Source organism: Mus caroli, unplaced genomic scaffold (genome assembly GCF_978045245.1).
Source record: "Mus caroli unplaced genomic scaffold, Mus_caroli_1 scaffold_2, whole genome shotgun sequence".
Taxonomy (NCBI): domain Eukaryota; kingdom Metazoa; phylum Chordata; class Mammalia; order Rodentia; family Muridae; genus Mus; species Mus caroli.
This window is the reverse complement of record NW_028227257.1, coordinates 28346600-28418688: the sequence shown is the minus strand read 5'-3', so window position 1 is coordinate 28418688 and position 72089 is coordinate 28346600. Positions and strand designations below refer to the sequence as shown.

General features: G+C 41.8%; 1 protein-coding gene, 1 long non-coding RNA gene, 1 other non-coding gene and 1 pseudogene across 3 annotated transcripts; all 4 read left to right on the top strand.

Moving 5' to 3' along the window:
• Positions 1-5944: 5944 nt before the first annotated feature.
• On the top strand, positions 5945-9139 carry LOC147005773 (sperm motility kinase X-like). Its single transcript, XM_085829084.1, has 3 exons — positions 5945-7856; positions 8368-8441; positions 8680-9139. The coding sequence occupies exons 1-2, from the start codon at positions 5971-5973 to the stop codon at positions 8399-8401; spliced, it is 1920 nt and encodes a 639-aa protein (XP_085685210.1). The 5' UTR covers positions 5945-5970; the 3' UTR covers positions 8402-8441; positions 8680-9139.
• Positions 9140-21555: 12416 nt separating this feature from the next.
• On the top strand, positions 21556-21691 carry LOC147005772 (small nucleolar RNA SNORA17). Its single transcript, XR_015046587.1, has one exon. It is a non-coding gene; the product is annotated as a small nucleolar RNA SNORA17 (small nucleolar RNA).
• A 17440-nt stretch (positions 21692-39131) lies between these two features.
• Positions 39132-39872, top strand: LOC147005771 (14-3-3 protein eta pseudogene; annotated as a pseudogene).
• Positions 39873-42015: 2143 nt separating this feature from the next.
• On the top strand, positions 42016-44081 carry LOC147005770 (uncharacterized). The gene is made up of 3 exons (XR_015044802.1): positions 42016-42173; positions 42267-42337; positions 42827-44081. It is a non-coding gene; the product is annotated as an uncharacterized LOC147005770 (long non-coding RNA).
• Positions 44082-72089: the final 28008 nt, after the last annotated feature.

Below are 72089 nucleotides of genomic sequence, written 5' to 3'. Positions count from 1 at the left end.
GAGAATCGACAAATGGGACCTCATAAAATTGCAAAGCTTCTGTAAGGCAAAAGACACCATCAATAAGACAAAAGGCCACCAACAGATTGGGAAAGGATCTTTACCTATTCTAAATCAGATATGGACTAATATTCAATATATATAAAGAACTCAAGAAGCTAGACTCCAGAAAATCAAATAACCCCATTACAAAATGGGGCTCAAAGCTAAACAAAGAATTCTCACCTGAGGAATACCAAATGGCTCAGAAGCACCTGAAAAAATGTTCAGCATCCTTAATCATCAGGGAAATGCAAATCAAAACAACCCTGAGATTCCAACTCACACCAGTCAGAGTGGCTAAGATCAAAAATTCAGGTGACAGCAGATGATGGTGAGGATGTGGAGAAAGAGGAACACTCTTCCATTTTTGGTGGGATTGCAAGCTTGTATGACCACTCTGGAAATCAGTCTGGTGGTTCCTGAAAAAATTGGACATAGTACTACCAGAGGATCCTGCAATACCTCTCCTGGGCATATATCCAGAAGATATTCCAACTGGTAAGAAGGACACATACTCCACTATGTTCATAGCAGCCTTATTTATAATAGCCAGAAGCTGGAAAGAACCCAGATGTCCCGCAACAGAGAAATGGACACAGAAAATGTGGTACATTTACACAATGGAGTACTACTCAGCTATTAAAAAGAATGAATTCATGAAATTCCTAGGCAAATGGATGGACGTGGAGGGTATCATCCTGAGTGAGGTAACCCAATCACAACAGAACTTACATGATATGTACTCACTGATAAGTGAATATTAGCCCAGAAATTTAGAATACCCAAGATACAAGATACAATTTGCTAAACACATGAAACTCAAGAAGAACGAAGACCAAAGTGTGGACACTTTGCCCCTTCTTAGAATTGGAACCCATGGAAGGAGTTACAGAGACAAAGTTTGGAGCTGAGACGAAAGGATGAACCATCTAGAGACTGTCATACCTGGGAATCCATCCCATAATCAGCCTCCTAACGCTGACACCATTGCATACACTAGCAAGATTTTGCAGAAAGGACCCAGATATAGCTGTCTCTTGTGAGGCTATGCTGGGGCTTAGCAAACATAGAAGTGGATGCTCACAGTCAGCTATTGGATGGATCACAAGGCCCCCAATGGAGGAGCTAGAGAAAATACCCAAGGAGCTAAAGGGATCTGCAACCCTATAGGTGGAACAACAATATGAACTAACCTGTACTCCCTCCCCCCACCCCCGAGTTCCTGTCTCTAGCTGCATATGTATCAGAAGATGACCTAGTCGGCCATCATTGGAAAGAGAGGCCCATTGGTCTTGCAAACTTTATCTGCTTCAGTACAGGGGAACGTCAGGGCTAAGAAGTTGGAGTGGGTGGGTAGGGGAGTGGGGGGGGAGGGTATGGGGGAATTTTGGAATAGCACTGGAGATGTAAATGAAGAAAATACCTAATTAAAAATAAACCCAGGATAGCAAAAACTATTCTTAAAAATAAAGGAATTTCTACGGAAGTCACCATCCTTGACCTCAAGCTGTACTACAGAGCAATAGTGATAAAACTTGCATGGTATTGGTACAGTGACAGTAACCAGCTCTAGTTTTGGGGCTTGATGTTGGAACATGTGGCTCACAAAAATCTACGTTGAATCTTCAGTCTGATTTGAGGCCTTTGTGGTAGCAACCCAGGTGTTCACAATCATGCCAGAAAGTGTCCCCTTTAGAATAGGGCCTGACACCAAATCCCAAAACTATTGCTGATGCCCTGTTGAGCTTGCAGACATGGGTCTTACCTGGCTATCCTCTATGGGGCTCAGCCATCATCTGACTGACGTAGATGGAGATACTTACAGGCAGCAAACATTGGACTGAGCTAGAGGACATCAATGGAAGAGTTACGGGAAGGAACGAAGGAGCTGAAGGGGATTATAACCTTATTTATATGAAAAGAAAAATAAATGAAAGAGAGTTTCATTTCCCAGGACGATGTAAGAATACACAAGAAAATACCATGTTAGAGCAAGATAGAAGGTCTTATATACCCTTAGCATCCTGGCACTCAATACACATCAAACATCCTGAATATCCTCTCCTTAACTTCCAATCTCCAAAAGTACAAGAAATGAATTTGTTGTTTATATATTTCCCAGTCGAAGGCAATTTGTTGTAGAAGAGGATGAGATTTTGACATTTGAAGATTCTCTATCTCCCATGCCTACAGCTTTTGCTGTCTGTAGGACTTTAGGCTGATGTTCTTCTTTTTTGATCATCACAAAGATGTCTACCTTCTGTCTCTTGGGTTTCAAGGTCTCTGATGAGAAATCTAATAAGAGTATTTTGGGGAAGCTATGACCAAACTCCCTTCCTCTAAGTCCCACATACTTTAGTAACTTGCCCTAGGGTGTTTGAAAAAGAATATTTTGTGACAGGACAACAACAGTGAGGGGCTTAGTTTGGACAGCAAGTATATAGAGAGGAATGACTACTTTTAGATATGTTGAGGTCTGTAACAGACAGTTGTTAGCACAGATTTTGGGTCCTACTCCCAAAGGACATAGGAGCATGCTCTGAGTTCACTTTCTTACTGGTAAATATCAGTCTATTGTGGATGGGCCTGGTGATGTTTGTATTTTGATGCTAATTCTGGTCTCCTGGGAGGGGCTGTGGTCAAGGAGTTAGTCACATACCCAGGTGACTTCTTGTGAACCAATCACTGGGCAAGTAGGAGGGACTTCCCAGTTGGACAGAGAAAGAGAGGAAGCAGGAGAGAATTAGGCTTTTTGGAAGGTTTTAGCATGAGGACAAGATGTAATGACTAGTTTCCCCATTTCAATGGCAGATCTGGCCTGTGGGAACCTAGCAATCTGGGTGGAGACATTTCAGGAGATCTGGGTCAGAGAGTCTCCATGTGATAAAAACCGGTTGGCCATTGCCAGTGACTGGCCAGCCAGGCACCACGGGGCAGAGAATTGCCTGTGCCTGGCAGTTGTGTGGAAACTTGTTGGTTCTTTTTAAAATATTTCCTGCAACCAGAGTCTATACCCATTGAAGCATAAAGGTTTGGGGGCCTATATTATCATTGTTCCTATTACTGTTTGTATTAGTTTTAAAGTGGAGACAGTTCTTGTTGTGGTTTGAATTAAAAAAAAAAATCCCTGATAGACACTTGTGTCAGAACTCATGGTCTCTAGCTGGTAATACTGTGAAGGGAAGCTGGAATCTAGCGTTAGAAGGTGGGCTCTAGCTCTAGGAAGAAGTTTTCTGACCTGGCACTGGACATGGGGTGGCCAGCAGTATTGTGTGAACAGCCACATGTTACCACTCTACATCATGCTTTCCCTGTTCCCTCAAACTGTGAGACAAAATGAACCATTCTGTTGCTTCTGCTTGGGCACTTGGTAGCAGTGACTGCAGAGTAGCTAATACAGTCTTCTGGGACAGGGTGTGGCCATCCCTCATTGGTCCATGTTTTGCTCTGACCTCACAATGAACCACTGTGATAAATGACAGACACCTGTCCATATAATGTGCTGCCCAAGGCTGGGTTTTGTCCTTTTGGTGTGGAGCGTGGTTGGTGGTGGTTTGGGAGACTTGGACTGTGGTGATATTTTTGGACTTGGATACTGGTAACGTTTTGGACTCGGATTCTGGCAAAGGTTTAGACTCGGATATTGGTAACATTTTTGGACTCGGATTCTGGAGAAGGTTTGGACTCGGATATTGGTGAACCTGCTTGAACTTTGACACGGTGAGCCCTTTTCTCACTTTACTGCTTGAGGTTTGCAGGTACTGGTTTTAGTTTTCCTTTTTTCTTTTTCTTTTAGTTTCTCTTTGATTTTAGATTTTATTTTTTACATAGTTTAAATTATCATTATTAATTATCTTCAATTTGTCTTTTTCTGCCTACTCATTTTCATTGCTGTTTATTTACTTTTTAAAGATTTTGTTAATAAACATTAAGCATAAAGTAGGACAGTTCCCTAAAACATTTCTGAATATTCACATAATGCACTTTAATAATATTCACCTAATCTAAGAACCCGTACCCCAGTCCCTTCTTTCTTCTTTACGTTCCTAATGAATCCCTTTTACTACAGGCCCCTTCCCCTAACTATGCTTCAGCACTTGAGAGCCAGTATCTCTGGAGTGGCTTGTTAAACACTACAGGGTGATTTCCAGATCCGTGTTCTTCTTTTTAAATGACAATTCCATTCTTCAGCTGAGCATGTGATTCTTGCCCTTCCATTTCTATGCGTCGTTGTCAATCGTTGGTGGTTGTTGCAGCCCTGGCATGACTGGATGAATCCATCTTGATCAGGAAGTTTGGTCCTTTCAAGGGCTGTTGAATTCTGTGTGAGGCATTAAGCTCTCAGACTAAGGATTATTGTGTCTGTTTTCACGGGTGTTGACTCTGTTACTATGACTCTTGTTACTGTGTCCATGTGGCCTCAGTATCTGTGTAATACATTATCTAAGGATGAATCTTGATTGCTCCTGCTCCTCTTTCTAGTTTAATGAATAGTTTCAGAAGTACTGGTGTGGGTTCTTTAAAGATTTGATGGAAATCACCAATGAGTTTGTCTGGTCTGGCCTTTTATGTTTTTATTGTTGTTAAGAAATTCTTTTAAATTACTATTTAAATCTTGTTGCATTTTTGTTTGAAATTAGATTTTTGGGAATTTTACATGATATTTTTGTTGTATTTATCCTTTCCCTTAACTCCTCCCAGATCCTCCACTCGGCATTTCGTACCATCCTGGTTTAGGTCTTTTGTGTCTGGCCATCAAGTACAGTTTCTCTTGTCTTTATACTCTCAGGTATGTGGCCTTTCACTGAAGAGTAGTCTGTCCAACCTTATCCTTAAGGGACCATTTCTTTAAAATTGATAGCTCTCCTGACAGCTATCAGTTTTGAAGGACTCATCAGGTAGGTGTGTGATTTCTTGTCCACCTCTCCTCTTCATGCTGAGATTTTGACTGACTTGAGCCTGAGCAGGGCACATTTCTCTGAGTTCATATGTGCAACTCCGTCCTTTACCCATAAAACACTGTAACTTTATGCCTCAACTGCCTCTGACTCATACAGTCTTCAGTTTAGATGTTTTCCCTCTTTTTAGTTTTAGTTGGTAGTTTAACGTGTATCTAGAGGTTCATCAATTTCTTCTAGACTTTTCCATTTCATTGGAACATTTTTAAGAGATTCCCTAGTGATTGTTTGGATATCTGGATTCCATTTGTATTTATTGTATACTGCATTATCTTCTCTCTAATATTGTTAATGTGTATCTTCCTATTTCTATGAGTTATCTTGGTGAAGATTACTTGTTATTGTTATCCTTAGAATAAACAAGTCTTTGTTACCACAGTGGTTTTGAATATGCTTGGCCCAGGGAGTGGCACTATTAACAGGTGTCACCTTGTTGGATGAAGTGTGCCACTGTCCAGATGGGGTTTGAGCTCCTAGTCCTAACTTCTAAGAAGAGACAGTCTTCTCTTAACAGTTTTCAGATGAAGATGTAGAACTCTCATTTCCTCCTGCTTCATGCCTGCCAGTATGCTGCCATATTCTTACATTGGTGACAATGGACTGGAATCCTGAACCTGTAAGGCAGCACCAAATACTTATTGTCCTTTATAAGAGTTGCCTTGGTCATGGAGGCTATTCACAGCTAAGAATTCCAAACGAAGACAGTTACTTTGGTCTTTGTATTATTTTTGTCTCCATTTCATCAATTCATATTTTGAACTTGATTCTAATTTTCTTGGATTTTGCTTGTTCTAAAATTTCTAAGACTGTGACATGCATCGTTAGATCATTTGGACCACTTTTGTGTTTGTATTAGCACAGGAATTTAAGGCTATAAATGTTTCTCTTAGACCCACTTTTACTTCCTTTTATCTTGCATCCCTAGGTGTTGTGGACACTGACCACAAACCAACTGACCTATCATCAAAAGATGAAGAGATGGCAAGCTTGTCAGGACCTCAGGTACAACACCTTTGAAGAAGCCGCCTTAACAGAACACTATGAAATATTAACAACCCTTGGCCAAGGAACATTTGGGGAAGTAAAACTAGCGAGCCATCTCCTCACCCAGACAAAAGTTGCAATAAAAATCCTCCCCAAAAGCAGGAACAAGCCCCATGTCCAATCTGAAATCGAAATCATGAAATCCCTTGACCATCCCCATATTATCAAACTGTTACACATAATCGACACCACCAGAAACATTTTCATCGTTCTGGAGCATGCTGTGGGAGGAGAGCTGATGAGCAGAGTTGAAGAGTTTGGCTATCTAGCAGAGGTGGAGTGCCACAGGCTCTTTAAACAGATGGTGTATGCCCTCCAGTATTGTCACCAGAAAGGGATTGTCCACAGGGATTTAAAGCCAGAAAACATTTTATTGGACCACAGAGGAAATGTAAAGCTTACTGATTTTGGATTGAGCACCAAGATAATCATGGGCCAGAAGCTGGTCACGTTCTGTGGAACCCTCCCGTACTGTGCCCCAGAACTGTTTGAAGATAGAGGGTATGATGGCCGGGCCACTGATGTCTGGAGCTTGGGGGTTGTGCTTTATTTCATGGCCACAGGGTGCCTCCCTTTCCATGGATATAGCTATGAAGCAATAAAGCAGAAGATCATTGCAGGAAAGTACCCTAGGAGTTTCAGTCTGTCACCAGAACTTTGGGATGTGATAGCCAAATTGCTAACTGTCAACCCTGGAGAGAGGCCAACAGTCTATGACATTGCCAGATTTACGTGGCTAAAACCTGACAACGAAGCTTCTCCCGCTTCTTTGGGAGAGAATATTGAAAGCCACCCGGACCCCAGTATAATGGTACTCATGGGTGTCCTGGGATACAATCCAGGAGAGATAAGAGAAAGTTTGCGGGAGAAAAAATTCGACCAGGTGATGGCTACTTATTTAATGCTCAAACAACAGTCACCCTGTGATAACAAGACAACAAAAGACCCAGATCCAAGGCCATGTGATAGAATATTGAAAAACACAGAGCCAGCCATAAAAACAGTTGTAAGGAGGGCATCTAGTGTGCCTACCCATTCCACGTTCAGTTTGCCCAATGAATCAGAAAGTCTTGAGAAGGGAAAGAGAACTACAATGAACCACTCTATACCACCCACCCGGAACTGCTTCAACAAGGAGACAACTCCACTCCACAGTATCCGCCCCCAGCTTGTCCAGAAGGCTCACTACAGGAGGAGCACCTGGGGGGAGACAGAGATCAGTGACACCTCAGAAGAAAGCGCTACTGGAGACTCTTTGGAATATCATTCACTGAAAATCCACACTCTCCAGACATCCATGGGTGTGTCCAAAGCTGAATCTACCTATTCAAAGAATAAGAGGTCTTCACAGTTTGTTTCTACTCATCATACCTCTGTGGAAGACGACCAGTGTGAGGGCACCTACATATCCAGAGGAGAGATCAACCCACCTCTTTCACCAGTCTCACCTCAGGAGAACCTCATGGGACAGCTCCACATAATGACTACAGCTGGGTCAATGGATATCATGAACTCACAAGTTACATCACCTCGATTCTCCAGAAAGGAGGCCAAGGGTGAGGGTCCTGCTATACAACAGAGAGAGTCCAGACCATCCTCCCCAAATACACTCCAGGGACACCTCCATGGCAGGTGTCAGACTGCGCCCCAGGCCCCCTTTCAAAGACGGGTCTGGAGGACCCTGAGGAATGGCTTTCTAAGAGGCCTGAGAACTTTATGTTGCTGCCTGCCAATCCAAAAGAGAGTGCACCCGACCAACAACAGAGACCTGGCTGTGAATCAAAAGAGCCGTGGAGGTAGCCATGGTACCAGGTAAATGGAGAGACTACAATGCACTTCTACCTCTAGGTTTTTTGTTTAAAATAATGTCATTTTCTTTAAAAAAAAAATTATTTACTGTATGTGCATGGAAGTTAACTGGCCAGAGTTAGTTCTGTCTTTACACCCTATCTGTCTTGGGGAAAGGATTAATGTCCCCACCCTTGGCAGCAAATGCTTGCACTCACTGAACAGTTTCCTGGACTAAATGATATGCTTTGAAATTACCAGGTTACAAGAATATACATCTTAGGGGTTGGTGGTAATGTATTATCACAGCTAAATCTAATCCCACAGTATCCTTTGTGAGTAACTTCACCACATGTAGAGGGCAGAGGAAGGTGTCTTGAGCCTGGCCAGGGTGTTGGAGGAGGGTGGGTGAAGGGATCAGTGGAGCACTCGGGAAGAATCAGCCTGACGGCCCATGCCAGCACAGGGCCAACACAGTGAAGCATAAGTCCTGAAGATTTCTACTAAGATCTCCCTTTCTTATGTCTGTTTGAAGAGCATTTAGGGGCACTGTGCTCCCTGAAAAATGATACCCGAGAGTGAAGAGCAGTCTACTGAGGATGCACACAGGTACAGGAGAGAGCCAGGGAGGAATTTCCCATGATTGGGTGCCGGGGGTGTGTATGGGGGGGGGGACCCTGTCTACATCACAGTATGAAACTAAGGGCAAATTCTTCCTCTGTCTGCAGATTAATAGAGTGTGTCTGGCTTGTATGATACCCTTCTCAGGTCCTTTGCAACCTAAGGACTGAGCATGGATTGTGGGAGGAAGGTCTGAACTCATGGTTGTCCTGACTTTGCCCTCTAGGTTGGTTCATGTTGGCTGGTGATTCCACAGTTTTGCCAGCCAAGCAAAGTACTCCATAGATCTCAGTAATTCTGGAAACAAGGTACCATGACATGCAGGTCATCATCGGGAAACCAAACCTCAGAGGAACTTCCAGGCCTGTAGAGATCATCAGCTGCCTATCTCCAGATGTACCCATGGGACATTAGAAGAGCAAGAGGACACTGGAAGCAGAGTAGGACCCCAGAGTGTCTGATCTGATCTACTTGTGTTTGTGTCCAAGATGACTGGTGCTTACCAGTATGGAGCCAGAAACAGAGCAAGGAGAGTGCAGGGAATGTCCATCTTGTGCTCATAAGCAAGGTAGAGAGGACATGAGCCGGTGAGTCCATTGCTCATGGTGCAGCTCTTAAAACCATCCTGGCTTGCTAGACAGCTTGCTTCTAACCCACCATTACTCAGATACCCTCAAAACTCACCCTATTTGGACAGACAGGGACACACACACACAGAGTGATAAAGAAAGAAAAAGAGGGAGGAAGAGAGAGAGAGAGAGAGAGAGAGAGAGAGAGAGAGAGAGAGAGAGACAGAGAGACAGAGAGACAGAGAGAGAGAGAGAGACAGAGAGAGAGAGAGAGCAAAGTATTGTCATATTTTTCGCGACTCTAGTTGTCTCTCCAAATTTGTTTTGTCTTGTCTATACCCTTATCTGAAACATTAACCAGTTCATCTTCATAGGAGCCATGTGAAGCTAGATCATGTCATGGTGCACACTACCCTATGGCATCCGAGAGCTTAAAAGGTAAAGTCCACCAACTGTGTTTTGAGTGGAGCCAAAGTGAAATATGAAGTGTTTAATAGTTGAAGCCAGAGCAGGACCTGTTTCCAAGCATGATCATGGATAAGAACCTGTTGTAAGAAAACATGTTAAGACCCTCTGGTCTGAAAGCAGGGTTTTCCTTTGGGTGGTTTATGGTCTCCTGCTACCTTCTACCACCTAAGAAAACCTAGGGAATTAAGTCATCAGATTCACACTCCTCCTTATGCCCACATGCTAGTATACCCTGCCTCTCTTACTTTCAACAGTATCTCACAAGATCCAAGCTGTTTTCTTTCTGATACTCCATAGGGATGTTGCTGCTAATGCAGCTGTGTGTCTTCAGACAAGACTAGTGTCTTTACTGCCTGAATGGTCTTTTGCTGGGGCCCCAAAGGACTCCTAGGAACACACTCAACAAGGGACAAAGTCTGAGAACAGTTTCTTCTGCATGGTGAACAGTGGAAGAGGTACCCGCCAAGCCCTAACACAGTGGACTGAAGACGGCCACACAGGTTATGCTTCCTTGCTCATGCCATGGGGAAGGCATGATTGGCTAACACTTGGTAATCTTACCAAACCCCTGTTTTCAGGCCTCATTGATGGAAGAGTGCCCTGCTGATTGGTAGGGAAGTGGCACCGGAGACAGAGGTGGCATCAGCAGACAGGTGGACTGGGAGCAAGAAGAGAAGGAAAACATGTTCTCATCTCAGGAACACCCAGCACCTTACCATGACCCTTTGTTGTGCAAGAAGATTATAAGAGGCAACTTGGGGAACTTCCTCACTGAGGTAAAGTTCCTCTCTCTCCAGCAGACGTCAAGTGATCAGGGTAAGGTGTAGCTCAAATCCCTTCCATCCACCAACTTCACTGCTGTGTATATGGGATAAGAGCTGGTGTACTGCCCTCTCAGTCACCTAGGCATGGACACAACATCCCAAGTTAAACGTCTCAAGAAACATTGTCATTTGCATGACCCAGATCCCAGACATATACAACACTGACAGGCATTGTACAGTGGAGAGGGAGATCCCTTTTATTGGATTCCTTCTAAAGCAGTGGCATCAACCAATACCTACAGAAATGAACCATGAAGATGGCTTTTAAAAAAGGTCCTGGAAGGACTATGCAGAGACTGCTCCACCCAGGGATCCATCCCATATACAACCACCAAACCCAGACACTATTGCATATGTTAGAAAGATTTTGTTGACAGGATCCTGATATAGCTATCTCTTGTGAGGTTATGCCAGTGTTTGGCAAATACAGAAGTGGATGCTCATAGTCATCTATTGGATGGAACACATGGCCCCTAATGAAGGAGCTAGAGAAAGTACCCAAGGAGCTAAAGGGGTCTGCAACCCTATAAGAGGAACAGCAATATGAACTAACCAGTACCACCCAGAGCTGTGTCTCTAGCTGCATATGTAGCAGAGGATGGACTAGTCAGCCATCAATGGGAGGATAGATCCTTGGACTTGTGAAGATCATATGCCCCAATACAGGTGTATGCCAGGGCAATGAAGCAGGAGTGGGTGGGTTGGGGAGCAGGGCCGGGAGGAGGTTATACGGGACTTTGAGGATACATTTGAAATGTAAATGAAGAAAATATCTAATAATAATTTTTAAAAAAAGGTCCTGGATACTGAAGGCTGAATGATTTCTGATTTTAGGCATTGTGTGTCCGAGTGAATATCAACCATGGATATCCAGAGAGATCTGAGTGTAAGATCTGCTTAGGCAGAAGTGTCATCAAGAGTATCATATGCTGGAACCTGGACACAAATTGTGTGGTTTAAACAACTCAGAATACACAGACTATTTTGTATCTACAGTAAACTTTCTGTGTTTGAACTGTGTGTTACGGTGTCCTATTTTATATCTATATAAACGTCTAGATACTGGAACAAGCTAACACAGTGTTTTTGTAGCCTGAAATCTGGGTAACCCACAGCTTGTATTTCTGCCCAGCCATTCATATCCTGTTGAGATGGCAGAGATTTCTTCAGGGCACAAGGCATGTTTTGCACTACCAGGTGAACTAGAGATGGAGAGGCTTCCAAGATGACAGGAGCCCTGGCTTTCTGCAACCAAATCCCTGTTGGAAGAAACTCTAAACAAGATTGTGCCTCTTCCTGAGTAGGTGCATCCAGCATGTACCATCTGGCAGATCCTCTTGGTGTTGTGAGGAATTGTGTACTGTTCTGTATCAGTTCTCTGCACACTGGTTGACTCCAGTGCCTGCCTTTCTTTTCTTCTTTCTCCTTCCTTCCTTCCTTCCTTCCTTCCTTCCTTCCTTCCTTCCTTCCTTCCTTCCTTCCTTTCTTTTTCTTTCTTTCTTTCTTTCTTTCTTTCTTTCTTTCTTTCTTTCTTTCTTTCTTTCTTTCTTTCTTTCTTTCTTTCTTTCTTTCTTTCTTCACATTTCAAATGTTATTCCCTGCCTAGATTCCCCTCTGAAAATCCCCTATCCCCTCCCCCATCTCCCTGCTCCCCAACCCACCGACTCCCATTCCTGGTCCTGTCATTCCCCTATATTGGAGCATAGAGCCTTTGCAGGACCAAGGGCCTCTCCTCTCATTGATGACCAACTAGGTCATCCTCTGCTATAAACATAGCTAGAGCCACAAGTTCCACCATGTGTTTTCTTTGATTGGTGGTATAGTTCCAAGGAGCTCTGAGGGTACTGGTTAGTTCATATTGATGTTCTTTCTATGGGGCTTCAGTCCCCTTCAGATCCCTGGGTATTTCTCTGGATCCTTCATTGGGGACTTTATGTTCCGTCCAATGGACGACTGTGAGCATCCACTTCTGTATTTGCCAGGCACTGGCAGAGCCTCACAGGAGACATACTTTCACATTTTGAGGAATCTCCACACTAGGTCTTACAATGGTTGTGTAGATGTTTGCTCTGCCAGCACTGTGCTAGGGTTTCTATTTCACATGCTGGAAAGTTATTTTGTCCTTTGATAATGTCCACACTTGTTTCCTATGGTGACACTTATGACAACTCAATTATCAATGGTTTGCCATATTTCCTGGAAAAATGCAGTTCAATTCACAAATGCTAACTTATGCCTTGACCTTAGTTTGTCACGCTTACTTTTCTAATATCAATTTTCGAGTGCCACGTCTTCTTTAAAGTCCTCATTCTATTTGGAGTTGATTTTTTTGCAAGCAGAGACAAAGATCTAGATACAATCTTGTACATTAAGTGCCCAATTTTCCTTTAACCACCATTTGAGTTTTACATAGAAAAATTTCATGCCAGTCTGGGCTAAGAACTAAGATTATATCTCTACATGAATAAATACTTAAATAGAAAATGCAGCAGATGAATGACTAGGATTCAAATAATTTCCCCCTTTCCATTCATCTCTTAACTATGGGATCACAAGTAATTATGAAGATGCTGAAACAGGAGGTTGTTCAGCTTATTGGCTTTTAAACTAGACTGAAGGTAAATATGAGCTCCATTTAAGTGTTAATTTGAGTGTTTTGTACAACATTTGCCTTCTATTAGAGACCTGGGGCAATTAGAAGTCAGTCGATACATGCACTCACTGATAAGCAGCTATTAGCCCAGAAACTTAGAATATCCGAGATACAATTTGCCAAACACATAAAACTCAAGAAGAAGGAAGACCAGAGTGTGGATACTTGCTCCTTCTTAGAATGGGGAACAAAATACCCATGGAAGGAGGGGAACAAAATACCCATGGAAGGAGTTACATAGTCAAAGTTCGGAGCTGAGAAGGAAGGAAGGAAGGAATGACCATCCAGACACTGCCCCACCCAGGGATCCATCCCATATACAACCACCAAACCCAGACACTATTGCAAATGCCAGCAAGATTTTGCTGAAAGGACCCTGATATAGCTATCTCTTGTGAGGTTATGCCAGTGCTTGGCAAACACAGAATTGGATGCTCACAGTCATCTATTGGATGGTACACAGGGCCCCTAGTGAAGGACCCAAAGAGCTAAAGGGGTCTGCAACCCTATAGGAAGAACAACAATATGAAGTAACCAATATCACCTAGAGCTGTGTCTCTAGTTGCATATGTAGCAGACGATGGCCTAGTCAGCTTTGAATGGGAGGAGAGGTCCTTGGTCTTGCGAAGATCAAATGCCCCAGTACAGGGGAATGCCAGGGCCCGGAATAAGGAGTGAGTGGGTTGGGAAGCAGGGTGGGGGGAGAGTATGAGGGCTCTGGGGATAGCATTTGAAATGTAAATGAAGAAAATATCTAATAAAAAAAGAAGAAAAGTCAGCCTACAACCAAAAATAATTGTCTATCACCTTCTGACATTAGAAAAATTAAGAATTTTATTTAATTGATACATTGGTTATTTTTTTATGATTGTGATAACTTGGTCTACCCTCATCACAGAGTTAGGCAGTGGCTGATGAGACTCACAGCAGCATCTTTTAATTGACATATATTACCTCCAGACAGTACCCAAGAGATTATCTCAAGAGCACACCATAAAGAAATCTACTTGGGTACAATTATTGCTATTAGGGTACGGGTTTTGTCTTCTGAGTCTCATGACTTGTACTCTCCATCAGATTCCTTTGTGGAATTCTATAGATGGCCACAGGTGGTGTTACCATAAATATCAGAGATGCAACTTTTTGAAATGCATGTGAGTAAAAGTAGCCATGGAGGACAGAGGTGATGTATACATGGAGCTGAAATTAGAGCTGCTGTGAGTCACGCTGTGTTCGGGGAGTTAAACTTCTCAGCAAAGGCCAGGAAATTGAGGTGGTGGTGGGGGAGTTCCAGTAGAGGGATTGGAACTACAGGAGATAGTCAGAGGTGGGATATTTACCCTGTACAAACGCCAAGGAAGATTGACACATGAAATCAAGGAGAGGTAATTTGCCTCTTGGCAGACATAGTATAGTTTAAGTGGGTTAAGTATGTTACAAGCTAGTCAGGAAACAAGCCTAAATTGTGGACTAGGCCTTTTACATTAACAATAAGCCTCCAAGTAATTATTCAGGAACTGGTGTGTAGGTGGGAAAACCCATGTTTATTTTGTACTTTTAAGACTATCCCCTTACCTCAACAAATTACTAGCATCCATGCTCAGGGGTTTGGTAGCAATGTAGCTATTGTCTTAGAGAAAAATCCAATCCTGTCTTCCCTCCTAAGTGGAGTCCTTCAAAGTAGGACTACATGCTGACAGCAGAAGACATTGTCCTGTGGCTGGTCAAGGGTGTTAGAAAAGGGTGTGTGAATGGAGCAATGGATTTCGCTGGAAGAATCAGCCTGAAGGCCTGTGCCAGCACAGACCAGCATGGGTCCTGTAGATTTCTCCTAACAGGGCCCTTCCTATTGTGTGTTTCCAGTGCTCTTGCAGGCACTGTGGTCCCTGGAGGATGATACCAGAGAGTGCAGAGCAATGTGCTGAAGATACAGACTAGAGCAGAAGAGCACAGAGCCAGGTAGGAATTCCAGGTGACTTTGCCATTGGTATGCTCTGTTGAAATCAGAGGTTGAAAGTAGAGGAAAAGTTGCTGATGGTCTATTCTGCCTCTGGAATATAAAAACTCACTGAATGGGCACTGGGGGTCGGCACCTCTTCTTTGGGTCTGGGATGACCCCTGTGCACTGGAACAATAAATTCCTCTTGCTTTTTGCATCGATCCAGGCTCCATGTGGTTCACTCAGGGGTCCCTGGTAAGGTAAGGTTCCCCGGAGTCTTACAGCAGGAACTGAACAAAGGTGAGGCTCTTGGTCTGGATGAGGTGTGAATGCTCAAGTGTGCACAGTGCTGGCTGACACGGGAGGCTCGCTCAGATCCCAGGAAGCATGGTGGTTTCAGTGGAATGGCAGAGCTGTGACTCCACTGGGATAGCTATAGAAAGTTGCAAGAATAATGCAGCACAATAAAAGGCATGCTTGCAGGCCAATTTGGTAGAAGAATTAATTGAGGCTTGGCCATTAGAATGCAGATGTAAAAAGAGTTCTGCCCAAGCCTTGTGTGCTGATGTCGACAGGTAGAGGTGGCTCTCTTTCTTCACCAGCTGTCAATCATTGAGACTCCACAGGTCTTAACATTCTCAGGAGGTACCAGAGGGACCCACCTACTCCACTAACTCATCTTGTTTTTGTCTTGTTTTACGCCTTTTCTTTACGTATAATTTGCTGTCTTAGAAGCTCAAAGAGCCTTCCTGTTGTCTTGTCATTTTTAGACAAATTTATGTTCTTGGTTGAAATGTTAAATAAGAGCAAATTCTAATGTCCCCTTCAGGTTATTCCCTGAAGCTCTCATGTGTATGTGCTGTGTATCCATTAATGAACTAGTTGAAGGAGAGAAAGAAAGAAAGAAAGAAAGAAAGAAAGAAAGAAAGAAAGAAAGAAAGAAAGAAAGAAAGAAAGAAAGAAAGAAAGATGAGAGGAAGGGAGGGCAGGAGGGAAGAAGGAAGGAAGGAAGGGAGGAAGGAAGGAAGGAAGGTCAGAAGGAAGGGGAGAGAGAGAGAGAGAGAGAGAGAGAGAGAGAGAGAGAGAGAGAGAGAGAGAAAAGAATGAAAGTAGAGGAAAAAGTTTTTCCTTGACGACTGAATGCAAATTCTGGCAAGTTCTGCCTATGTTTATCTGCCCATGCCATGTAGGGATACCCATGCTGGGCACCAGTCCCAGAATAGCCATGGCCCAGTATATTCCTCTTCACAAGACTCAGAATCCCCTGGATCAAAGATCTGAGTGCTGGTGATTACCAAGGGAACCGAGAAGAAACAGCAGACTTTAGAGAACCTTCATGCACCGTGAGAATGTCAGTTCAGCTGGCTGGCTCCAGGTTTACCTGTCAGCTGAGCAGCCAGTGGTCCTGAAGGCAGAGCAAGGAACCCAGAGGACCTGACCTGTTGCATGTGACCAATAGATATGTTTGATCAAGATAGAGGTAGCAACAAAACTGATAAGTCACGAGTGTCCATTGGAGTCCATATGGGAATACAAAGTGGACAGAGCCAGCTTAGCCCTACAGCTCTGCTGCAGGTCTCCAAAGCATCATTACTACTGCATTCACACTGAAAGAGATCCTGAAGCCCTCACAAATCTTCCACCTCTAGTCTCTGAATGTGCATTTGCCCTTAAACTTTAGTCATTTGATGGGTATTCTTTACATCTGGTTGGACTCACAACATACACACACTATGAGAGAGAGAGAGAGAGAGAGAGAGAGAGAGAGAGAGACAGAGAGAGAGAGACAGAGAGAGAGAGACAGAGAGAGAGAGAGACAGAGAGAGAGAGACAGAGAGAGAGAGAGAGAGAGAGAGACAGAGAGAGAGAGACAGAGAGAGACAGAGAGAGAGAGAGAGAGACAGAGAGAGAGAGAGAGAGAGAGAGAGAGAGAGAGAGAGAGAGAGAGAGAGAGAGAGAAGTCAGAGTCCTAACATGTCTCATCATTTTTTTCCTTTCAAATATAGAGTTCCTTGTTTCAGGGATCCTTTTGTGATTTTCCATTATTAAATTTATTTCATTCATTTTTCTCTCATACATTAAATGCTGAGTAAATCTCTCCTCTCTCCATTCCTCCATGTTCCCCTCCCCACCTCTTGTCTCTATCATATTCACTCCTCCTCCTCCTTAGCCCTTGATATAAAAGAGCTGGCCTCTCAAGGATCCAGTGGACATGACCTAACAAGTTACAAGAAAACTATGCACAAACCCTCGAATCACAGCTGGAAGAGGCAAACCAGGAGGAGGAAGAGCATATTAAGTGCATCCAAGAGGGTCAGAGATGCCCTCACTGCCACAGTGGTCTGTCCTGTGAGAACACTAACCTACACAACCATAAAATACATGCAGAGTATCTAACTCAGACCCAGATAGTGAGTCCACTTGAGTGCAGTCCATTGGCTCTGTAGTCCTTTTTTCTGGTAAAATTTATTTACTGTTCCGTATGCTGCTTGTATCTCTATAGGCATCTCCTCCTTTAGAGTGGAAAATTATCTTGTCTGATTTTGTTGAAAATACTTTCTAGGCCTTTGAACTAGGGTTCTCTCTTTCTTGCTATTATTCATAGGTTTGGTCTTTTCATGGTATCCCAATTTCCTGTTGTTTTGTATCAGGGATGTTTGGAATTCAACATTTTTGATGGATATATTTCATTGTAACTTCAGTCCTGTGATTCTCTTTTCCATCTCTTGTATTTTATAGGTGATACTTGCATCTGTAGTTTCTGTTTTCTTACCTAGATATTCCATTTCCAGAATTTCTTCATTTTGTGTCTTCTTCCTAAGTTCAATGTCTTCAAACGCTTATAAGTATTAATGTTCTAAAGAGGACATCAGGTGTTTTTCCTACATGATTTATGGTCATATGGGGTCCTCTCAGTGGGATGATAAGGTTCCATGTTCCAGTGCAGGAAGAGGTGGCAGGGAATGGTTACCCTCTTGCCTTTCTGAATTCTAAGATTTATAGTGTCTGAGTTCACTCAACCTTATGAGTTTTTTTCTCTGTTGGCAAGCTCCTTTTCCCCCAGAGTGATGGTAGTCGTGTGTGTGTGTGTGTGTGTGTGTGTGTGTGTGTGTGTATTCTTTACTGTTATAGAACTTGTTCTGTAGACCAGCTGGCCTCCAATTCACGTTGATCTGCCTGTCTCTGACTTTCCAATGCTGAAATTAGAGGCACGCACCACCAGTGTTTGGCTAAAGATTACTTTTCAACAGGAGGCAGGACCAAGTGAAAATCCACACCCACACAATAAACTTGGATCCATGATGGACAGCAGATATAAAAGAACTCAAATGAATCTTAGTTCTAAAAGTAAGATCTAAAATTATAAAATCTCTAGATAAAGATTTCTTAGGATAGCTGATAAAGGAACCGTGTAAAGTAATAAAGAAGAAATATTAAAAATGCAAGAACTTTATTCTTTTTTGTATGTAATAATGTTATTTTTATTTATAAAGTTTGTGATGCAAGGGCTATACACTGCTTGCAGCTAGGTAGGCCAAAAGGAATGCTTCTTGTCTAACTTGGTTTCTCAGGAGGCTTGACACATGTGCTCAATGGTCATCCAATCAGAGAAATTCATGTTCTTCCTCTTCCTGAGCTTGACCTTCAATTCAGAATTGAACTCACTACATCTCCTCACATCTTCCTTTCCACTAGGGCACCATTATCCACTAAGGCACAGTACATCAATCTTCAGGGCATTAAACTTCTTTCCAAAATTATTGAACAAGCCAGCCTTGACCACAGTGGCTGCAGTAAACATAGTTCTTCACTAGAGGTTTCTTAGACATAGAACCAATCTGTAAAGGACTGGCTCTTTCAGAACTTCAGGGAGTTTGCCATGGTCTTCGTTTCCTTATGATCTTCCCACAAGCTTCCCAACAAATGGCTTTTGGAACTAATTTAAGTCCAGCCATCTTGGGATTCATCACCCACGTTGGCACCATGCAGTAACTTTCTCTCTGAGTAGGGCCACAGGCCTCATCCGGCCTGATCAGCGCCGGGGTAGCTGGAGCGCAGGGTTGCCTGACACCCGCCAGCTACCCATGACCCCCGCCGCAGGATTTTCGGACTGCTGGTGAGTGGAACACAGCTTCTGCTCCAATCCAATCACGCGGGACCTGAGACTGCTCTGGTTGGGGAGAGAGAAATCCGGCCTACATAGGGCCACAAGCCTCTTCCGGTCAGAAAAGCACCGGGGCAGCTGGGGCGCAGGGTCGGCTGACACTCGCCAGCTACCCACAACACCCACCACAAGATCTTAAGACTTCTGGTGAGTGGAACACAGCTTCTGCTCCAATACAATTGCACGCGGGACCAGAGACTGCATTAGTTAGGGAAGCAGAAAACCGGCCTGAGTAGGACCACAGGCCTCTTCCGGCTGGACCAGCACCGGGGTACCATCAGCTACCCACGACCCCTGCCGCAGGATTTAGAGACTGCTGGTGAGTGGAACACAGCTTCTGCTCCAATCTTTAAACAGTGACAACGATAACAACTAACCCCAGAGATTACCAGATGTCGAAAGGTAAACGTAATAATCTTACTAACAGAAACCAAGACCACTCACCATCATCAGAACCCAGCACCCCCACTTCGCCCAGTCCAGGGCACCCCAACACACCGGAAAAGCTAGACACGGATCTAAAAGCATATCTCATGATGATTTTAGAGGACTTCAAGAAGGACTTTAATAACACACTTAAAAAAATACAGGAGAACACTGCTAAACAGGCAGAAGACACTAAAGAGGAAGCACAAAAATCCCTTAAAGAATTGCAGGAGAACACTGCTAAAGAGTTACAAATCCTTAAAGAAAAACAGGATAACATAATCAAACAGGTAGAAGTCCTTACAGAAAAACAGGAAAACACATCCAAACAGATGATGGAAATGAACAAAACCATACTAGACCTAAAAAGGGAAGTAGACACAATAAAGAAAACCCAAAATGAGGCAACACTGGAGATAGAAACCCTAGGAAAGAAATCTGGAACCATAGATACGAGCATCAGCAACAGAATACAAGAGATGGAAGAGAGAATCTCAGGTGCAGAAGATTCCATAGAGAACATCGGCACAACAATCAAGGAAAATGTAAAATGCAAAAAGATCCTAACTCAAAACATCCAAGAAATACAGGACACAATGAGAAGACCAAACCTACGGATAATAGGAGTGGATGAGAATGAACATTTTCAACTCAAAGGACCAGCAAACATCTTCAACAAAATTATAGAAGAAAACTTCCCAAATCTAAAGAAAGAGATGCCCATGAACATACAAGAAGCCTACAGAACTCCAAATAGACTGGACCAGAAAAGAAATACCTCCCGACACTTAATAATCAGAACAACAAATGCTCTAAATAAAGATAGAATACTAAAAGCAGTAAGAGAAAAAGGCCAAGTAACATATAAAGGCAAGCCTATCAGAATTACACCAGATTTTTCACCAGAGACTATGAAAGCCAGAAGATCCTGGACGGATGTTATACAGACACTAAAAGAACACAAATTCCAGCCCAGGCTACTATACCCAGCCAAACTCTCAATTAACATAGATGGAGAAACCAAAGTATTCCACGACAAAACCAAATTCACACATTATCTCTCCACGAATCCAGCCCTTCAAAGGATAATAACAGAAAAAAACCAATACAAGGACAGGAACCACGCCCTAGAAACAACAAGAAGGTAATCCCTCAACAAACCTAAAAGAAGACAGCCACAAGAACAAAATGCCAACTTTAACAACAAAAATAACAGGAAACAACAATTACTTTTCCTTAATATCTCTTAATATCAATGGACTCAACTCCCCGATAAAAAGACATAGACTAACAAACTGGCTACACAAACAAGACCCAACATTTTGCTGCTTACAGGAAACTCATCTCAGAGATAAAGATAGACACTACCTCAGAATGAAAGGCTGGAAAACAATTTTCCAAGCAAATGGCATGAAGAAACAAGCTGGAGTAGCCATTCTAATATCTGATAAGATTGACTCCCAACCCAAAGTCATTAAAAAAGACAGGGAGGGACACTTCATACTCATCAAAGGTAAAATCCTCCAAGAGGAACTATCAATCCTGAATATCTATGCTCCAAATACAAAGGCAGCCACATTCATTAAAGAAACTTTAGTAAATCTCAAAGCACACATTGCACCTCATACAATAATAATGGGAGACTTCAACACACCACTTTCACCATTTACTTTTAAATTCATAGTCCCAAGGATGGAGAAATGGCTCAGTGGTTAAGAGCATCTTTTTGTTCATGGAGACACTGCGGTTTTAACTCCCACAACCCTCAGGGTGGCTCACAATCATCTGTAACTTGAGTTCCATGGAATCTGACATTGTCTTTTGATCCACTTGCGCACCAGGCATTCACATAGTACACATGCAGATGCAAGAAAAACACTATACACGTAAAATAAAATAAATAAAATAATCTAGTTTAAAAGTTAAAACAACAAAAAATATACAACAACCTCTTAAAACACATCAGACAACAAATAATCTAACTTAATTGGAAAAGCAGTTGAACACTTCACTGAAGAACACAAATCAAAAATAAGTACAGGGAAAGATATTCAGCACCCTATGCCTAGAGGTATTGTAGCTTTGGCTCTGTGTTCCATGTGTATCAGTAGAAGGCAGAGAAGAGAGAGGCTAGTCTATACTCAGCACTCTGACCTGTAAACATTCTGTATCTAATTCTTGGTAGCCTGACACTCCTTGAAAAAGAAATGTCCTTCTGACCCAGACTGGCTTCCAAGGTGGCGAGTGAGCCCAAGACAGACAATCCCCGCGTGGGCCCACTTTGATGGCCTGGATCAGGAGTGAGTCCAAAATGACTATCAATATAGCTCCACAGAACCCAGACAGGGAGCTGACCTGGGATAACCACCAGTCTGGTGCTGTTCTGACCTGGGGGAGCAGACTATGCCAGAGGTGAAACCAGAGGAGTAGATCTGGTCCTGCAGATCTAAGCTACAGGGTCTCCATGACACAAGGTAACAGCATTATGTGGGGAAGGTAGGGGGAGGTCCCAGTGAGAATCCAAGTTAATTTTGTGGTAGAAGACAGAAGCTTGAGGGGACACGCGATATTTATAAGTGTATAAATATAACCAACAGACAGTGACCACCCTCTGGCATTGGTTCACCTTGCCACTTTCTTTGCTGGTCTTTGTTGAATTTTGCTGACCCTGGTCTTCACTGGCAATGCTCTGGCACTGGTTTGCTTTGCCTTCTTTACTGAGCATCACTCGTCATGACTGAGTAGAGAGAAATGCACCAAAGAACTTATTGTGATATTTTGGTGTCTTCTTGCTACTTCTTGCCACTTCCTCGGACTTGGGCAGATTTGCAGAGCCTTGAGGTTTCTTCTGAATCAAACTGCCATTGCTGATTCACAAATGGTGCTTGACAGTGCATCAAGCTGCCACTACTGATTTGTGTAAACTGAACTGCTGATATCCTGACAACAACAATTGGAATCACATCAAAGAACTATTTCTAAAGAGGTCTACACTGTATTTTGCCCTATTAACCTTTCCTATACACTAGTTCTGATGAAGAGTGAACTAGAAGGGAGGTCAAAGTGTTTCAGAACCCATATAAAGTAGGCTTTGAAAAATCTAAGTCCAGCTACTTCACCGAAGCTGTTTATCAGGCTTAGGAGTTCTCTGGTGGAATTTTTAGGGTCACTTATATATACTATCATATCATCTGCAAAAAGTGATATTTTGACTTCATCTTTTCCAATTTGTATCCCTTTGATCTCCTTTTGTTGTCGAATTGCTCTGGCTAGGACTTCAAGTACAATGTTGAATAGGTATGGAGAAAGTGGACAGCCTTGTCTAGTCCCTGATTTTAGAGGGATTGCTTCAAGCTTCTCACCATTTACTTTGATGTTGGCTACTGGTTTGCTGTAGATTGCTTTTATCATGTTTAGGTATGGGCCTTGAATTCCTGATCTTTCCAAGACTTTTATCATGAATGGGTGTTGGATCTTGTCAAATGCTTTTTCTGCATCTAACGAGATGGTCACTTGATCTTCGACAAGGGAGCTAAAAACATCCAGTGGAAGAAAGACAGCATTTTCAACAAATGGTGCTGGCACAACTGGTTGTTAACATGTAGAAGAATGCGAATCGATCCATTCCTATCTCCTTGTACTAAGGTCAAGTCTAAGTGGATCAAGGAACTTCACATAAAACCAGAGACACTGAAACTTATAGAGGAGAAAGTGGGGAAAAGCCTTGAAGATATGGGCACAGGGGAAAAATTCCTGAATAGAACAGTAATGGCTTGTGCTGTAAGATCGAGAATTGACAAGTGGGACCTCATGAAACTACAAAGCTTCTGCAAGGCTAAAGACACCATCAATAAGACAAAAAAACCACCAACAGATTGGGAAAGGATCTTCACCTATCCTAAATCAGATAAGGGACTAATATCCAATATATATAAAGAACTCAAGAAGGTGGACTCCAGAAAGTCAAATAACCCCATTAAAAAATGGGGCTCAGAACTGAACAAAGAATTCTCACCTGAGGAATACCGAATGGCAGAGAAGCACCTGAAAAAATGTTCAACATCCTTAATCATCAGGGAAATGCAAATCAAAACAACCCTGAGATTCCACCTCACACCAGTCAGAATGGCTAAGATCAAAAATTCAGGTGACAGCAGATGCTGGCGAGGATGTGGAGAAAGTGGAACACTCCTCCATTGTTGGTGGGATTGCAAGCTTGTACAACCACTCTGGAAATCAGTCTGGCGTTCCCTCAGAAAATTGGACATAGTACTACCGGAGGATCCAGCAATACCTCTCCTGGGCATATATCCAGAAGATGTCCCAACCGGTAAAAAGGACACATGCTCCACTATGTTCATAGCAGCCCTATTTATAATAGCCAGAAGCTGGAAAGAACCCAGATGTCCCTCAACAGAGGAATGGATACAGAAATTATGGTACATTTACACAATGGAGTACTACTCAGCTATTAAAAAGAATGAATTTATGAAATTCCTAGCCAAATGGATGGACCTGGAGGGCATCATCTTGAGTGAAGTAACACAATCACAAAAGATCTCACACAATATGTATTCATTGATAAGTGGATATTAGCCCAAAACTTAGGATACCCAAGATATAAGATACAATTTGATAAACGCATGAAACTCAAGAAGAATGAAGACCAAAGTGTGGACATTGTGCACCTTCTTAGAATTGGGAACAAAACACCCAGGGAAGGAGTTACAGAGACAAAGTTCGTAGCTGTGATGAAAGGATGGACCATTTAGAGACTGCTGTATCCAGGGATTCGTCCCATAATCAGCTTCTAAACGCTGACACCATTGCATACACTAGTAAGATCTTGCTGAAAGGACCCAAATATAGCTGTCTCTTGTGAGACGATGCCGGGGCCTAGCAAACACAGGAGTGGATGTTCACAGTCAGCTATTGGATGTATCACAGGGCTCCCAATGGAGAAGCTAGAGAATGTACCCAAGGAGCTAAAGGGATCTGCAACCCTATTGTTGGAACAACATGATGTACTAACCAGAACCCTGGAGCTCTTGTCTCTAGCTGCATATGTATCGAAAGATGGCCTAGTCGGCCATCAATGGAAAGAGAGGCCCATTGGACTTGCAAACTTTATATGCCCCAATATAGGGGAATGCCAGGGCCAAAAGAATGGGAATGGGTGGGTAGGGAAGTGGGGGGCGCTATGGGGGACTTTTGGGATAGTATTGGAAATGTAATTGAGGAAAATATGTAATAAAAATATTAAAAAAAAAAAAAAGAAAAATCTAAGTCTACAATACAGAGACAATGGTTATCCATCTTTTCTTGCTTAACCAGTAAGGACAGGTAGTTAGTTTTGAAAAAAAAAACCTCATTGCTTTTAAAAGGATACCTTTTCCCATGACTGCCATTTCTTAATCACATTTATAAAGTAAGTGGTTTACATGACAATAGATTCCCTGTTTTCACTCTAGTTTTTTTTACAGTGCATCTTCAATTTACATTTTTATTAGTGAATATTTATTTATGTATTTAAAGGAATTCACTATGATATTTCAGCGTATGAATATGGACTTTGATCATATCTATTCCCTCTACTTCTTATTTATCTTTTCATATCCTAGAAAATCCCTTTTTACTTAAAATCATCACTATTAAATTTATAATATATTTTCTAAACTTTAAAAAAATATTTATTCATTTACATGAGTGCTGTGTCTGCATGTATACCTGCTGCCAGAAGAGGGCATCAGATCCCTTTCATCCGTGGTGATGAACCACCATGTGTTTGCTGAGAATTGAACTCAGGACCTCTGGAAGAACAGCCAGTGGCATCTCAATAGCCTATAATATATTTCTAATTAAGTACTATTTTAAATAACATTATTAGATATTTTCTTTGTGGGACCACACATCCATAAAATCTTTTCAGGCAAGCATTAAGTATGCAAAATATTAAGAATATCTAAGGTATTGGCTTTATATTATTAAATTTCTGGATTCATCATTGTTTCTACCATGCATAAAATTCATAGCCTATTTTAAAACAGTGTTTTCTCTACAAGGATATTTAACTTTGAATACAAGGAATATTGTGATGGGACAGACACAAGAACAACAAATAATATCATAACAAATCTGTTGAGAGCATAAGTAAAGAGAAAAATAACATTGTGTGCATTATGTGATAAAATAGAAAATAGCAGATCTTTTGTTACTGTTTCCATAAAAATAATTTTATTGGAAATCCAAAAATCCATTTGGAAAATATTCTAACAAATCCTCCTTAGATGAGGGAAACTCTTTCATTTTTATCAATTTTTTTAAAAAATTGATGCATGAGTTCCATATTTATGTACTTTCTATTTTTGTGTCTCTCAACTCAAATCCATGACCTCTTTTTCTTTAACTATTCTTGCTACATGGTACAAGATTGTATATGCTAGGAAACTCTAATCATAACTCTTGACAATATGGTTTTCTAGACAAGATCTGAATGATGACAACCCAGGTTGCTGTGGCAGCATGGTCAGGAGAACTCTCACAAGAGCAGTACAAGAAATGTTGGAGGCAATTAATGACTACTAAAGAGGAAAACTGAGTGTTCTCTATGGATGAACCCTGTAATGGGATATCTAATACCAGGTGGTCAGTCAGCCCATAAAACATTTTCATATGGAAACACTAAATGGACTCACCCATTTGTATGTATACATCTATTTGGTTTTTTATATATAAAATGTTAACTAAAAAAGGAAATTCCTCTTTGAAAAGAAATAAGCTTTCCCCGGGCCTACCACGCAGGTGTGAGGCCTTGTTCTAAGAACTGTACATGTGGAAACGTCATTGGAGGTGGGTTACATTTAAGTGTTACAAAGAAGAACAAGACAGAACAAGACAAGTCCCTTGTTCAAGCCGGGATTGCTCTCTTGTCAGCCCTGAATGTCAGCCCAGAATTCTGGCTGAAATATGCTATGCTCTTGGAAATATGCTATGATAGCAGTCTTTATCTCCAAGGGTTTGTATGCCAACAATAGCAGAGGATTCCAAATCAGTCAGTTTATGGTGATAATAGATAAAATTCGTTTTTGATGGTCCAACACATTCTGAGAATAAAGACATTAATTGGGCAATTTGGGAAATCTGCTTTCCATGAACTAGGTACCTCCCTCCCTCCCTCCCTCCCTCCCTCCCTCCCTCCCTCCCTCCCTCCCTCCCTCCCTTCCTTTCTCCCTCCCCTGAAAAAGGGCTGAATGGGCATCATTTATGTTTTTAGCTATTTATCCGTATTTCAGAACTTACTCGGCCATACTCTAGGATCTTTAAACCTCGTTTTCTCTACTATATTGCCAATATTTAATTTTCTCTCATGTATAAACAAATTCCCTTCTTCCTAGGACCTAAACAACTGTGCATTTGACACATCTGGAATTCTTTATAACCTTGGAATACAAAGGTCATCTTGATGGCGACACAGACCTCCTCCACTGAAAAAACTGAAGCTCACTGTGTTGTGTGCTCATTGCAAACGCAAGTTGGACTGTCTTTCTACCCGAAATGATGACTTTAGTCTTTCCTGTATTGCATGTAGGTAGGAGTAAGGGGCCTTCCCTGTCTTTAATCCCCGTTGCTGCCGGGGGCACAAAGGACTCTGGGTGAGGCAGCTGTGCTGCATTATATTTGAACAGCAAAGGCTTCTGGGTGAGGCAGTTGGTGTGCATTATATTCGAGCACAAAGGCTTCTGGGTAAGGCAGTTAACAAACTTTGCCGTTGCTCCTGCACATAAGCCTCTGGTTGAAGCCGTTGGTGGGCAGTGCTGCTGCCTGTTTTTGGAGGACTCCTTTGGACCCCGGGGCTGTAAGCTCAAGGGGGTTGTCGTTTCAAATGAAAAGTAGGTAAATGTAGTAAATGTCTAAAATTTTAGCCGTCTAAAAGTTTAGACATTTAACTAAAGTATCTGATATCTACCTAATACAAATATTTACTGCAGAACATTACTGGTTTTTTCACCTTTATATGAGCTTCTTGGCTACAAGCATTGGTTTCTTAAACCAGGTGTAGTACACAGTACAGCACCGTTTAATATCCTTACTTGATTTGTAAAGTAGTTAAGAGCATAGCCTGCCCATTACATTTTTGTACATATCTGAAGCAGGTTACTCCATGATTTTAAAGACACCTTTTTTATAATGGAAGGATATGACAGCAATTGATGGTGGAATGGTTTCAGAGGAGGGAGGGAGGTAAGATTTCCAGGAATACTATAACAAACTTGAGTTAAGGTAAATTTTATTTTATTTTATTTTAATTAATTAATTAATTTATTTATTTATTTTCAGACAGGGTTTCTCTGTGTAGCCCTGGCTGTCCTGGAAGTCACTTTGTAGACCAGTCTGGCCTCGAACTCTGAAATCTGCCTGCCTCTGCCTCCCTTTTATTTATTTATTTATTTATTTATTTATTTATTTATTTATTTATTTATTTATTTATTTTTGAGACAGGGTTTCTCTGTGTAGCCCTGGCTGTCCTGGAACTCACTTTGTAGACCAGGCTGGCCTTGAACTCTGAAATCTGCCTGCCTCTGCCTCCCAAGTGCTGGGATTAAAGGCGTGTGCCACCACTGTCCAGCTAAGGTAAATTTATTGCCTCACACACTGGTGTCTAGGCGTGTAAAAGCAAGGTTTTGTCCAGGCTGTGCCCTCTGGAAGGTCTTAGTATGTTAGCTTCAGATGTTGGTTTGCAATACTAGGTGTCTCTTGGCTTTTGGCTCACCATCACTACACTGCCTGTCTTTCCCTTAAACTATGTGCTTTACTTTGTAAATGAAACCCACGGGATTAGAGCCCACTCTAATCTCATGAATTCAACTTGGTTACATCTTGAAAGATTCTTAGTATGGTTGAATCTAAACTGTGACCCCATAGACTTGTGTTTTAAATTCTTGGTTGGTCTTCTCTCAAGCTTTGCTTTTTGGGGAGAATTTGGAAGTTTCTGGACAATGGAAGGTGGGTCTTACTGGTTTTGACCCATGAAAATATCTTATAGATTCTCTCTGCTTCTTTGACCCCTGCAATGTGTGTGAACAGTGCTGTGTCTACACTCTGCTGCCATTATGACCTTGTGCTCAAGCTCACAGGGCCAAGCAAATATAAACACTGGTACAGTCTGTCAAAATAATTAAGTCATCTCTTACGTTACTTTTATCAGAAATTTGTCACAACTATGCAAAATAACTAATACACCCTTAGTTCTAACATTGTTGCCTTAACAGGTTCTGTAGTTAGAACTTAACACATAATTTTAGGAGCAAGGAATTCAATCTACTAAAACATAAAATCATAATAGTTGCCATAAAAATTACCTTTGACCCAAGGAGCACCTCAGTTGGTAAAATGCTCTTGGTTGTGAGAATGAAGACCTTATTCTTGATACCCTGTACCTATGTAGACTAGGTAAGTAGTTTTGCTGATTATCCTGGCCCTGGGGAGAGAGAGGCCATGTTCCCTGGAGCTCACTGGCTTGCCAGTCTAGCTAAGTTGGTAATTCCCAGGTGGCAGTGAGAGAGTCTGCCACAAAGGACAGGGTAGAAAATCACAGGGTGAGTGGCTGCTGAAGAGTTTGCTATTTGGTATCTGTGCATGCACATGCCTACCCGACCCCCGCACCCCCCACCCTGCTTACAATATCTTCATTTTAACTGTTTTTATATCCTGTTCACTTTTCTTTGTTTTCTTTATTTTGGGGGGGTTGGGTTTAGGAAAGGGTTTATTCAGCTTACACTTACACATTACTGTTCATTACACAAGGAAATCAGGATAGGGACTCACACAGGTTAGTAACTTGGAGGCAGGAGTGGATGCAGAGCCATGGAGGAATGTCGCTTTCTGGCTTGCTTCCCCTGCTTTGCTTGCCTATTTTTTTCCTTCAGTCTCAAATCTATGGTGTTTTTATTTCAAATACAATTTCTGTTTGTTTTTTTGTTTGTTTTTTCTATCTTGTGAGGACTGTTTTTTTTTTTTACCATTTTTTCTTTTTTATGAGATATTTTCTTCATTTATATTTTAAATGCTGTTCCTCCTATAGGGTTGACCATTTTTTAAGATACACCTAACATCCAGTCCATCATCTTGGACAATTAAATAGAACACTCTGTTATTTATCCTAACATAAAAGACTTATAAATCTATATGTTATGTCCTGATTTTGCTTGTGTACTATCTGAGAACTATATTCTCAAATACGTTTTCTCAGTGTTAAATAGCCTGGGTTGGCTATGAGACTGTAAGTAGTCTTTCTTTCTTTTTTTGTTTGTTTGTTTTTTTTTGTTTTTCCAGACAGGGTTTCTCTGTGTAGCCCTGGCTGTCCTGGAACTCACTCTGTAGACCAGGATGGCCTCGAACTCAGAAATCCGCTGCCTCTGCCTCCCGAGTGCTGGGATTAAAGGTGAGCACCACTACACCCAGCAATAAGTAGTCTTTCAACACCATCAGAATCTGAGCAACATCATCTCAAAATATGGAAAGCCTAACTCAGCTTCCAGAACTAAGACAGGTTGTAGAGTCAGCTGCCTACATATGCAGCTGCAGTCAGTGAGGAAGTTGGAGCATCAGTCTTCAGCCTTCTGCCCAGGGTCATTGACCGTCCTTTGAAAAACAGGAATTATTAAGGACTACCTTATTGTGTCTCAGCAGAACTAAGCTGTCCTAACCTGTAAACTGTGTCCTTTCAAGAATGGTATAGATCTGCAGGAATGATAGGCAATTTCTGCCCAGTGGCCTCCTACAATGTACTACCTCACCTGGAGGTAGAGATGCTCAATTTCTTCTTTGATCCCCAAAGGGGGATTTCTAGGAGCAGATATGTCTCAACAACAAAAGAATAAATAACATTAAATGTCACATTCTGTGGATTTCTGATGGGTTTGAAAACCAACTATCTATATAAATTAATCTGGACTGTTGTCCGTTAACTACGCTCAGCTAGTTCTAATTAAGTTGTGTGAAAACACCCTAACAATAAACTCAGAACCCTGAATTTGCTATTTGGCCCTTAACTCGCAGGCTTAAACATCTCAGATCAGTTTGTAATGACATTACAGAAGGGCTGGGTCCAAGCCTTGTACTTTTAAATTTTTTGTATCAATAGAAGAAATTTATACCAATGCTAACCTTGATTCTGTATTAACATAAATTGTATACCAAAATAAGAAATTATGACTTCAATTTAGTAACGATTGTAAAGATTTCTACCAAATGCAATTATTATTACACAATCAATTGTAGCTATTTTTCCCTGTTTTAATTATGACCATTTCCACATTCCCCAGGAAGACAACTAGAATAACCACCTCTAGACCCCCAAGTCCAGAAAACTGGGGCAAAGACTCTTCATAACTTCTTCAAGTTGAATATGGGTGATGGGATGTATTTGAAGTGGGGAAGTGTAGGGAAAATGGGGGAATTGGTTGGCCTTAAAAAGGCCACACCAATGATTGTTTTAGGGTCTGGTGTCTGTATCCTGACTGGATCTGGCTAAAAGTCCAAGCGATCAGAAGTTGAAAGCAGGTCAGTTCAGCATCCCTGCTGATGAGAGTCACTAAGGCTGTATATTGTGTAGTATACAAATCTCAAAACAAAGTTTTAGTATTATCAAGATCTCTTTTTGTTTGACTCTCTGGAATCTCGTCCTTCAGGGATCTCCCGTCATCACATCTGATCCATATAATTCTGGAAGGTGTACACACACTATTCACCGTATCTAAAACACTAAGGCAAACCCTTCCTCCCCAGTCAGCAGATCCTTGGGCCAGTGACCAGAAAACTCTTCATTTTGACCTCTCTCCCAGAAGACTAGTATAACCACAAAATTCAAAATCACATCCATTGGAAATTAAAACAATCTAAAACAAATGAAGTAAACTGAAATATTGTATGTGCCTATTCTTAGGCTTTTCCTATTTTGCCATGCCAGGAAATTAACCTAAAATTCCCATGGAGTCCACGTTCAAAGAATGAGTTATCCTGCAGGACTTCAAATCTTCTCAAACAATTGTCTTCACACAATTTCCCTGCTATCCTAAAAACATTTTGCTTAGTGTAAAAACCTATTCTCAGGCCTTTTTCCTAATCTTTCTTGTCAGGATAATCAACCCAAAATTCCAGTGGAGCCCATGTTCAAAGAATATGAGTTAATTATCCTGCAGACCTTATTTTATCACCTTTAAAACAATTGATTCACACTTCCATCTGCCCCTGCTTATAGGCAGGGAGCTTGTCAAACCAGGATTTTAACCAAAATTCCCATGGATCCCACATTAGAAAGAATATGAGTGTCCTGTAAGTATTAGAGTATATTATACCATTTTAAAGCAATTAATTCAATTTTTCACTAGTATCTGCCTATAAGAAGCAAGTAAAGTAGTTTTTACTGGTTAAGCTCTCTGCCTAGAGCAGCCATCCTGTTATACTATCTAACAGCTGTGCTCTCTTCCTGAGCCACAGACTTATGTAGTCTGTTAGTCTATGGCTTTTTATTGGGGAGTTGACTTCATTGATGTTAAGAGATATAGAGCAAAAGTGATTGTTGCTTCCTGTTATTTTTGATGTTATTTTTCTGTTTGTGTGCCTACCTTCTTCTGGGTTTATTGAAAGATTATTACTTACTTGCTTTGTCCAGTTCCTTCCTTGAGGTGGCATTTTCCATCTATTTTCCTTTGTAGGGTTGGATTTCAGATAAGATATTGTGTAAATTTGGTTTTGTAATGGAATATCTTGGTTTCTCCATGTATGGTAATTGAGTGTTTTTCTGGGAATAGTAGGCATCTAGCATTTATGTGCTCTTAATTTCTGTATGACATCTTCCCAGGATCTTTGAGCTATCATAGTCTCTGGTGAGAAGTCTGGTGTAATTCTTATAGGTCTGCCTTCATATGTTAGTTGACCTTTTCCCTTACTGCTTTTAATATTCTCTCTTTGTTTCGTGCATTTGGTGTTTTGATTATTATGTGATGGGAGGAATTTCTTTTCTGGTCCAAACTATTTGGAATTCTGTAGGCATCTTGTATGTTCCTGGGCATTTCTTTGGGTTAGAGAAGTTTTCTTCTATAATTTAATTGAAGATATTTCCTGGCCCTTTCAGTTGGGAATCTTCTCTTTTTTCTATACCTATTATCCTTAGGTTTGGTCTTCTCATTGTGTCCTGGATTTCCTGGATGGTTTGGGATAGGAGCTTTTTGCATTTTGCATTTTCTCTGACAGTTGTGTCCATGTTTTCTATGGTATCTTCTGCCCCCGAGATTCTCTCTTCACATTATGTGCATTACATCTCTGGATTCTGATTCTCTTCTGGCTCCTTCATTGACCTTTGGTCCATGGCAAGGCAAATGTCTCTTGAGGGCACGCATCTCGGTGTGGTTGTGTCCAGGGAGAAAACACAAGCATAGCTTCACCTCTTGTAAGAAGAGGAGTAGGAAACTGTCATTGAGAGGTTATTGGGTCCCTATATCTAACCAATGGGAGGGAAGTGTCCCTCGGCAAAAGTTTCCAAAGTTTGGTAACAGAGCTCAGCCTTTGTTCACTGAAGGAGAGAAAGATCTCGTGAAATAGGATTGGCATGAATGCTAGGTGTGGATCTCTTTTGGATTCTGGGTAGTGGAGCCAAGCAAGTGCTCCCTTTAAGGAGTAATTTGTTCTTTTTATGATTGTTTGTCATTGAAGATGATAGGGTACCCCCACAGAAATGACTGATCCTCCACAAGGATAACAAGTGCTGAACTATTGAAATGAGTAAGCATGTCTATTGCAGGACAAGAGTGTCCAGAGCACTCCCATTATTAGCATTGTTGATTTCATGGCCTTAATAGCATGACAGGCCTTTTCTCCTGTCATGGTCACCTCGTATAGAAGGCAGAACAAATATTTACCACCACATGTACATATCTAGGATTACCAAAAACTGGGTAATGGGTGATAACATTGTCAGATTGCATTGGGTGTAGACCTCTAGGATTAACTTCTTACAACCAAGGGGCCCCAATTGTTCAAGGGGTGTTAACATTGCACTATATCTTGTGAAATGTGTATATTGTGATATGGGCAATTTGGGCAAGAGATTATGTAAATTCTGAGGGGAAAGGTGAAATTGTTGGTATAACATTCTACCTTGTTCTAACAATTCCATCCACAGCCATATCATGGCATCAGGTCTCTCATTTCTTTTTGTTAATTTGTAGGCAATATAGAATGTGATCGTATATGAGAGATGAATCAGAGGTGTGTCCTGTTCTTGAAATACTCCTGGATAGGGCCATGCTGCAGTTGAACCAGGTGTTAACTATGGGGGACCAGATGACCAGTGATTGGTACCGATTGTTTCATGCCTGTTAAGTGAGTATTTAAGTTTTAAGATTATTTTTTCATAGTGATGAAGGTGTCCCTGATTGATCTTGACTTGCTGGCATAAAAATGTTAGTTTTCCAAAGACTACACCATCCTATCTGTTTCTTTGAATGCAAACTGAAACCTCACTGATTCCTTGATAGTACTTCTACCAATGTGTCTACTTGGTATCCACCCTGGATATTGAGCCATCTAAGAACCCTAAATCTTGTTAAACTTGAGTAGATATTCAAGGTTCTAAACACTTGACCTTTGAGGACAACTGATGTTCCTAGTGCAGTAGATCCTGCATCCCTGTACTCACTAAAAGTGGAATAGTGGGGCAGCGGTGGCGCACGTCTTTAATCCCAGCACTTGGGAGGCAGAGGCAGGTGGATTTCTGAGTTCCAGGAAAGCCAGTGCTACAGAGAAACCCTGTCTCAAAAAACCAAAAAAAACAACAACAACAACAAAAAAACCTACATGTTTTGATCAAGTGTGGCCTGGTGTCATGGCTAAAGGAAGGTGACTTGCATTTCCATCATAGATATAAACTTGGGGACAGATGTGAGTAATGCCACAAATGAGTGCATGTATGCCATGCACAATGTGGGAGACCAATGGACATTGGACAAAGTGGGAGATCAATAGACATTGGCAAATGTAGATGACCCAATACCTTTGATACATGTTCAGCAAGTATCAGAATGGACAGGAAGGAACAGTTGTTGACAGTTGGTAAGTCTCGTAGTGAGGTTCTGAATTATATCTTCACTATTATGCACTGAGAGAGAAGCTTGGTAACCTGATACCTTTGACAGGATACATAGTTCTTGTCCTTATATGTCACCTACGATTGATATGGCCTGGGACCATGAACAGGCATCAGCAGTGGTTTGTAACAGTTTTACAATTGAAAGGTTGTAGGCCATTCCTACCTAATAGGAGCATTTTGGATCAAGGCAGAACCAATAAAACTGTGTCGGGTTAAATGAAGATTGATTGAGGAAGAAATGGTTGCTGCTAACATAGTCAGGAGGAGTTCCATTAAAGAGATAGGTGAAGGTGTCTTGGGGAGGATAGAATAGGTGAGAAGGTAGTTACCAGACCCTATAGACTTGTGTGTACCAGGGTAATCTAAGGCACCAGAAAGAAGTCTCTATTGACGCATGTGGGCTTCAACACTTCTTGTTTTACCTAATATTTTTGAATTGTGATTGAGGAACCCAGGTCAAACACAACTGATATGCTCAAGGTATTCTGGCATCCCAGAGCAATTTGTCAGAATATTCATAGATGTCTCAAGAGTGTAGGTTAGGAATTTAAAAAGTTAAATTATTTTAATTGACAGGGTTGGTTTTAGGTTTGGGACAAAGCATAAATACACCATTGTTGGACTTTCCCCAGGAGGCTATAGTTCCACATCTACAAAAAGCCTAATGATATGCACTAGTACCCTAGCAAGTTTGCCTAGTTGTGCTGGACATGCATAGATTAGGATGACTTGTAGGTTCTTTTTAAATTGTAAATGTCAACACTTCATCCCAGAATGGCAGTGAAAGAGCTTACGGTAATCTGCCTTAACTTAGATCAATTACATGTTGTAAACATGTCTAATATATGACTTGTATCAGAGAGCACAAGCTTCAGTTTTCAAGTGCATGGTCTATGTGGGCTAGAACAGCTAAAATTTAAGGGCATGAATATAATCTAATATGCTAACATTATGACTATCATAGTATAAAATCTGAGTAAGAAAAGATTAGTGATAAAATATTAAACCTTGAAAATTTTAATCTTGAAGGATCTCCATTAAGTCAGATGTCATCTCTGTTGGCAAGTTTCTCTTTCTATGAAATCCTCAGGTGCTTTCTTGAGATGAGAGTGATGAATCCAGGAAGGGATACTTGCAATATTAACAGTGTTGGGCATCCTTCCTGCACTAATGGAAGTTAGTTTGGAAGTGATGTGTCAGCAGCTGTTAGTGTTGATGTGATGTACCAGCACAATGCCAGCAGATTGCAAAAGGTGGTCAGGTAATGAGGGGAAAAAAACGTATCCATAGGTGATTATAGTCCTGTCAGGGACTCAGAGAATGAGGAATCTGTTATCCCCTCTTGATGTATCCAGGGAATTTTGTGTGTGTGTTTGGGGGCAGCATCCATAGACTTTAATATGAATATCTATCCAGCGGCCATGGTTGTGAGGCTGAGATGAAAAGGGATTGTTGATGAATAATTGTTCAGCAGATTGTCACTGAGTGGATTTGCATAGGGTTTGTGAGGGTATTAACATCAGTTTTAAGCAACATTTGATTTATTGATATAGACATAACATTTTCCTTACTATCATATACATGTCCCTAACTTCCGTACAAATTAGTCTCTGGCAAGAGAGTTCATTACTTTCTGGAAGGTCTCGAGTCTGTCATCTGTGGATCTCCGCTGTCATCTGTGGGGCTTGGTGTCTTGGAAGCCTTCAGTCAGAAGGTGTGTCTGGACAAAGGCAGCTTTACTGCCCTAGGCAGGTCCAGGGAGTTGGAGGGTGCTTCTCTCTCTGGCTTGTGGAAGCAGCACTCTATTTCCTCCATTTGTAGTGATAAACCTGTAGAATAATCAACAACAGGGGGGCAGAATTCCAGCAGGGGGATGTCTGCACAGTGTGGGAAATGTATATATGAAACTTGAAACATCTTGATTGTGAACACGTTGCTGGTCTGTTGTTATGGTCCTAGAAAAAAGTCCAGGGTGTTTAAGGAATGTAGTCCTGGAAGGAATCCTTTAAGTGGGGAGTTACATGTGTTTTATTAAGAAAACCACACAGGGATCCATCCCATAATTAGCCTCCAAAGGATGACACCATTGCATACACTAGCAAGTGTTGGCTGAAAGGACCCTGATATAGCTGTCTCTGTGAGACTAGGCCAGGGCTTGGAAAATACATAAGTGGATGCTTACAGTCAGCTATCGGAGGGATCACAGGGCCCCCAATGGAGGAGCTAGAGAAAGTATCCAAGGAGCTAAAGAGATCTGCATATGTATCAAAAGATGGCCTAGTAGGCCATCACTGGAAAGAGAGGCCCATTGGACATGCAAACTTTATATGCCCCAGTACAGGGGAACGCCAGGGCCAAAATTGGGAATGGGTGGGTAGGGGAGTGGGGGGGAGTGTATAGGGGACTTTTGGGATAGCATTGGAAATGTAATTGAGGAAAATACGTAATAAAAAAAAAAGAAAGAAAACCAGAGGGACAGTTGAGAATTTGTCTGCTTTAGATGGACGAGGAAGAATATATCATGGTAATCATTTATCTGGGATATGCAGTAGTAATAATTTGTCTGTAATTGGTTGTTAATTAGCAATTTAATAATGATTCTTAACATTGTTGGTTTGACCTGTTAGAGTGGATTAAATATGATTTTTGAAGCTTACAAGGAATTTTAAACAAATTGTAAGTTTTCAGAGGAATTTTAGGGTAGAAGGCAAGAACATAGTTTCAGGTATCCCTGTTAGGGGGGAAATAAACCTTTAAATAAAGAAGTTTAAAATTTTGAGATAAAAGACAAACATTGTTTCTGGTGTTTCTCTTAGGGAGAATAACAAACATTTAAATGAAGAAGTCTTAAAAATTTGGGGGATAAGGGTTTTAGGTGTGTTTTTTAAAATTCTCAGTAACAAGAGTTCATCTATTGTCTTTGCATATTTAATCCAGTTAAATAACACTATGTCTGCCATGTAGCTAGTAACCTCATATGTCCAACTTCCTAGGAGTTCCACCAGGGAATATCTCCCAGCAATGTATATTTCCTGGAGTTCCAATCTCTCTACTGAAACTCCCACCTTCTACTTCCTGTCCTTTGGAACGAGCCATCATTTTTTATTGGTAAATTATTCCTCCACACTGTACACAAGAGATTACTTCTTGAGCACACAGTAATGAAATCTGCTTGTTTGCCATGATTTTGCTCTTTCACAAGCATGATGGTCTCTTTGCATTGGGAAGGCAGCAACACAAGCTGGGTAAACCTTTGGCATTTCTGTTCAGGCCCTTCTGGCACCATTGTCTTCGTGAGACTTTGGGTAAACTCTGGCAGTACCCTCAGAAGTGCTCTGGAATATGGCATTTTCTCTTCTGAGCCTCGTGGTGAGTGTTCTCGCCCCGAACTTCCTTAGTGGAATCCTATAGACAGCCATAAGTGTTCTTACCAGAAGTGCATGCGAATGAAGATTCCCATAGAGGCCAGAGGTACTGGACACATGGAGCTGAAATTATAACATGTGTGAGCAACCCTGTGTGTGTGCTAGGAATTGAACTTCAATCCCTCTATCTACAGAAAAGGCTCTTAGCCAATATTTCTAACTCCACACACTCCAGATTTTTATAACTGTGTGCTAATTCATGTCTTATAGTCTTCTCAACCCTCACCTAAATCTGTGGTGAGGTTAGACCAAGTTCTCACAATTACGGAAAGATCTAACTGTATCAGTTAAATTGAAATTCTTAATTTTTTTTAACGTCAGAAGATGATAGACAACTATTTTGGGGTAATGACTGATTTCCACTTTGCCCAGGTCACTAAGAGACAAATGCTGTACAAGGCATTCAAGTGATTCCTTAAATGGAGCTCACATCTACCCATAGTACAGTTTAGAAACCAAGAAGCTCACCGCTCTCTTGTTCAAATCTTCATGATTATTTTTGAAAAATGGGTTAAAAGTTGATTGGGAAAGGATAAACTAATTTTAAGTGAATCTAGTCATCCATGTTTTACATTTTCTATACATGTATTTATATATAGATATAGTCTCACTACTTAGCACAGACTGATATGGAATTTCCTATATAGACTTCAAATGGTGAGAGAAAAAACCCATGGCATTTAATGAAGAATGAAATTAGATCTTTATCTCTGCCCACATAAAAATCAACTCCAAATGGATAGAAGACGTTAAAGTAAGACCTGACACTCTGAAATTGCGAATGGAATAGTAGGAAATATTAACCAGAGTCGGGACATATAGGTTAGAACTTTGTGAGTTGAGCTCCTCTCCCGGTGGCTCCACAGCACTTGCCATAGTGCATGCAGCCAGACACCAGAAGGCCAGAGCAGGGGTATAGCCTGCAGCCTCCCACCAGCTGGCGAGCCAGTGTGCATGCGCGATAGAGGCCTTGGAGGCAACAGGGAAGAGGATGGGCTGGTGAGCAAGAGAGTGAGTGAGAAGACTGTGGGCTTGAGAGGCTAGGCCCAGTCATGAGCGAAATGGGGGATGGAGAGCAGCTGCTGCAGTGGGCGCAACTGGCAGAGTAGGCGGAGCGCTATGAAGATATGGCCTCCTCCATGAAGGTGGTGACAGAGCTGAATGAACCACTATCTAATGAAGATAGAAATCTCCTCTCTGTGGCCGACAAGAATGTAGTTGGCGCCAGGCGATCTTCTTGGAGGGTTATTAGTAGCATTGAGCAGAAAACCATGGCAGATGGGAATGAGAAGAAGTTGGAGAAAGTTAAAGCCTACCGGGAGAAGATTGAAAAGGAGCTGGAGACAGTTTGTAATGATGTCTTGGCTCTGCTTGACAAGTTCCTTATCAACAACTGCAATGATTTTCAGTATGAGAGCAAGATGTTCTACCTGAAAATGAAGGGGGATTATTACCGCTACCTGGCATAGGTGGCTTCTGGGGAGAAGAGAAATACTGTGGTTGAAGCTTCTGAGGCCACATATAAGGAAACCTTCGAAATCAGCAAAGAGCACATGCACTCAACAGACCCCATCCGGCTTGGCCTGGCCCTTAATTTTTCTGTGTTCTACTATGAGATCCAGAATGCACCAGAGCAGGTCTGCCTCTTAGCCAAACAAGCCTTCGATGATGCTATATCTGAGGTGGACACATTAAACGAGGATTCCTATAAGGACTCCACTCTCATCACACAGTTGCTGCGAGACAGCCTCACCCTCTGGACGAGCGACCAGCAGGATGAAGAAGCAGGAGAAGGCAACTGAAGACGCTCCAGGTCCCTGGCTCTTCCTTCACCCCACCCCCCATTATCACTGATTCTTCCTTGCCACAACCACTCTATCTAGTGCTAAATCTATCTGTATTGGCAGCACAACTATTCAGATCTGCCCTCCTGTCCCTTGGGAAGCAGTTTCAGAAAAACCTTCATGGGCATTTGCTGGACTGATGGTTGCTTTGAGCCACATGTGCTCCCTTTTTGAATTGTGCAGAGAAGTGTGTTCTAAACAAAGCATTCTATTATGTCTGTTGATCTCTAGCAAGTCCAGGTGATGGTAATTGAGTGTAGAAAGGAGAATTAGCCAACACAGGCTATGTCTGCTATTTAAAACAAGCTGATAATGTTTTGTTAAGCAGTACATCTTGTGCATGCAGAAATGAATTTGACCCTCTCACCCCTCCCTTCAGCTAATGGAAACTGACACAGGGACAACTCCTTCCTTAACCATCAGCTTAAAAACTGTTTCTTGTGAGCTTTCAGCAGCTCTTGCTGTGCCTCTTTAAATTATGATGTGCACACACCTTCTTTTCAATGCAATTCATCAGAGGTTTTTGATATGTGTAAATTTTTTTTGGATTGTGATTAAGAATCATGGATTTATTTTTTGTAACTCTTTGGCTATTGTTCTTGTGTACCCTGACAGCAACATGTGTGTCAACCTGTGTCAATTATGATGGGTGGTTATGAAATGCCAGACTGCTAAAATGAATGGTTTGGACTTAAAAGAGTAAATAAATGCTGCTTTGGGGATATTAAAAAAATGAACTTTGTGAGTTGAACTGCATTTGTCCAGGAAATATGGTCAATCATTGATAAACGAGTAATAAATATCAAAATGTGAACTAGTTTAGGAATTTTTTTGATCTTGAAAGCCTCTCCAATTCTAGTTCACATGACAGCACAGAACATTCTTTGTGTCCTAAAGAAAGTTCTGCCCCCTCAACAGGACATGAATGGAAGGGCAGAAATACAAGTTGAGGGTGAACCAGATTACTGCTACATAAGTGAGTGCTTTTTGAATAAAGTCAGGGCCCTGGTTAGAATCTCCAAACCCAATTATAAGGTTTTTTGAAGATACTGAGATAGGACAACTGCAAGGAGAATTGAGAATATTTCAAAATGAATTTTTAAAACAAACAAACAAACCACACCTAATCCTTTAACAATGTGGCTAGCCTATTTCCACATGTTTATTGCAGAACAATGTAATTAGGCCTTCTAATAAAGAGGTCCAAACCTGCCACCACAATACCCATGATTCTGAACAGCAGGAGGGTCAGGAGTTGTAAGCCAGCCTAGGCAATACAACAAGACCTTTTCTCAGAAATATAAAGGGGAGAAGGATACTGAGCTGTGTGGTCACCTTCTGTAGACTTGAAGGACATTATAGTAAGAAAAATCATCTTCAAAAGAGAGGGAAATACTGCCCAAATGAAGTCTAAAACAAAAGTGTACACTAATGATAAACAACACTAGAATGTAGAGATGTCTCTAGGATGGAGACTAGGCAGTATGGAAGAGGAAGAGGGCAGAGATATAAAACACAGGATGAAGACCAGAATGTGTCCTGGAGAATTACTGATGCTCTCACCATGGAAAGAGCTTTTCATTTGCAAGATAGGCATGTTGACTAAGTCCAGTGTCAGTAGATTTACATAGGTATAATTTAGTATAACTCAGCTTGTTTTTGAACACACTAAAAGTTTATTGTAATAAGTCAATACTCTATGTATTCAGAGTTGTTTATGTCCTATATTTTTTGTCCAGGTTCCTGGGTATCACATACTTGGTAACACTTCTGCCTAAGAAATTAAACTCTCAGCTCTCTGTGGACATTCTCAATGGCTAATCTTCACTTGAACATACAATACCTAAAATAAGAAATGGGTCAGCTTTGAATATCTCGGACTTTTTGACAGATCGTCTCCGTCTTTCACTTCTGTAGGTAATGGTTGTTGTCACTGCTTTAGAGGGCATCCAGTATAAAGAGTCTTTTTCACCTCACACAACATGTCTCTCAGGTATCTATGTCTTGTATGTCTGGCTCTTTCAGATGACAGTATTTCTTGAGACATCTTACTGGAGAAGTGGTGTCCATGCCTAAGAGACTGAGGGGGCAGTAACACCAATTGACTCTCCTTTCACCATATCCTCAGTGGTGGAGGTAGGGGCTTGAGAAGCCCGTTGCCATGGTCACTAGACACCTACCAGGAGAGGGAAGAACCGTCGAGAGTGAGGATGTTCTCTAAATTCCACATATAGTCTTCTCCAACAACAAAGGGTCAGGGTAAGGTGATGGGTGACCTGGGATCAGAACATGGTATTCTTCTCTTGGTGTTCCCAGTCCATCTGGCTAATGGAATTTTCTGTGTTCTCCTAGCTCTGGCCCTACTTCTCTGCCAATCAGCAGGAGCCTCTTCCACCAAGGAGACCTGAAAACAAGAGGTTTTGGTAAGACTAACAAGTGTATTCAATCATGCCTTCCCCATGGCTTAAGCAAGGGAGCATCATCTGTGTGTCCCTATGGCATCCGGTATGTTAAGGCTTGAGGAATATCTCCTGCACCAAGTAGATGAAGCTGGCCTCAGGCTTTGTGCCTTGTTGAGTGTGGTCCCAGGAGTCCTTTGGTAACTTCAACACAGGGTCTTATAGGCAGCAAAGGCACCAGACTTTCTCAGCCTGCTGCATGGGGACAGAAAACTGTATAAACAGCAACATCCTTGCAGGATATCAGAAAGAAAACAGCATGGGTCTTTGTGTGAGATACATAAGAAAGGCAGGGTATACAGGAGAGTGGGACTAAAGAGGGGTATATATAAATCTGGCCACTTAAGTCCCTGAGTTTTTGTAGGTGGTGGAAGGTGGCAGGTAAACATAAACCACCCAATGGAAAGCCCTCACTGTCAGACCAGAGGATCTCTGTTGTTTTTCCATCCACAGGTTCTTATTCATGATCATGTTTGGAACCAGATCCAGATCTGAATTCAACTGTCAAACACTCGAGACTTCTCCTTGACTCCACACAGAGGACAGGTGGTGCACCTCATCTTTCACGTGGTCAGATGTCCTAGGACAAAATGTTCACCATGGCATGGCAAATGGCTCTGATGACGCAGTCGAAGAGGTGGTTAGTGTTTTCAAATGAGCATGGAGACAAGAGAAAACTAATTTGGAATGACACCTAAGGGCACATGAAATATGCAAGTACTTTGTTTAGAATGGAGGTTCTCTCCACTTCAAGGAAAATTCACTAGCATCAACTGTACATAAGTACATCTCAAAGTGCGTGTGTGTGTGTGTGTGCTTCAGATATTGAGAAGAGTGCATCCAGATGATGCAGGTTTCAAAGCAACAAGCAAACTCAACAATAATAGTTACAGTGCTGGGGTGAGTTGTGAAGGTGTCTGAATCTTTGTGGGTTAGGAGCAAGCTGTCCAGGAAGTCAGGATGGTTTTGAGAGCTGCACCAAAAGCAATGGACTCACCTGTTCCTGTCCACTCTCCCCTCATGAGCACAATATGGACACTCCCTGCACTCTCATTGCTCTGTTTCTGACTCCAGCTGTTCAGCTGTCATCATCTTGGACACAATCACAGGAGTTCAGGAAGTCTGGGGTCTTACTCTGCTTCCAGTATCTACTGTATCTTCTAATGGCTCATGGGTACATTTGGAGACAGGCAGCTCATGATCTTACCATGCCTGGAAGTTCCTTTAAGACCTGTCTTCCTGATGATGACCTGCATGCAGTGGTACCTCATTCCAGGATTTCTGAGTTACATGGAGCTCCTCACTTGGCTGGAACATTTGTGACACTACCAGCCATCATGAAACAACCTAGAGCACAGACAGGGGAGTCATGAGATCAGACCCGTCTCCTAGAATCCTTGCTCAGTCCTCATGCCCCAGAGGACCTGAGAGGGCTATCACGCCCCAACACACACACTGCTCCTGTGCAGATAGAGGAATAGTTTGCCTTTACTTACAACCTGTGATGTAGATATGGCTTCCCACAGGGGCCAAGCCCTGGGAATTCCTACCTGATTCTCTCCTGAGCCTGTCTTCATCCTCAACAGGCTGCTATCTACTCTCTGATTCCATCTTCCAGGAACTACAATGCCTCCAAGTATACTTGAAACAGATACAAGAAAGGGGTTTTCAGTACAAACTTGCAGGACTTATGGCTGGCTCTGCTAGCCCTGTGATAGCATGGGCTCTCAGGCTGATTCCTCCTGAGTGCTCCACTGATCCCTTCACCCACCCTCCCTCAGCATTCTGGCACAGCCTCCAGACACATTCCTCTTGTCTCTACATGCAGTCAATGTACTCAGGAAGGCTACTGTGGGATTGGACTTGTGGTGAAATTATATATTATCACCATCCACTAAAATGTGTATTTTTATAACATCTTTATTTCAAAGCATGTCATGTAATCCAGGAAACAGTTCAATGTGCTAAAGTATTTGCTGCTAAGCCTGGAGACCCTAATCCATTCCCAAGGACAGACATGGTGTAAAGAAAGCACTGAGTTCTGCAAGTTAACCTCTTTGCACAGACCATTGATAACTATTTTTTCTTTATAGTGAGGGATATCTCTTTCTTAAAGATCCTAGATGGAAAAGTGCACAGTAGCCTGTGCTCGTGCCTCTCACCATGGAATCCCGCTCTGCCTTTTTAACTCCGAGCCAGGATTTTGTTGTTAGCTACACATGCTCTCTTTTGGATTGGCAAACAGCAACATAAAATCAGTGTTCTTTTATAATCCAGTTCTTCAGGGTATTCCAGAGCTGCCTTGTAGATGGGACCTGGGATGCAGTCTGAAACCTGTCAGGAATGTGTCCTTGGGTGTATTTGGGAAAGACAGGCTTGACCCTACTCATATAGTGGGAACTTCAGACTGGGACTCCTGCTAGAAAATGGAGAAAATCTATCCTGTGACATCATGTTGTCCTTGGAACCAGTGGTAGTAACATTGTGGAGTTGTCTCATGAGGTCCTACTGAGGTGATGTTTGTGAAAGAGACATGTTGTACTTTTTTTAATTATATATTTTCTTTATTTACATTTCAAATATTATCCCCTTTCCTCGTTTTGCCTCTGAAAATCCCCTATCCATTCCCCTCTACCACTGCTCCCCAAGTCCTCTACTCCCATTCCCAGTCCTGGTATTCCCCACTACTTGGGGGGACATACCCTTTGCTTTAATAGCCAATGTGATTGTTCCTCAGGTAGGTAGCCAATCTCCACAATTCTGCCCACCAATTCTCCCCACACCTTATATTCCAGAATCATATAACAGTGTTTTCATATAATGTGCAAATGGTTAATAATATGAGGGAGGTATAGAGTTTTGCACTTTCAATTCTTGATTTGATGAGGGTTTTATTTATTCCTTCTGATACAATTTCAACTGCTACCATTGTCTGGTTAAGGAGATAGCTAGTCAATTATATTTGCCTAAATGTTCTTTAGCCAAGGATCTTTAATGTTTTATAATTTTCAGATAAAGCCTCTTCATTAAATGGGCTTGGCCTTAGGACCTGACACAGGCCTTTTTAACCCCACCCTCTAGGGTCTTTCAGAACCTTCTTTTAAAGTGGATCCTGGGCACAGTGGGACAGAAACCACAAAGGTGTCACTGGGGCATATTTGGGGAGGATAGGCTTGACTGTTTTTCTTGTACAAGGGAACCCTAACAATATGTCTACTTTGTGGAGAAAGGAGGTGATCTATCCTGTGAGGTCATGTTGTTCTTGAAGCAGTGGTCTTCATGACATTGAGTTATTCCCTGAGATGCTTATAGGGTGAAGAGAAGAGCTGTTCTTTTCACTGGGTATGTTGGTGCCCTTAGACTGAGCTTCCTCCACAGAGGCGTGATGACATGAAACACCCTGTAAGGACACTTGGCTCTGTGAATTGTTAGAGCGAGCTTTGGACACATCCCTGGATGATGGCTGGGGGAGATTTCCAGTGATGAATCCTCTGAAGACACTCTGGTACAGCTTACATCTGAGGGTCAATGTTCTCTATCCTGCTAGGTGTTTCTCATAATGGGAGCCATCTGGACAAGCTGAGGGGCAGATTCTATGAATGGGAGGTCTCTTCTTTTTTAAGCAGTAAGGGTGGATGACATACTGTCCCTCATTCTACTCTTGTTCACATTCTAAGGATTTTCAGGTTGATTTGGCCAAATGAAGTTGGGAAGGGTAGGTACACTAGATCCCTGCCTTTTGCTGTTTGGTGTTTCATGGTTGGCCCTGTATGTTTCAAGGTTTGAACACCCTAGCTGGGCTTCAGGGCTTTTTTTTTTTTTTTTTTTTTTTTTGAGTTTTCTTCCCGGGGTTATTGTTGCCTGAGCATCAAGTATGTTGCCATCATATTGTCAAAATTTTTCTCCTGTAAACATTCCTTTCTATCTTGTTGCTTATATCTCATGACACCCATGATGAACATTACAATGGGTTTAGGGTGGCTATAGAAGGTCTCCCTACAGAAACTGGGAGAACTTCCTTTGTTATGCTTCAGCATTTGAAAGCTTAAAATGCCATGGAATGGTAGTGATCATGTCATAAAGTTTGTTGAGAACTTGAATATTATATGTATCTTGCTGCCAAGTTCTTCTGCTTTAGTTTTTCACACTTAATTTTCTGTAAAGCTAAGCATTCTGTAGATGTAAAGTAGAGCACACACCCTGACTCCAGACATGAATTTCATGGCCATCATATCGTTTACCTTCGAAGAGTTCTGAGGCTCAGTCAGAGAGAGTCCCATTAAAAGTGGCAGACTTCTAACCCATGATAGTCTTCTGGCACAATACGTAATTGATAAGTTTTATATTTCCTTTGCATTTTGCTACAATATTTCTAGGCTTTACTGTCAAGTAGGCAAACATTTCTAGTGGTAATACTGGAGGGCACATACACTTGCTTAAATAGCCTATGGGATCCTTTGTCACATAGGTAGCCAAACTCCAAAATTGTGCCCAACAACTCTCCTCCCAAATTGTGTTCCAAAATCATATAAATGTTTTTTGATAATGTGCCAAACATTAATAATACGAATGTGTTGTAGCATTTATCAGGGTATTATCTCTCCCTTTTGGAAGAATTTTACCTGCTACAGTAAGCCTGCACAGGATGATATGTTAGCTTTACTTCCGTGGATGCTCCTTGGTCAAGTCTTAATCCTTTATAATGTACAGGTCAAGCCTCCTCATCAAAGCATTGGCTCTGAAGACCTGCAGAGGCCTTTTAGAACCCCATTCTTTAGGGTCTTCAAGACCCACCTTTTAAAGGGGGCCCTAAATGCGGTCTGACACTGCCCACAAAGGTGTGACTGGGGCATACATGGGGAGGACAGGCTTGAATCACCTTCTTTTCTGTGGAACCCTCACACTGGGCCTCCTTGCTGGAAAATGGAGGTCATCTATCCTGTGATGCTGTGTTGTTCTTTGAAACAGTTGTAGTCACATTGTGGAGTTGTTTGGTAAGGGCCTCCTGAGGGGTACTTTGTGCAGAAATTAGTTGACTTTTAATTGGATATGTTAGTGCACTTATACTAAGCTTCCTCACAAAGGAATGGAGAGATAAAACACTCAGTGAGGACACCTTGTTTTTGAATCTCAGAACTAGCCTTGGACATATCCATAGATGAATGCTGGGTAAAGTCCCAGTGCTGAATGCTCTGAAGTCTCTCTGGTAGAGCTCTCATAAGAAGTGTCACTGCTCTCTGTCTCCTCCACTGTGTTGCTCATGAAGTGAGCCTTGTGGACAAGCTCGGGGAAGTTTTTGCCAATGGGAGTTTCTCCTCTTGTTCAAGCAGTTGGTGGTGGGTGGCATACTCTGCCTCATTATAGTCCTTTTGCCTTCTCCAGATTTTCAGTATGATTGGGCAAACTGAAGGTAGGAAGGGTAGGCACATTAGATCCCCTCCTGATAGCCTTTTGTTGGTTCATGCTTGGTCCTATGTGTTTAAAGAATTGATCCCCATGCCCAGGCTTAGGGTTTTTATTTGGCTATACCAGAGTTGTCTTCCCAGGGTGACTGTTGCCTCAACCTCAGATATGTTTCCATCATCAAACTTTTCTCCTGTAAAATTCCCTTTCTCTCTCCCCGCTTACATCCCTCGAGAACCATGATAATCATTCCAGTGTGGTCTTTGTGGCTGTCTGTATTCTATCTAAAAGAATTGCTACAACCTTAATTGTCATAGTTTAGGCATTCAAAGCTCACAATGTCATGTACTGTTAGCGTTTGTTCAGGGTATACAGTTCACAAATTGACAATCATTTCACAAATTTCTGGAAACAGCTTGAATTTTACAGAGCACTTTCCACAAAAATCTCTTGCTTCATGTCTTTATAGTTATTTTCCCTGGAAAGGAAGGCTTCCTTTCCTCATAATAAAGTATAACTCCTAAGGTCTACATATCAATAGTGTGGCCATTACACCCTACGACTTCAAAGAGTTTTGCAGCACAGTACAGGAGGCTCCCATTGAAAGTTGCTAGCTTCTGACCCCAGATAAATTTTTTTTGCATAATCTGTAATCAGTAAATTTTTATATTTCTTTGGCTTACACTAAAATATTTCTGAGCTTTAGACCCTTGTGGACAATATATTTTGGTGACAATATTGGAGGGCACATACCATTTGCTTAAATAGCCTATGGAATTCTTCCTCTGGTAGGTAGCCAAACTCCACAACTCTCCTCCCACCTTGAATTCTAGAAAAACACAAGTGATTTGTGAATGATATAGAAATGTTTAATAACATAGTGGAGTTTCATGATTTAAATTTCTGGTTTGATGAGGGTGTTCTTTTTCCCTTGTGATAGAATTTTAACTGCTACTACAGTCTGCATGAGGAAATGGATAGTTCATTCCCTGAGTGCTCCTTGACCAAGTCTTTAAGATTTGTTAATCTTCAGTTGAAGCCTCTTCATCAAAGGTGTTAGATCTTAGGTACTGACACAGGTCTTTTACAAGCCCATTTTCAGGTTCTTCCAGACCCATGTTTTAAAGGGATCCCTTGGTACAGTCTGTGACCAATCATGAAGGTGTCACTGAAGTATATGTGGGGAAGACAGGCTTGAATCACTTCTACAGGGGGAAACGTTACCTTAGGCCTCATTGCAGGAGAATGAAGACGATCTATCCTGTGAGGTGGTGTTGTTGTTTTTTGAACCAGTCATATTCATGTCATGGTGGTTGACACCTGAGTTTATCCTGAGCTGAGGTTTGTGGAAGAGATTAATGATCTTTTCACTGAGTATGCTGGTGCCCTTTCACTGAGCTTCCTCCACACAGGCATGATGACATGAACCACCTGATGAGGACACTGGCTCTTTGAATAGTTAGAGCCAGCTTTGGACACATCCATGGATGAGTGGCTGGAGGAGATTTCCAGGTTTTTATTCTCATAAGATACTCTGGTCCACCTTTCATCTGAGGCTCATTGCTTTCTGTCTCCCACATGTGCTCTTCATGAAGTGAGCCTTATGGGTAAACTTGGGGTAGATTCTGTGAATGGGAGTTGTCTTCTTGTTCAAGTAGTTCAGAGTAGGTGGCATAGGCTACATCATTGTACTCTTGTTTCCTTCTCACAATTTTAGTTTTTTTTCCTTTTTTAATATTTTCATTAGGTATTTTCCTCATTTACATTTCCAATGCTATCCCAAAAGTCCCCCCTATCCTCCCCTCACTCCCCTAACAACCCACTCCCACTTTTTGGTCCTTGTGTTCCCCTGTACTGGGGCATATAAAGTTTGCATGACCAATGGGCCTCTCTTTCCAATGATGACCGACTAGGCCATCTTTTGATACATGTGCAGCTAGAAACAAGACCTCCGGGGTAATGGTTAGTTCATATTGTTGTTTCATCTATAGGGGTGCAGATCCCTTTAGCTCCTTGGGTACTTTCTCTAGCTCCTCCATTGGGGGCCCTGTGATCCATCCAATAGCTGATTGTGAGCATCCACTTCTGTGTTTGCTAGACCCTGGCATAGTCTCACAAGAGAAAGCTATATCAGGGTCCTTTAGGCAAAATCTTGCTAGTGTATGCAATGGTGTCAGCGTTTGGAAGCTGATTATGGGATGGATCCCTGGATATGGCAGTCTCTAGATGGTCCATCCTTTCATCTCTGTTCCAAACTGTATCTCTGTACCTTCTTCCATGGGTGTTTTGTTCCCAATTCCAAGAAGGGGCAAAGTGTCCACACTTTGGTCTTCTTTCTTCCTGAGTTTCATGTGTTTCACAAATTGTATCTTATATCTTGGGTATCCTAAGTTTCTGGGCTAATATCCACTTATTAGTGAGTACATATTGTGTGAGTTATTTTGTGATTGGGTTATCTCACTCAGGATGATGCCCTCCAGATCCAACCATTTGCCTAGGAATTTCATAAATTCATTCTTTTTAATAGCTCAGTAGCAAACTGAAGGTATGGAGGGGTAGGTAGGTACAGTCAATCCCCTCATCATAGCTGTTTCTTGTTTCACACTTAGCCCTGTATATTTTAAGGTTTGATCCCAATTCCTGGGACTAGGTTTGGTTTGGTGTGTGAGTGTGTGTGTGAGTGTGTGTGTGTTTTCCTCCTCAGTTTCCTGTTACCTCAGCATCAAATCTAAAGCCATCACATGGTCAAACTAATTCTCTAGTAAACTTTATCTCTTATTGCTTATATACCATGATACCAGTACTGAATATTACAGTGGAGTCTGTGTGGCTGTTGATATTTTCTATAATGAAACTGAGATACCTTTCATTTTCATGTTTTAGCCATTCTAAAATCTTACAATGTCTTGCAATATTGGTCTTATTTCAGGGTTTACACGTCAGCAATCACGTCACAAATATCAAGTGTCAGCTTGATTTTTATAGAAGTACTTTCCTGCTAAGGTCGTTTGTAGTGTTTCACAGTTATTTTCCTGGAAACGGAGGCATCCTGTTGACAGATGGTAGAGCACAACTCCCAAGGTCCAGAGATACATTGCAAAGCCATCATACTCTTTACCTTTACTGGGCACATCGTAAGTGAGGTTCCTAAAGAATGTCTAGCCCGTGAGAGTCTTTTTGCCCAGTCTGAAATTGATAAGTTTTATATTTCCTTTGCCAACAACTAAAATATTTCTGCATTTTAATTCTCTGTGGGAAATATATTTTGGTGACAATAGTGTTCGACACATACATAATATGCTTAAATGGCCTGTTGGATTCTTGCTCAAAGTTAGGTAGCCAAACTCCACAATTCTGCTTAATAATTCTCCGCCCACCTAGTGTTCCACAATCATATAAATGATTTTGTCTATAGTGTGAAAAAATGTAGGAATATGGGGGTAGTTTAGAGTTTTTATAATTTCAATTTCTGGTTTGATGAGGGTGATCTTTCTCCCTTTTGATACACTTTTACCTGCTAACATAGTCTTCATGAGGAGATGGCTAGTCAGTTTTACTACCCCAAATGATCCTTGGCGAAGGAGCTTTAAGATTCTTTCAGTGTTCAGTGAAAGCATCTTCAACGAAAGGGTTGGACCTTAGGACCTGACTCACTTGCCATCTCTTCTACTTTGTTGATAGGAGTGCTCAGTGTCTACACCAACTAATGATGTGAGATAAAAGTGAATTCAAATGGGTCTAGGAGAAACATTTATAGGTATAAATGCTTGCAGTTAAAAAAAAGTGTTTCAAATAATCTATTGATGCATGTGAAGTTCATAGAAATACATGATCAAAATTATACATGCAAAGCACAAGCAGTTATGTATACAAAGGACTCACTCTGTTCAAGTCCATGCAGGTTCATCAGTGTCTAAGTCCAAATCTTTCCCAGCATTCGAACCCAAACTTCTCTAGCATTGGAGTCGAAACTTTACCAGCATCTGAGGAAATAATGTCACTAATATCTGAGTCTAAAATTTTCACTAAAGTCCAAGTCCAGCAGATAACCACCAGCAGTTCTCCACAATAGAATGACAAAAAGAGGCCCCAGGTGGTACATTATATACACAGGTGTCAGTCACTTATCACAGTGACTCCTTGTGATATCTGAGCAGGACAAGGAACGACGAGGAGCTGCACACTCCTGCACAAAAGGGCTGTATTAGATAATCTGCAGTCACTGCTCTCAAGTGCCTTACAAGAAGAGCTAGACCCCACCACATAAAGCTGGATTCCAGTTCCCCATACCAGTCTCACCTGCTAGAAACCATGTGTTCAAACACAAGTGTCTATAGGGTACATTTTAAATTCAAAAAATAGCAAGGCCTCACTCCACTTTAATGAAAAAAAAGGCAGGAATGGGAACAGTGATAACATAGGTCCCCAAATGATTACATATACCCACTTGTCTGGGTATAGACTCTCATATTTACCAATAAGTGTGTGAATCCCAAGGATACTCTCATTTTTTTGTGAGTAAGACTGAAAATTCTGTGGTAACAATTGGCTGTTACAGACCTTAAAATATCTACAATCAAAGTACTCATTCCTCTCTAAACCTGGATTGTTGTCTGAAGTATGCCCCTCAGTGTATTGTGCCACTGCAATAAATATTCTGTTTCTCAAACAAACTTAGACAAGTTACTAATGTCTGTGGGACTGAAAGGAAGAGAATTTGGTCACAGTTTCTCCCCCCCAAAAGACCCTTTTTAAAAATTGTTTTTTTTTTTTACCTTACAAAAGCTGCCCCTCTTCCTAGTTCCTCTTCCAAATGTTCTTCACCACATCCCTCTTATGCTTTCCCTCTAAGAGTGTGCTCTCTCAACCCCAACTGCAACTTGACTCACCTCCCCCATTTACACCCACCCCACTTCCCCAGCATACTCCTTGAGGTCAGGGATGGTGATTCCTCTAGGAGGTTTTTTTTTTTTATTTTCCAGGCAAATGAGCATATTCTAGCACCAAACCCTTTTACCAGATATTTTACTGCACCTATTAGCACACCACAGTGTGGGTGTGTGGTTTAAATATATAAAGTAAAATTAAAGAAGAAAATAATACTTGTCCATAAAGGCATGTAATCCTTGGACAACCTTGTTCAGGTTCCTATGTGTTATTCCTACAGTAGTATCAATTCAACTTCAGACAGTGATTCTGTACATAATCATTCAATGCAAGGAGCTGTGGGGCTCTCATAATAGGTGCTTTATTCTCCACAGTCTACTAACCTGTCCACCCCATATCTCACTATTTCAGATCTTCTTTTTCCCTTAGTGAAGTAACACTTCATTGATCCTGGGAATATGAAAATGGAAATTTGAACAAAAAGATGAAATATATTCACTTCTCTATTGCTCAGTAACCAACAACTGTCAGTAGATATCCTGGCTCCTATTTTTGCTTTCATTAGACTGGTGAGAGGTTATTGTGCCCTCCTATATCTCTCAAATTACAAGCAAACACACAAACATAGGAAAGCCAAGATAGCTGGTTCACTATGACTCTACACACTAGGGTATGTTTTGTTAGAGTGTATCCTCTGTGACAGCACAGAGTTACAGCTATGCTGTGCATTGTTCCACAATTACTAAGATGGAAGCTTGCCTTTGGTGAAAATTTGATGGGCAAGAAAACTGGGTCCCCTCAGGCTGAGATGGTGATGGTATTACCCTACTTGTCAGTCTTAACATGTTTGTTTGATTGCCTACAAGGTAACCACTGCTGAACATTTCAATACTATCCACACTTGTATATCTGTCTTAAAAGTCTTGAATTTCTTGAAGGCTTTATGACAACACTATTTGCAACTTTATTTGGGTTCTTGTTGGTTGGAGAATGTGTTGATTGAAGAACCTATGGCCATTTGATCACCATGGTTCATACATATGTCTTCTTCTTTTTTTTTTTTTTTTGGTTTTTCGAGACAGGGTTTCTCTGTATAGCCCTGGCTGTCCTGGAACTCACTCAGTAGACCAGGCTGGCCTCAAACTCAGAAATCCGCCTGCCTCTGCCTCCCAAGTGCTGGGATTAAAGGCGTGCGCCACCACCGCCCGGCACATATGTCTTCTTATGTGGCGTATGTTGTTAATGGACAGCCACTGGCTGATCATGCCATGGTCATAACTATCTAAAGAAAATTAAACAAGAATGATCCAATTGTTTGATAATACTTGGTAGTTTGACCTTTATTTTCTGTTTCATGTTCTTTTTTGGAAGGGAAACAAGACATAGTAAGTATAAAACACAACAGTAGTACCAGTTTCCAGATGCCCACACGACGCCTATTGCTCACCATGCATGATGTTCCCTGATAACAGAAGGCCTTCAGTGCTCAGTTTGCTACCCAGACAAAAGTCACTTCATTTTGAGCTCCCTGTCGCATCTACCATGATGTTTTCTGGTTTTAGATATCTATGTGTAGTTCCCTTTTCATGGCTGTAGGAGAGAGCCCATATTATCTGAATTATTTATGAGCCTCATCCTTCTGCACATATCCAAGCTATGTGATATGGTTCATTCCCTGTCACCTTCTGCACTGATGCCATGGCTCTGAAACACAGACCACCTACTCTTACATGTTCTGTTGCCATGGATATTTTGTGTATTATTAAGTAATGTGATATTTGAGATGACTACAGGGTTTTATTATCTCACCCCCAGATATGACATGGCAGGTTTTCTTCTCTCCCATGTTCAGGATTTTTACTGCTATTGACATTGTCACCCTTTGAAAATCTTGTTTGATGGATCTGGGCTCTGACACTTGTGTACTACACCCTCTCCCCTGTTCATAGATTCTGTGTGTCTTTTCATCCTCCAATGTCTGTAGACATCAATTTTGCCCAGCCTCTACTCTTAGCAAGAGACATATGAAGTCCATCATTGACCCAGATACTTTGTGAATGGAATTCTATGTGGACAAACATACAGTAGTTTCTATACCTTCTGCACTAAACAGAATCCTTTTGAGCAGGATTGAGGAGGCACAGAGCTGCCTGGCCTTGGTTAAGCTTTCTACGGTAGCTGTCTGCATCCATACCAGGTGTCAGCCTGTGGGGAGCCCAGCTGCTCTCTTGGCATTGGAGAGCAACATGGCATGGGAAAGGGAATTCAGATGACTTTGAAATATGGGTAATTAATCTTTGACCATCCAGGAAGGCCATGTGATAGAATGAATCTCTGGCTCATTCCTCCTGAGTGAACTTTTTCCCCCGATCTTCAGCCCTCCTTTCCAATTAATTCTTGGCCTCCAGTCACCATTTTCTGTTGGATAGTCTCATTCAACTTTCTCAGAAGGGATATACTGTGGGAATTGCCTTCTTAGATGACAAATGTGTTAAGTCAGCCAACCCAGAAATATTTTTATTTGAGAAGGATATTTGAAATAATGAAGATAAAATATAGACATACATGCAGCCACTCCACCTGATTATTTCCACGAGTATCGCCACTGTTTTCATGGTTCAGTGGCAGGCGTTTCTTTGTGGCCATAAGGCGTAGTCTGTGAAAGCAGTTTGCATTTTGATTTCCTTGGTCTCTTGCTTTTCCAGAAATGCTCTGTCACACCTTTGGTCTGTCTGGTGAATTATTCCTTAAGTGAATTCTGCAGGGGTTTGATTGCATGGACCTGGCTAGTAAGGCATGCACATAAGTCCACAAATGGTGGATCCTTAGAAGGAATTCTGATATGACTTCATTTCTCCATGTTGTATGTGATAGTGCTTTTCTTTCAGAAGTTGTGTAAGGCTTTGTCACTCAGACATGTTCCTGAGAGTCACCTAACGGTGAACTATACCTAGACGGAATCCAAATATGGAAGTCCATTGTGGGCTGTGGAGCAAATCCCTGCCTGAAGATCAGAGTACACCATGTGATTACAGAGACAACCTGAGAATAAACGTTAATCCTGAGAGTACAACATACTAAAGAGTATTGGCAATCTGGGATGTGTGATTTGGTTCAGTGGGCAGGCACAACTATGTATCATGAAGCCTGGTGATCTTTAGTTCAATCTCCAGAATCCATATGAAGGTGGAAGGAGGGAAGCATTTCCATAAATCTGTCCTCTGATTTTGACATGTACAACATGGCACATGAACATACCCACTACACTCATCTATTACCCATAGATGATCCATAGATGGCTGTAAGTCTGACGTAGGAATGTTTTAGCAGTTTAAAACTGAACCGAAATGCTGTAGGTATACCCAAAGAAGTAACAAAGAGCTCAGTCCACACAAGTAGTCAGGGCTAAGTACAGCTACAAAATTCTTTGGAGCAGTATGTCCCGTCAATGCACACGTTACCTGAAAAAATTATTTGAAACATTGTATAGACTGCTCCTGTAAATGTAAGAAAGCAGGAGGGATACTGTCAGATTTTCACATGCTATGATACTCAAGTTTCCCAACCTATAAGTAATTTGATAAAGAGGATAAAGACTAGGATAAAGATTCGAAAGGTTTTAGAATAAGCTAAGATCTTTCTAAGATAGGCTAAGTAACGGTGTGATACTTTGCTGCAGTATCTCTTCCTGGCAGAAATCACCAGAACCTCAGAGGGCTAAGATTGGTGGCTGTCAAACCAAATAAGCTCAGGGAATGATTACAGTGTCGGTTTTTCTCATTCCTGGGAAGGAGCAGAAGCTCAGTTTAGTGCTAGAATGGCAGTTGCTAGAACCCTTAAGGCATTACCAAAAAAATGGAGTCCATCAATCAATGACTCCACCCTAGAAGCCATAAGGAAAAGCTTACTAAAATAAAAGTTGTAGTGAAGGTCTTTTGGTAAAGCCTCTTTCCATGGTAGCACAGAACTAACCCTACAATGGTAGTTTGTTGGTGTGAGTATGCTATAATTATTAGGGATACAACCACATCTTTCTCATTGGATTTAAGATATGCAACATCAGAAGGAATTTATGTCTGTTATTATAGAGAAGGAATCTATGACTGGTACTGTAAGCCAGATAGAAACCTGTGGCTGTGAGTTCAAAGCTCCAGTAGGGAAGTAACTGTTCTTGCTTTTTTAAATGGATGTGACAATTACGTCAAACTGCCTCTGAATACTTGTGCATATTTACACCTATAGATCATTGTTGCTGTCAGCTGTTATTGACCATGGAAGGAAACTTCTTTTTCAGAAATGTTGATGTGTGATAGAACTCATAATCACTGATGAAGATTCCAAAATTGAGTAAATATTACTGTGGCATAGTGGCCCAGTATTTAGCCAGATGCACACATCTCGATCACCCTCTTCAAGGATCAGGGAATAGTGCAGAAGAGGGGACAGAAGGATTGTAGGAGCCAGATTAAGGGGTAGAATGTTGAGTACCATTTTTGTTGACTTGTCTTATTTTCCCCCAGAATTGAAATATTCCCTCCAGGTGGATGGTGGGAGGTGGGAGAGAGGCTCACAAATCTCAAGAAAAAATCCTCACAAATCCCGGGAAATTCTTGAAGCTAAAATGATTCATAACCAGCACTCGGGAGGCAGAGGCAGGCAGATTTCTGAGTTCGAGGCCAGCCTGGTCTACAGAGTGAGTTCCAGGACAGCCAGGGCTACACAGAGAAACCCTGTCTTGAAAAACCAAAAAAAAAAAATTCCTTAAAACCCCTCCACAATGTTATGGTTATAAGGAACAACTGTTGTGTGCAGAGATTCTCTTATGTATGGCGCTGTTTTGTCCTGTAGAGAGCTCTGTGCTTAAGGATCTTGGGAGTTATCACCTAGGAAGCATGGATATTTTAATGTTATAGTTGCTTATTAATCATTTATGGCCTTGCATGTAGCCCCAAATTCTTGTAAATAAGCCTAATAAACATATTGGTTTATCATAATGCACTTTGGTATAATTATTAGTTTGGTATGTCATGGTTCCCTACCTGAGGTATATAGACATCTGCTGGTATTTCCCCAGGAAGAGTCACACAACACCACTCTTGCCCCATTGGTCCTCTATGTATATCCTAGCCACACTTCCTTAAGGTTGCACAACTTTTGAAAAGAGTAATTCCTGGAGGGAAGTTAGTGATTAAACACATGAGTAGTCTTTGACATTTCCTATCTGATCCATCATAAGGACCTTGTCTGTCACATAGGATAATTATAGTAATAATGGTAATAGTGAGGATATTGATACTTGATTTTTTTTCTATATGCACGGACAGTGAGCATGCATGATGCTACAATGGTCTTTTGAAACTGTCCTTGATATACTGTAGTCACTTTTTGGCTTTTATAATTCTCATCATACCACTCAAGCTTAAACTTTGATTGATAAAAAACGGATTGAAGCAGAGTGTTTTATTAATATCAATGGGGCTGAGAGGGAGAGAGCTTCATCATAGATTTCCAAAAGGACCTCTAATTTTTTTTCTAATTTGGTTTTAAAATTTTTGTGTGCATCTAGGTGTAAGAATGGGCAAACATATGTGGGTGCCATGTGTAGAAGAGAGCATTGGATCCCCTGGGCTAGAGTTACAGGTCATGGGGACTACCAAACATAGGTGCTGTGGAACAAAACACAACCTCTGCAAGACCATACAAGGGCTCTTAAATGCTGAACCATCTCTCTAGATTTCCCCTGAAACTATATAATTTCTCCCCACACAAAAAATATTTCTCACCAGAACTCCAGAATCTCAAAATATAGTGGATTGTCTTATATGAAATGGTAAAGTAAGTCCAGAGAGACAGAATCCCACAAAAGACAAATTGTCCTACTCACAGATGCGGGAGATGAAACCATGCTATACTTCTGGTTTCTATTGCTGTGATGAAACAACGTGACCAAAAAGCAGATTAGGAAGGAAAGAATTTGTGTGGCCCATACTTCCACATCTCTGTCATCATTTAAAGAAGTCAGGGCTGACTGAGAGGGTTGTGAAGGCTAATTCTTAGTCCTACAGGGCACTTTGCTGAATGACCTCCCAAAGGAAGCAGTAACTGACTTCATCCAACTTTTTTTTCCCCAAAAGAAAGGCATTGCATTACAGCAGTGAACCTCATGCTCGCCAACCCCCTGAGGCCCTACTTCTTGACATGGTTGCATTAGGCACACTCACTACAACAATATACCTCACGGCCCAGAGCAGGTTAGTATTAGATATACCTTCCTGAGGGAATTGGACAAACTCAGCTGAAGGAAAGCAGGTAGGAGCCTGAGAAAGTGGAAAGGCTTCATTAAGGTGAGTACACAAGATAAAAAGTTGTCATGTTGAAAACTGTGAGCCTAAAGGGCCTGAATGAAATATGCAGTAGACAAGAATTAATATGAAAGTTTAAATACTATGTGTCAATGACAGACACATGGTGGGCAACTAGTCAGCATACCTCAGTCTCTGAACTTGAAAGAAGCTCTGTGTCCGTATCTGGAGTTATTTATGCGGGGCCATATTGAATCGAGTTCAGAATGTTGAGGCAGTAAATTGTATATAATTCTTCTTGCTGAGACAAACTATGTAGAATGAAGTACTAGGGACCATTAAGAATTAGGCTGTCTTTTTTATAATAGCCAAAACCTGGAAAGAACCCAGATGTCCCTCAACAGAAGAATGGATACCACAAATGTGGTACATTTACACAATGGCATACTACTCAGTTATAAAAAACAATGAAGTTATGAAATTCTTAGGCAAATGGATGGTTCTGGAGGATATCATTCTGAGTGAGGTAACCCAATCACAAAAGAACTCACATGATATGCTCTCACTGATAAGTGGATATTATCCCAGAAGTTCTGAATACCCAAGATACAATTCGCAAAACACATGAAACTCAAGAAGAAGGAAGACCAAAGTGTGGATACTTCGGTCCTTCTTAGAAGGGGGAACAAAATACCAATAGAAGGAGTTACAGAGATAGTGTGAAGCAGAGACTGAAGGAAAGACCATCCATAGACTGCCCCCCCTGGCTAGCTATCTCATATACAACCACCAACCCCAGACACTATTGTGGAGGCCAGCAAGTGCTTGATGACAGGAGCCTGATGTAGCTGTCTTCTGAGAGACTCTGCCAGTGCCTGACAAATCCACAAGGAGAGATGCTCACAGCCATCCACTGGACTGAGCACAAGGTTCCCAATGAAGCTGCTAGAAAAAGAACCCAAGAAGTTGAAGGGGTTTACAGCCCCATAGGAGGAACAACAATGTGAACTAACCCCAGAACTCCTAGAGACTAAATCACCAACCAAAGAGTATACATGGTGGGATTCATGGCTCCAGCTATATATGCAGCAGAGGCTGGCCTAGTTGGTCATCAATGGGAGGAGAGGCCCTAAGTCCTGTGAAGGCTCTATGCCCCAGTGTAGGGGAATGCCAGGGCCAGGAAGCAGGAATGGGTGGGTTGGTTTTAAAAAGAGTTAGGCTGCAATTATTTCTGTAAGACATCAATATCTACTGGATCTGGCTTCAAGTACTTAGGTGAGACACTTAGAGAATAGAGAATATTTTTCTGTCATGAGTAATTAAATCATTTGGGTGGGGCATAGTCATTACTATGTATTCCTTGCCAGCTCTCAGATAATTTTTTTATACAATTCAAGATCATCTACATAAAGGCTACACTGACCACATTTGGCGGGGCCTTCCCACATCATGTTATTAATCAAGAAATTGCACCACACACTTGCCCATGGGTCAGTCTGTTGAAGAGAATTTTTAAGAAGTATTTCCTCTGTTACCCGGTAACCCCAGGTAATGTTAGGTTGACAGAAACTAAGCAGCGCGTACATACATAAGGTGACTAACTGGTTCTGGGAAGGCCCACATCCCAGGCAGCAAGCAATATGGCACAACCAGGGAAAGACCAAGATTCAGAGGGTTGTTTGAGTGCCGACCTCCTGCCCGGCCAGGACCCAGAGTATTGAGCCTAAGGCATGTCCTGTTCTCAGAAAGTACCCATGTGTCTTCTTTGTACTTCTTCCCAGTTGTGACTCAGGACCCAGGGAAATAATCTTATGCTACACAGATTAAGGACAGTAGTCAAGAAGACAGACATCTTGTTTATTGCTCACAGTGCAGGACTAGTACCCAGGAACATGACACATTGTTGATCTCAGACTAGGCCCAGAAAACATGTTTCATCCCAGTATATGTACAATAACCCGGGACCCAATTACAGTTTATCCTGTGCCAAATATCGAGTTGAGTTTTAAATTGCCCCAACCCCACCCCTCAAAATACTTTCAGGTCTGCAGCACCTAAAGGCAACAGCTCAGCAGGCAAGCGCAGTGACCAGGGGCTGATCATTTGCTGACTTGAAGGCAGACCCAGGTCTGAGAGTCCCAACAGCATGCTGGCCTCGGGGCCATCTCAAGGACCCAGGAGTTTTCCCGAATGCTGCTATCAGAGCAAACCTAATAAACAGGAGTGTACAAATCAGACCATAAGAGAGACCCAACACCCAGGGGCTGAATAAATTCCAAGCACACAGCTTGCTTAGTATCCTAAAGGTTGAATTCACAGTAGACCTCAGGGATAGTCAGGTCTCTAGTGGTCAGCTCACATACTGCTCTGCTCTGCTCTGCTCTGCTCTGCTCTGCAGAATCTATACCCATGGGGTGGAGGCCATGCACTGTCCCCAGGACAAGACAAGTAGCCTCTGGGACGAACTAATGATCATTTTGTAATATCAGTGGTCAAGGAGGCCATGCAAATAGCAACACCTGAAAGTTCATTGCCTAGAGGACACAGTCTGCTTTCATTATAAGTCAGATCTGAGACCCAGAGAGTCACACACTGTCCCTCAAAGCAGGAGCATTGTTGACACCAAGGAAGGCCAGCACCCAGATAAGCTACAGAAGTGGCATCTCACAGTAAGGAATAATAGCTAGTGACTACCAAATTCTACCTTCCTGTTGGGAAAAATATTCAGGGCTCATCCCGAATGTACCCCTGTGAAGGCACAATGCCAGAGGTTGGATCTTGAGCTGTGACCAAGGAGTTCAGTAGCTATTGATCATAATCAAATTTACTGCTCCTTTAGGCCCAGTACCCTGCCCAACAAGGAAGGTCTAGTATCCTCTGCACCAACTACAAGATGATCTTTGTGAAGGCCTTGTTCAAGGGAGCCACACAAATGGTGACATATGGCAGTAGTAGCATCCAGGGACCCCAAACTACTTACCTTTAGGGGAGGTTCGGTTCCCAGTAGCCTCTGTCATGTGCAACAGTATCAGAGGCCTTCAAGAGCACATAAAAGATCTAATGGAAGGAGAAGAGGGCATCCATTTGTATCCAGGAAGTGTCTCAGGATGACAAGGGGGAGTGTTTGCCTGAGTTTATTGTTGTATATTCCCCCACAGCAGTTGCTTGCCTCTCTGCCTGCTGTTTACAACTTTTCTGCTGGACCTTATGTCTAGGTTGTACAATTACTTGTCCATTCCATGGAACAACCTTCACAGTATTCCCTGAATAAACATACTTCATCCAAGTCCCACTGTCCTCTCAGGAATGAACATACCATCTCACCACCCCAAGTCTGTACCCTCTTTTTTTTTGAGACTTGAACAAAGGGAAGTTTAATGTGTATCTTCATTTCCTTTTCTTTGAAACAAGATCCCTTGTGTATGATAGGAACTAAATGAGAATAATTGTTTTAAAGAAAAATGAAAAGCATAGCAACTGCTACAGAGTTCATGCTCATTACTTTTCTTTCTCCCCTAGAAGATATTTCAAAGCTCAGGTATGGAGGCTGTTGCAGGAGAGAGGGTGTCATCCTGAGAAAGATTTGTTTGATCATCTAAACAGGAAACAGCTTCTGTCCCATTCCCTGTCTCACCCTAGGACAGCAACCCATAGCCAATAAAGAGGGTTATCATTAAAGATGTGAGATACTTGGGGAAGGTGAAGTGGGAAAGTCAAGTTTGGGGAGTTCAGAGAGACCCAAATCCAAATCCTCATGTAGGATTTATTTCAGCCTGTGTCCTCCCTGTAAAGCAGCTGTTGTTTCCATTCATCAGTACAGCTGGTCAGAGATGATATATGGCCCACAGCAAGCATGCATGAGAAGTAGTCACTAGTCGTTTCTTTCTGTTATTGAGGCACAGATTCTGGAATTCGGGCTACCTGTGCATGAGAAGTTTGTGCCTCAAGATATGAGACCCCTTCAGGAAAAACTTGTGGACCAGGCTTGAGGTAGATGGACTGGGCTGGAAACACTGGGAGCTACTGTCACACATGGCTAGAAGCTTCAGTTCATGATATGTGAAGCAAGACAGCAACCTTCATTTTGTTTTCAAACTAGCAAAAAGAAAAAAGAAAACCCCAAAGGCCATTTGGAAACAGAGCAAAATCTTATGGATTCGGACCAACAATGAAGATTGCTTGGATTAATCAGGCCTGAGAGTTCCACTCCTGCTGAAGGAAGGACCATACATGGATCAGTGTCAGCTCTCGTCCCTGGCCCCATCAGTAGCCCTACCTCCCTGTAGTATAAGGAGAAACACTTCTAGTCTTGGGAAAATAAATAGGAAAGTGTTTCTAATTTTCATTTATTGATTGGTTGTGAGCACATATGTGCCACAGCATGTGTGAGAGTGCATGCATGTGGAGGTCAGAGGACAGCCAGCCTGCAGAGAGCTTGAGTGAGTTCTCTCCTTTTGCTGTGGGCCCTAATGCTTGGTGGCGAGGGCCTTACCCACTAAGTCATCTAGCCAGCCCAGGTGAGTGTTTCTAAAAGGCATACAATCTGCCTCCTCCTTAGCTTCAAAACTCTGCTCAAAGCATACACTGGGAGTCACATAGTAACTGTTTCCAAAGACAGTGCTAGGTTTATCTTATTTTATTTATTTATTTATTTTTAATTTTATTTTTGTTTTTCAAGACAGGGTTTCTCTGTATAGCCCTGGTTATCCTGGAACTCACTTTGTAGACCAGGCTGGCCTCGAACTCAGAAATCTGCCTGCCTCTGATTCCTGAGTGCAGGGATTAACGATGTGCACCATCACATCTGGCAAGTTTCTTTTACTACCATAAATTAAAATGCTTCAAGACTCCCATGTGTTCTAAAATACCTACAAAACTATGCATTTTCTTCTAATTTTTATTACAGAGAATTTTCTCATGTAACTATGCAAAATTTCTACTGGGGCCTCAAGCCACAAGGGAACTCATAAGGAGTTACTAGAGAAGAGTAGGAGGCAGCTAATGTGTGTCAACTTACTCCAAGAACCCAGGACCCAGAAAGCAAAGAACTACCAAGGTCAATCTGAAAGCTAAGCCAGGGCAGCTTGCCTGGGATTTTTATTGGTTCTTATATTTTCTTAAAGTGATGGGCATTTTGGAGAGAAACATCTTTGTGGGTTTCAAAGGCCTACAAAGCCATACTGAGAGTTTTTAAAAGGTTGATCCTTAGGTCAAGTTTTTGCTCGAAGGTCTGTTCATGAGCCCAGCAGAATGGACAGAAACTCTATGACACAGACAGAAATGAAAACAAACATAAGCAGACAAAAAGATAATGAAGTGCCTGCATGTTAAAGACTTCCTCAGAGCTTTCTGACTGCCCTGTAATGTTGCTAACTTCAGCAGAGGCCTGAGAGGACAGTGAGGAGGAGGAATGCCCATCAACCGCTGGGGGACTGAATGGGCTTTTTCAAGGGAGAGAAATAAAACAGTTGTTAATTCAGTCTTGGAACTGTATTATATCACATGCTAGCATGGCATAAAATGGAAGGGAAAAAAGACAAATCTATTTTGTTTTCTCCTGTTTGCCTCAATATAATCGAGAGATATAGAGGCCCAGGAACCAAATACCTCTGAGGCAAGACAGTATCCCATAGGGAGAGTATCCTGAGACACAGAAGCTCATCTGAGGAGGGATGACAAGGTCTGAGAGAAAGCCGCCTCACCAGAGGCATTGCAGCTCCAGGAAGAATTAAATGCACAGATAAGCTGAGGAGCTTAAGTGCTCAGTCCCCCTCCTTCTTTTCTCCTATTCATTGCTTCTCTTCTTCTTCTTGGTTCCTTCAAACAACAGAGTCACAACACACAGAAAATATCACAAAAGAGATTTATTGGAGGGTCCAGGGTGTGGAGGGAGAAATCCAGGGATGCTCTGCTCCTGGGAGCAGGCAGCAGGGAGTGGGCAAAGGGGCAGTGCTTATATGGGATTTATGAGGGGTGGAGCTTCTCAGGGCAGAGACTTCCAGAGTGAGGACTGGTGGGATTTCAAGTCCTGAGCTTGGAGAGGTCGGGAATTGGTGGGTTCTCCAGTGCAGGACTCCATAGGTTTTTTTAGGAAGCTCACAGTTTGGTGCGGTTTTCTGCTCAGGGACTGATGGCGTCTTTTCACCTACTTTTCCCTGAATCAGGCCTGTGGGTTCCTATGGCTTACCATAGGGACTTATCCATCCCTCCTGCAGCGGGTTTTGCTGAGGTGCCATCTCTGTGTGGCTGCTGGGGAAGCTGCAGAGGAGCTGCTGCCACTGTGGACAGCTCCTGTGGCACAGCTCCTTCAGTGGCATTTCACCAAGGCTGTGGGCTGAGTGAAGGTAGATGGTGACCCTGAACAGCTCTTCATGACTGCAATAGGCTGAGCCATGGACAGCTCAACTTGAAATCTTAGACAGCTCAACTCCTGCACCTGAGCTGGGAAAGGGGAAGTGCCACAGTGGACAGCGCCTGTGAGGGCTGGAGGCTGAGGAGATGACCTGGTGAAGCCATCTTGACAGGAGCCCTCATTTGGACTGCTCTTTAGGGACAGAGGAAGGGGTATCTCTATGCAGCCTTAGGCTGTGGTAGGCAGGAAGGGCTACTGCTGCTTTGACAGCTTGGTGGTGCACGGCTCAGGGACTACAATGATGAGATGATGTATGAAGGAATAGTGGTGGCATATGTCTTCTGAAGTGGACAACAACCTTTCTTTTGAAAAGACAATAATCATCTTCGTACTTCAGATATGGAGGTTTATTCCAGGTTCATGTGTGTGACTCTTGGTCACACTTCTGCAGGCACAGCATGGTGCCCAGCTCTCTGTGGACATCCCTGGTGGAAAAATGAGGAGAGTAGACTAGTAACACAAGATCCTCTCCTCATGGCCGTTTGTTGATTCATGGTTGTCCTTGTGTGTTTCAAGGTCTGATACCACTGCCTAGGCTTATATTTTTTATTGAATTGTATTCCCAGGGTGACTGTTGCCACAACATCAAATATGTTGCCATTCCACAGTCAAACGTTTTCCTCCTGTAAACCTTCCTGCATCTCTTTTTGCTTGTATCCCATGACACCTATGATGACCACTCCATTGAAGTCTGGGTGGCTGTCATGGTTCTCACTCTAAAAACTGGGAAAAGATTCATTGTCATGCTTTAGCCATTGAAAGCTCCCAGTGTCATGTACTCTTGGCTTTTGTCCAGTGTTGACAGTTCACAATTCAACAATCTCGTCACAAAGTTCTGGTGACAGCTTGAATTTTACAGAGTACTTTTCTGCCGAGGTGTTCTGCTTTAGTTCGTCATAGTTACGACCCTGGAAAGGGCAGCATCCTGTGGACACAATGTGAGCACAACCCCTGAGCTCCAGACATCACCTGCACAGCTACCAAACCCTTATACTTCAGAGAGTTGTAGGGCACATTAAGGAAGGGTCCCACAGAAAGGTGCTCATTTCTGCCCCATGATAAACCTTTTGCCCAATCTGAAATAGCTAAGTTTTATATTTCCTTTGAAGCTCACTAAAATATTTTCAGGTTTTAAATGCCTGTGGGCACTACGTTTCTGGTGGCAATACTGGAGGGCATACACCATTCATTTAAAGACTATTCTTCCTCCAGTAGGGATCCAAACTCCACAATTTTGCCCAACTCCTCTTCTCCCACCCTGTGGGTCAGAATCATATGTTTTTGTCAAAATGTGCAAAAGTTTAATAATACAGGTTGGTCTAGAGGTTTTATAATTTCAAATTCTGATTTTATGATGATGCTCTTTCTGCATTTTGTAAGAATTTTAACTGTACCCATAGTCTGGGTGGGGAGATGGCATACTAATTTTTCTTCACTGAATGCTCCTTGGCGTAGGGTCATTAAGATTTTATAGAGTTCAGTTAAAGCCTCTTCCTTAAAAGGGTTGGATCTTAAGTCCTCACACAGGCCTTTTATAACCCCATTCTTCAGGGTCTTCCAGAAGTACTTACAAAGGGAACACTGGGTACAATCTGACACCAAGCACAAAGGCGTCCCTGGGTTGTGTCTGGAAGTTCATGCTTTACTCTCTTGCTTATACACTGGAACCCTTATCCTGGGCCTCCTTGCTGGAGAATGGTGGTGATCTATCCAATTAAGTCATTTTGTCCTTTGAACCACAGGTAGTAAGGTAGAAGAGATGTCCTATAAGTTTCCCCTGTGGACTAAATGAGTTGATCTTTACACAGGCTATGCTGGTGCCATCACACTGGTCTTCCTCCACAGATACGTGATGACATGAAATACCCTGTGAGGACACCTTGCTCTTTGAACTGTTAGAGCCAGCTTTGGAAACATCCATGGATGACGGCTGGAGGAGATTTCCAGTGATGAATCCTCTGAAGACACTCTGGCACAGCTTTCATCTGAGGCTTGCTGCTCTCTGTCTCCCCACAGATGCTGCTCCAGAAGTGAGACTCGTGGTAAAGCTGGGGGCAGATTCTATGAATGGGAGTTTTCTTCTTTTTTCAAGCAGTCAGGGTGGATGACATTCTGTACCTCCTCCTACTCTTGTTTTCATTGTAAGGATTTTCAGGTTAATTAGGCAAAATGATGGTGGGAAGGATAGCACACTAGATCCCTACTTATAGCCTTTTGTTGGTTCATGTTTGGTCCTGTGTGTTTCGTGGAATGAATCCACTGCCTGGGCTTAGAGGGTTTTTTTTGTTGTTGTTTTTTGTTTAATTTAGTTGTCTTCTTGGGGTGGCTATGGCCCCAACATAAAATATGTTGCAATCACACGGTCATCATAACTCTTTTTTAACTCTTGTTGTTTACATTTCATAACACCCACGATGTCCGTTATAGTGGGCTCTGGGTGGCTGCTGACCTTCTCTGTAAAGGAACTGGAAGAACCTTCTTCATCATACTTTAGCCATTGAAAGCTCACCGACTCATATACTGTTGGACTTTGTCAAGGGTTTACAGGTCACAACTTAGCAATCATGTCACAAAATTTTGGTGACAGCATGAATATTCCAGAGTACTTTCCTGATAAGGTGTTCTGCTTTAGTCCTTCACAGTTATGTCCTGATAAGGTGTTCTGCTTTAGTCCTTCACAGTTATGTCCCTGGAAAAGGAAGCATTCTGTCAACATAGAGTAGCCCACAACAACCAAGCTTCAAACATCAACTGCATGGCTATCATACTCTTTACCTTCCAAGAGTTATGGGCACAGTAAGGAGGGTTCTTACAGAAAGTAGTTAGTTTCTGTCCCATGTTAATCTTTTTGCCCAATCTGAAATCGCTGTTGGATTGTCTTCTAATAAAATATTTAGGGTTTAAATCTCTGTGGGCAATAGGTTTATGGTGATGATACTGGAGGGCATATACCATTTGCTTAAGAAGACTACGGGATTCTTCCTCAGGTAGGTAGCCAGATTCCAAAATTATGCCTATCAACTCTTTCACTTTGTGTTCCACATACATATAAATGTTCTTTGTTGATAATATGCAAAAGTTTAATTATAGCAGAGTGGAATAGAGTTTTTTATCATTTCAAGTTTTGATTTGATGAGTGAATTCTTTCTTCTTTTTGTTAGAATTTTAACTGCTTCCATAACCTGCATGAAGAGACAGTTATTCAATTTTACTTTCCAGAATGCTCCTTCACCAAGGGTCTTTAAGATTTTATAATGTTCAGATAAAGCCTCTTCATGAAAGGTGTTGGACCTTAGGACCTGACACAGGCCTATCATAACCCCATTCTTCAGGGTCTTCTATACCTACCTTTTAAAGATTGCCCAAGGTAAAGGCTTACACCAATTGTGAAGTTGTCTCTGGGGCATATGTGGGGAAGACAGGCTCCACTCTGTTTCTTGTACAGCAGGACCGTAACCCCTGATATACTTGCTGGAGAATGTAGGTGATTTCCTAAGAGGTCACGTTGTCCTTTGAACCAGAGGTAGTCATGTCAGGAAGCTGTGCTGGAGGATGCCCTGAGGTGATGTTTGTAAAAGAGATGAGTTTGTGCCCTTACACTGGGCTTCCTGTACAAAGGTAAAGATGAGATAAAACACCTTACTTTTTGAATGGTTATAGCAAATTTGGACAAATTCATGGATGACTGACTGGAATAGATTTCTAATGATGAAATCCTCTGAGAGTTTTCTAGCACACCATTCATCTTAGGTGTCACTGCTCTCTGCCTTTCCCCAGATGCTGATCATGAAGAGAACCTTGTAGACAAGCTGGGAGTAGATTCTGGGAATGGGAGTTGTCTTGTACAAGCACTTCAGGGAGGATGGCATACTGTACCACATTCATCTCTTTTTTCCCATTCTAAGGAATTTCATTTTGATTGGCTATATGAAGGTGGGAAGGATAGCACACCAGATCCCCTCCTTATAGCCATTTGTTTTTCGCATTGGCCCTGTGTTTCAAGATTTGACCTGACTTCCTGGGCTCAGGTATTATTATTGAGTTGTCTTCCCAGGTTTACTGCTGCCTCAATATCTAATAGGTTGCCATCACATGGTCAAACTTTTCCTCCAGTAAAATTTCCTTTGTCTCTCATTACTTATATCCCATGACACCCATGATGACCATTACAGTGTGGTCTGGGTGGCTGTCTGTATTCTCTTTAAAGGAACTGTGACAAACTTAATGGTCATAATTTAGCCATTCAAAGCTCACAATGTCATATACTGTTGCCCTTGTCCAGTGTTTATAGTTCACATATTAGCAATCATGCTGCCATGTCCTGGTGACAGCTTGAATTTTACAATGAACTTTTTGACAATGACTTCTGCTTCAGTTCTATAAGACTATTTTCTGGAAAGGGAAGCATCCTGTCAACATAAAGTAAAGCACAACTCCAGATCTCCTGACAGCGACTGCATGGCCATCATAACCTTTACCCTCAAAGTGTCCTGGAGCATAAAAATGGGAAATCTATTTGAAAGTTGCTAGCTTATGAACCATGATAATCTTTTTGCCTAATCTGTGATCACTAAGTTTTATATTTCCTTTGCCTTCTACTATAATATTTCATGGTTTCTATTCCTGAGAACAATACACTTATGCTTACACTACTGGAGGCGACATACCATTTGCTGAAATAGCCTATGGGATTCTTCCTCACGTAGATAGACAATCTCCACAATTCTGCCCAACAACTCTCCCCACACCTGTTCCAGAAACGTATAAAGGGGTTTTGTGTGTGTGTGTATTGTGCAAAGTTAATAGTATGAAGGTGTTATAGAGATTTTATTATTTCAATTCCTGATTTGATTCTTTCACAATTTTGATATAATTTTAACTGCTACCATAGTCTGGGTGTGTAAATGGCTACTCAATTTTAATTCCCTCAATGCTTCTTGGCCGAGGGACTTTAATATTTTGTAATGATCTGATAAAACCTCTTCATCAAAGGGCCTGACACAGGCCCTCTTAACCCTTTGGAGTACACTAAAATATTTTTGGGCCTTAAGTCCCTGTGAGCATTATGGTTTTGGTGACAATACTGGAGGGCATATGCCATTTGTTTAAATATCCTATGGTATTCTTTCTTCAGTATGTGGAATTGCTCAATTCCACATCTCTGTCCAACATCTCTCAACCCATTCTTTGTTCTAGAATAATATAAATGATTTTTCTCAGCAATGTGCAATAATATTGGGGTAGTCTAGATTATTTACAATTTCAATTTTTATTTGATGAGGGTGCTCTCAATTTGGAATTTTTTTTACTGCTACTATAGTCTGCGTGAGGACATGGCTTGCAAACTTTAATTCCCCCAATGCTCCTTGGCCAAGGGTCCTTAATATTTTATAAAGTTCAGCTAAAGTATCTTCTTTCAAAGGGTTGGGCCTTACATCCTGACACAGGCCTTTTATAATCCCAATCTTCAGGGTCTTCCAGATCCACCTTTTAAAGAGGGCCGTAGGTACACTCTGACACCAACCACGAAGGTGTTACTAGGGCATATATGGGGAGAATAGTCTTGATTCTTTTTCTTTTACATCTGGACCTTAGCCTGTGCCTCCTTGAGGGACATATCTTGTGAACTCATGTTTCCCTTTGACTTGGCTGACCTCAGGCACTGAGTACATTGGTGCCCGTACAATGGTCTTCCTTGACAGTGGCATGATGAGATAAAACACCCTATGAGGACACCTTGCTTTATGAATTGTTAGAGCCAGCCTTGTACACATCCATGGATGACTGGCTGGGGTAGATTTCCAGTGATGGAGGCTCTGAAGACACTTTCATAAGAAGTGCCATTGCTCTGAGGAAATCAGCATCCTGGACCTCAAGCTGTACTACAGAGCAATAGTGGTAGAAACTGTATGGTATTGGTATAGTGATAGGCAGGTAGATCAATGGAATAGAATTAAAGACCCAGAAATGAACCCACACACCTACAGACACTTGATCTTTGACAAAGGAGCTAAAACCATCCAGTGGAAAAAAGACAGCATTTTCAACAAATGGTGCTGGCTCAACTGGCAGTTAGCATGCAGAAGAATGCAAATACATTCTTATCTCCTTGTACAAAGCTCAAGTCCAAGTGGATCAAGGACTTCCATATGAAACCAGATACACCGAATCTAATAGAAAAGAAAGTAGGGAAGAGCCTCAAGCCCATGGGCATAGGGCAAATTTTTCTGAACAGAACACCAGTAGCTTATGCTCTAAAATCAAGAACTGACAAGTGGGATCTCATAAAATTACAAAGCTTCTGTAAGGCAAAGGACACTGTCAATAGAGCAAAACAAAAGCCATAAACCGAGAAATGATCTTCACCAACCCTACACCTGATAGAGGGCTAATATCCAACATATTCAAAGAACTCAAGAAGTTAGACTCCAGAGAACCAAATAACCCCATTGAAAAATGGGGTACAGAGCTAAACAAAGAATTCTCAACTGAGGAATACTGGATGACTGAGAAGTACCTAAATAAATGCTCAACATCCTTACTCATTGGGGAAATGCAAATCAAATCAACCCTGAGATTCCACCTCACACCAGTCAGAATGGCTAAGATCAAAAGCACAGGCGACAGCAGATGCTGGTGATGATGTGGAGAAAGAGGAACACTCCTCCACTGCTGGTGGGATTGCAAGTTGGTAAAACCACTCTGGAATCAG

What these genes read in the sequence shown, in the direction of transcription:
- LOC147005773 (XM_085829084.1), top strand. Translation starts at nt 5,971, where the DNA reads ATGAAGAGATGGCAAGCTTGTCAGGACCTCAGGTACAACACCTTTGAA. An exon ending in GGAGGTAGCCATGGTACCAG is followed by an intron (nt 7,857 to 8,367) that starts GTAAATGGAGAG and finishes GTCTGTTTGAAG; the next exon opens with AGCATTTAGGGGCACTGTGC.